Below are 72,089 nucleotides of genomic sequence, written 5' to 3' on the forward strand. Positions count from 1 at the left end.
TTACTATGATTTCAAAGTTCAATATGCAATTTCATCCCAATTAGAAGAAAAGGATTCCCGAGGAATCTATGGATATTAGATCATCCATGTTTTTAATAATTTGTTAAATATTTACAATCTCGATTGAGAAGAGTAAGTATGAAAGAAGTATCAAATAAGATATTCATTATGAACATTCGTCAATGAATTGAAGAGAAAAAAAATTACTTGGATAATTGAAATAAAGTATAAATAGCTCTAAGCCGAACAAGAAGATCATAATCTATGAATGAAAGTTCATTGATCAACTAAAAGAATTGAACAAGTCCTGATACGAAAAAAGACTATTCAAGATGGTCACATCAGAAGTTCAAAGTAGGGAACGAAAAGGATTGCCTAATATGACTTATTAAGGCAATACGAATGATCAACAATTTGGAGGGAGTAGTTTGACGGTGAGTAGATGCCAAAATAATTCACTGATTATCCTAACCCTCGTCATCATCTGTTCGATGATGATCCCATCTCTTCATTTTCGCAATTCCATGTTTCTACTAGTGTCTCCCTCAATCATCATTTTAAAGTCACTTACTAACTTGACTTTCACAAGTATATTTATCATCCTGGTGTTATACCTTGAAGACCTTACTCATAATTATTCCAAAAGCATCTGCTAAGCCGATAGGGGCCTGCTACACGCATCCGTTACTAACTACAAGTGGTCAGTTCCCCCTGGGAACAGATCAAAGAGATCTCATAGGGATCTCAATGCAGTCCATAAGTTCAGTGGCATGTGTGTGTAATTGAACATACGTTATCGAATATATTAGAGGTCTACGAGTATATATACGTAGCCTCTGACATCATATCTACCGAAGAATTCCTCTCTATACTCACTGGTCTATTCTTTTTAAAAGGTTCTAAGATCGAACTATCGCTCGTTGTAATCTTACGCCATTCAATTGTAGTCATGCCATCAATTCTCGATGCTCTCGATCTCTGAGCTAAACCATTGTAACCTTACATGTTAAGCGCACTAATAATATCATGTAGTGTACTTATTATTATTTTTTGACATTCGTATATTATATTCAAATCTTCCTTAATGGAAATAAAAATCCTCAAGGGTATATCCGACACTATCTCTGCTGAATTCGTTATTAATACGATATTCAAATCCTCATTGGTAAAATGACACCTTCAACTAGTTTAGGTCAATAACCTCAACTGTATACTAATAATTTTACTTCATGTTTTTCACCTGTGATAACCCCCTCATGGGCAACTTATGGGGAACTACGAGTATCTTTACCCCAAATGATGTAACGTCCGGGAAATATTATGTAATTATTTCTATCAATAAATAATTATTATGTGATTTTTAGGTGAATTTTTGGTGAATTATCTGATGATTGATATTAATATTTGGATGAACATATCTGATAAAATTAGGATATTTTATATTTTAATTGTCCATAATAAGATATAGATAATTTTGGTATTTTTCTGAGAATTTTTGGAGTGTTATGTGATTTTATAAGAATTTAAAGAATTAATAATGATTATTTCTACGAAATTATAAAATTAATTTTTAGAATCAGAAATCGTCCCACTTCAACCATTTTTGCATTTTTACAACCCGAAACTCTTCAGAAACTCCATCCTAACCTAATCTGATAATTCTGAACACTTTCCGTGTTTTGACTTTTTCGATCCGAGGTACGGTTTGACCTGTACGAGTCCTGGCGTAAAATTTCTGATACGTTAATCATTTTATAGATCGATAAAACTCGTATTCTCGAAAGGCGAGGTATTATCACCTTATTTTGTATATAGTGTTTTATAAGAAGCCCTGTTTTGATAATTATCCAAATCTGGTATTAAAATTGTATCGTTATATAGTTACTTAGCGGCTAAGTAACCTATTTTCGGATCCGATATATAAATGTAAATATTGAATTATTAAATAAATAAAATATGTGATGGTTCTGTCAGCTATATTTTGTTGTATTATTAATTGTTTGTGATTTGTTGGATGCGAATATTAATTTTACAATTAATTATCAAGATGTATGAATTTAATTTGTTTTTAAAGTGATTTTATTGATTCTTTACTCTTATAAATGCTAAATTTATTTCTAAAATTATTTTTATAATTTTATAATTTTATTTATTATTTTTGGGAGTTTATAAAATTTAGAAATCAATATTTTACTCATTATTTATCTTTAAATGATTTTCTGATTTTATCAAATTGTAAAATCAATATTTAATTCAGAAATGCTTCAAAAATTATGAAACTTATATTTTATCAAGTCTGGAATATTTTGAGAATTTTAAAATTATTCCGGTAATTTTCTGGTTTTTATTCGCTCGAGCGTTTATTCATTAGTTCGTTAAAATGCAGGCTTGGCGTGAATTTCAAAAATGCTTTTAATAATTATAAAAATTTTATATTTTATTGGTGGTAAATATTCTGGGAATTTTGAGGTTTATGTTGAGACTATTTTAATTTGTTTTATTCGAAAGTATATCGTTAGTAAATAGAACGCGAAGTTAGATGCGGTATCGAATAAAGAAACCGGGTAAATAAACCTGATTCCATTTTTTCCCCAAATAAATCCCTAGTCTCTCTTTTAATATCATCTCTCCCAATCTCTCTTTCGGCAATCTCTCCACCGCCTCCCTCACCAATCTGTCGACCTCTCTCTACTCTCCCCCCCCCTTCTGTTCTCCCTTCCTTTTTCTCTCCCTCCTTCTTTCTGTCTTGTTACCCCCGTTTCTCCTCTATTTCCTTTATCCGTTGTATTTTTCCAGCGCCGCCTGTTTTCCGGTAACTATTACCGCTGGCTTCGATTGTTCTTCTATATTTATGTGTGTGTATATTCGTGTTTGCATATATTTGAGTGTGGAAGATAGGATTGGTGACCTTCTTTTGTTGTTGTCGCCTGTGTTTCCCTAGTTCTCCGTTGTGGTTCATTTGTTTTCCGGCCAAAGGCCGTGCGTGTGCCTCTCTGGGGCACGTCTTTGTGTGTGTGTGTATATATATACCTGTTGTGTGTGTGTTCGTGTATCTGTGTGTGTGTATGTGAACCCTGTGTTTGTGTGTGTGTGAATTGGGTGCGTGCGTTGGTGTGTTTTCCGTCCACATGGTATTTTCGGCCCCCTGTTACTCCGGTTGAGTTATTCCTGTTGATTCCTGTTGGACTGTATTGCTTGTTGTTACCATCTATTAATTGTGTCCCCTTTCGAATTTCATGATTCGATTGACTTTAATATTTCATTAATTTTCAGGAATTATTTGATTAACATTTTGTGAAATAAAAAGATTTTCGAGAGGATAATATTATAATTAATCGATGGAATTTACGTAGGATGCCCGATATAACCGGAACCCGTAACTTTTATCGCCGTCGGCGATGAGTCTTAGCGAGTCGACGGTGGACTGTGATGATTTTTATCTGAGTCCTAAATTATAAATAAATAAAATTAGTTATAAAATTAATTTTGAAACAAAAAGAAAAATAAATATGAATAACCATAATTAATGATTGAAACCATAATTAACCAAATCTGGGGTCAGGAATCTGGGTCGTCACGCAATCCTTCAATCATGTATAACCTGTATTAACTCAATAATCCAATAATTCCATATCACAGACCCCAAATCTCACACACTCACAAGTTATAGCCTTAGAAACGACATACAACAAGTATCATCTGTTATTAAAACTCAAATGTACTTTACAGGATCTCAAACAATTATTCGTAACCTCTACATGAAGTTACAATAATTACGACTGATATCTTATACCTATCTGATACTGTGGCCCACCTGAGACAAAGCTACCAGGGATTCTCCCCATGACTGCAAGCAACTAAGTCCCACACCGGCATACTGGTTATCTATTGTGTTGTGACATTTAAAAGAAAGCAAGAGTGAGCAATAATGCTCAACCATAATAATGTACAGTATAAAAAGATTGTATGAGAAATTGAAGTATAATTCCATATACGATAAATATGTTTATTTAAAATAGTTTTCCTCGGTGATTCACACCTTCTTCCAAAAACAATTCTTTTATTTTCCTGCAAATACCTTAATGGTAAACCCAGCACCTAGGCTTGGGTTACAGTATTACATCACAATTCCAATTAGAAAAATTTAGGACATTCGATGGAACCACCGTATACGATGATCAGTTGTACTACGGAAATAGTAACCTTTTCTACTAGTAGAAGGACGACACCTTCGTATACCAATTATCACCCTTGCCGCATTCGGGCTACATGTCCCATTTTGGGTATACACATACTTCACAAGTTCCTGAGTACACATAGTACCTTCACCTGCGGTACCTTTGGTAGTCTCCTTAGTACACATAGTACTAGAGTCTACCCCTCCCTTGTCCTTTTTAATAAATCCTATCATATCTCAAGAACTCGAATCACATCCAAGTTCTCCAAGCGTTTTGCTTGGTGATAGGTACAACTCATCTCAAATATATATATATATATATGTACTTCCGAGAATTTTTGGAGGAAGTACTAAGATAATGTGAGTTGACCATTGTCAACAGATAAATAAATGAGGGGGAGTTTCTTTTGAAACTATATTTAAAATACGTCGAGATAATATTCTTTGAAGATCTGAAAATATTAATATGAATTTCTGAAACTCAGAAATATTTTAAATTAGGTTTTATGATTTTTAAATGATATTAAATCATTTAATAAATATTGAATAATTAAATAATAATTATTAAATAATTAAACCTCGAATAGTTCTTCTTTAAAAGAATATTTAAAATAATATTCCTCAACTAATTTAAGTTTAAATAATTATATTAATCTTTAATATATATAAAATAATTGGTTTTAAAATAAAATAAACGTTGGAGAATACTTCTCCCTTTTTAATAGAATACCTGAAATAATATTCATTACTCGGATAATTAAATAGAGTTGAGGGAATACGATCTTTAGAAATTATTTTTTAAATAAAGTTCGAGGTACTTTAATATTTCGCAAGAGGACATCGAGTCCCGTAGAATAAAATAGCTACGGACTTTTAGTCATCCCAAAATATCTCCGGGATAATTACGGGGTTTATACTTTATAAAAACTGACCGACTCTTGGTCTTACAATGTATAAACTTATACATCACGCTCTATTGTAGCGTTAATATTCTTAAATAAAACCCCTCCGGAATACTTCTGAGTTTTCATAAAATTATATTGACCGATCCTCGGTCTAAAATATACTCCTCATATATACAACGCTACTCTCTAGTGTTATCGACTGAAATTCGGTAATATTCATATACCAAAATCATTATCATATCGTATGATATTATATAACATAATTCGTAAAACATCGTAAATATAACATCATGTATATATCGACATTATTTGAAAACAAACACAACACAATAGTTTCAAAAAGGTAGGTTTTGAAAACTTGCCTAAAATCCAAGATACGTTTCCTGACTTTCTCTTGTTCCGGATTTTCTAATCAACAAATATCATAATCTTAATCAGTATTCCTAATCCCATCACCAACTTATATTTCTAATAAGTACGATACTTCATAATTTTCAATATTCGATCGACTCGAAATAAGTATCAATTCTTCGTCGAAAGTGGTCTTCTAGAGTTAACTTTACCGAATGTTACTATTACGCGACTCGTACTCTATCATTTTTAATAAATCGTCAAAATTAATATTTTAATACAAAAACACCTCGAGGAGCTTCTTGAGTTCTTCAAATATTTATCATAAGAGTTTAATTTTGATAAAATGAATTTAATTAGGTGAAAAGTATTTTAAAAGTTCGGTCAACTACGGAGTTTTACTATTTGTTGACGGAGGAATTTGGGAACAACAAAACTTGAGGTTAGTAGCCGGAAACAAGATCTGTGATGGCGGTTCTTTATCGGAAACGTGAGTAGTAGTCGGTGGATCCGATAAACAGTATTCGTCGGAAAAGATGAACAGTATTTGGTGGTGGTGATTATTGGGGGCTGAGATTGCTTAGGGTTAGTGGTGGCTCCTTTGCGCTCTCGCTTCTGACCCCTTACAATGTGCCTACGTACCCTTATTTATAGGGGATCAAGCCCACGTAGTTCTTGGGGAACAAGAAACCTAATGGGCTTAGATTTCTTATCCCGAGGCCCTATAGGAAACCTACTGGAAACCGTCTTCTACAAGCTTTAGGAATGTCCGCCGATGAGGCCTAACCACAAAGGCCCAAGGCTCGTCCGTGGCTTCAAGACTTCACGTATAAGGCATCTCCCTGGCCAAGGATAACCCTCTGCTACCAGCTGTTTCTCTAGTCCGTGGACGCAGGTATAGCCGTGGTTCACCCCAAATGTTGGACGCATCCTTGTCCTCCGATAAGGAGCCCCTACCAGATTGCAGGACAAGTGATCCCAAGCTTTTGGGTGCAAAGTGCAGGATACTCCAAAGTCTCCCAACAAGGACACCCGTTGACTACAGAGACAGAGCTCCCAAAGCACACACCAGATTTCACCCCACATCCCCAATGAGGACACCCATTGACTACAGGAGGAGGCCTTCAGTCCAGGCATACCCCTGGAGGTCTCTGACCACGGACACCGCCTTTCCTGTAGATATGCTACAGGAAGGAGTTCCTCAATAGAGTACCTGCATCAAGTAGGTTAGTAATAATAATCTCCATCTTCCTTGAGCCTTCTAGAGAATCCACCTAATCAGCACATAAAAGCTATACTTATGTCCAAGTAGAAATTCAAGGCGCGCCCTAACATCTCTGTATGTTGGCGCCGCCCTGTATCACCAGCTTTTGGTTTCTCATACCATTTTACATCATAAGGCGCGCCCTAAACTATTCATCTTTGGGGCTGACTTTAATTCTGCCCAAGCCACAGTATGGACATGTCGAAGTAATCATGTCCAAATGATCCACCCAAGGAGCCTTCCTTACCTAGGGCGCGCCCTAAGGCTCACTATAGGACAGACTCTAATTAAGCCACTCATCTATCTTTTTTCAACGATTGGACGCGCCTCGTCATGTTCAAGGGCGCGCCTTTAAGGCAAAACGGTCACGGGCCACTCAACTGTTTAACCAATGTAGCGCGTTCTTAGGGCGTGCCATCTGTTTATGGAAAGTTAATCTTATCTTTTCCTAGTTTTTAGGCGTTTCTCCTTCAATTTTACCTATTTTATCAGTCTTAATCTGAATATTGTTTATACCAACATTTGGGCATAACAACTACCCCCCAAATTCCATATGTCATTTGAGAATGGGATTGGAATTTCTCTTTATCTTTAACAAAATCTGTATAAACAATTCCCTAGTACTACTTACTGGGGCGCGCCCTCAACAGGGCTTGATCTGTTCAGAGTTCCCATTTTCGCGCATCCCAAATATCACACTTATGAGGCGCGCCTTAAAAAGGGTGTGCATTCCTAAAGTTTCGGATTTTGCATTCAGGATTTCTAGTTACTGAGTTAATTTATACGAGGCGCGTCTTTAAGAGGGCGCGTCCTTCAATTTGAATTATTTTTAAAATGGTTCCCCTGTTTATTCGGAAATCGTGCCTGACGTGATTGGTGTGATTTATTTTAACAGCTGTCAATTTCACCTATAAATACAAGTCACCGTCAGTCATTTTCATTTTTACTTTCACTTTCCCCTTCCTTTTCATTTTCTCTTTCTTCACCAAAGACTTCAACTCCGGCGACGAACTCTTGCTCAGAATCGGCCTTCTCCGTCACCGTATTCTCGATTTCTTCCAGTCAACGTCTTCTCCATTTGAAAAGGTATGTAAATCTTCTTTCTTCTCGGGATTTCATCACACAAATAATACTGCATGCTACATTGTCTCTTCAACTTCCTTAATTGTTCTTGATGATAAACACAAAACGATGTATGTATCTGTGTATGTATATCTTATACTTTCAAATTTTGTTGCTCTAGATATGAAATCATGGGGTCTAGCTTTTAATTTTATCTTTCTAGGAATCCCAACCGTTTTATCCTCAAAATTAAAAATATACGTCCCATGATAAGGCGCGCCTCTTTATCGATACGAGGCGCGTTCCTTTTACTTTAAGCCACGCCAATGTCATCCAATCTTCCAGTCTTTTATAGATTTTAGGACAGAATAGGGCGCGCCTTCATAGTGTATGACTCGCCTCACCCTTCCTTTAAGTCTATCCCTACCTTTTCTGTTTCCTTCATATTTTTGTATCTCGTTCTTTCGTATTGGGCGCGCCCTCAACATTTTTGGTTTTCTTGGCAGCTGGAAGATGAGGGCACGTCTTCTCCTTTTCACCCCTTCAAGGATTTCCTTACCAACTTGGGAATCTATTCTCCTCCAAACGCTTACTTGGACCCCTAGCTTCCAAACGCTCACCATACTCCCGAATTCCTGAACCGGGTGGCGCGCCTTCTTCAAGACTCCAAAAAGGGTTCCTTAATGGCAGATTTTTCAGATAGCTCGTCCACGGACAATATTCCCTTATCTCGTAGACACGGAAAACAAAAATTAGTCCAAAAAGAGAGGTCTCCAGCCCCAACTAGTACAGAGCTAGACGATGATGATTGGTTTGAGAGCTTAAATGCCGACAGGTATAGGGGTGTTGAAAGGGGGGTTAATGTAGACGCTGGTCCTTCCAAGGTTTTTTACAAGGCTGTTTCCCCAAGTCTATCTCCTCAGCGACCAAAGGGCGCGCCTACCTCTCCTACTCATGAGGGCGCGCCTGAAGCAAATGTATCACCACTCCGTGATGAAGAAAACTTCTTTGATGAAGACTCCTTTCGATTTTCCACCTCTCCTGAGCCTTCTCCAATTCCCTTCCAACATTGGGAAGTTTCTGACAGCGAATTGGATTTTAATTGGGACGAATTCGAATCGTGTAATGAAGCTGTGAAGAAACGTTTCAGGAAGGAACATGGGAAGCTTTTCTGCGTGGGCCTGTCTTCGGCTTGTTCAGACGAACAACTAGGATGGCTCATGGAGTTTTATGACATGGAAGGCATATGGGCGCGCCCTTTGAGCATGATGCGGCCCCATATCTTCAATTATGGGAGAAACTTTAAAATTCCCAGAATGGTGACCAGCCCCAAGCTGGTGTCTTTGGGTATAGGCGCGCCATTACATCCCTTCCTTAGGAAAGTGATAGAATTCTACGACGTAGCTCCACTCCAACTTTCTCCCAATAGCTACAAGTTCGTCCTGGCCTTGTTCATCCTCTATACGGACTTGGATTTTCCCCAACCGTCCATGGCCGAAGTTGCTTATTTTTTCAATCTAAGAAAGTCTGACCACGGGTACTATTATTTGGTGGTGGATAAGCAGCATAACAAGAAGGGTTTCTCCTCTGGCAAGCTTAGCCACGAAAAAGGTTGGAAAGAGAACTTTTTTTACCTGTATGACGTTCCCAGGATAAGAATAAGATTCAACAAGTCACCAAGTAAGGACGCGCCTTTTTATCTTTTCCCTTATGTTATTTTTACATTTTTTCTTTCTTTTCTCATTCTTATACTTTTCCAGACAGACCATCTTCAAAACTCCTTAAAGGCGAGCCCAAAAAACGAGCTGAAGCCCTCCTTAGAGTGGCTTCTGACAGGTGGAACTTAAAATCCTTAGTTACTCGATCCAACTTGATGCGAGTAGGGATTCTTTCTGACCAAGTAGGAGTGAAGTGCAAATACGTAAAATTTAGGAAAGGTGCTCCTGTTTCCCGTGTTATCGACTTAGGTAGCGAAGAAGCTGAAGAAGAAGAAGGAGAAGAAACAGAGGACGGTTCTTTATAAGGCCCGGATCCTTCAGGTTAACTAACCGCAGGATATAGAGGCGCGCCCTTATCCTATTGGCGCGTCCTTTTCTTCTGTCATCTTCAATAATCACACTAGATGTAAATTTTTGTTTATTTAAGCTCCACCTTCCAGGGCGCGCCCTTTGCATCTTAGGCATAACATTTTATACATGTTTGTCAATATTATTATTATTTTTTTTTTATTTTTTTTTACCGACATTCCTTGCCCTGCTCAATATACTTAACTGCCATGCTTTACTAATATGTCCCATGTTTTATGCAGAAATGGCCCCTCCAAGAATCCCTAAATCCTTTGGGCGCGCCCTGGTGATAAGCCTAGGCCGAAGTCGAAGAAAGATGTTCCTGCAGCACAGACATTCGTCCCCACTTCAGCTCCCATTCCTCAAACAACACCTGTTCAAAAACGGCCCGTAATTTACATTACAGAAAAACAGGGCGCGCCCAAGAGACATAGAACAGAGTGCGCGCCTTCTGGTTCTTCTACTGCTTTCAGCGCTCTTGGCCCCATGGGTGCCCTTCATGTTTCAGATGAAGAAGTGGAACAGTGGCAGGCTATGGATTTGGGAGATGCTGCCCGTGCTTCTATAAAAGCTTCTTGCCAACTGTTCATCCACTCCACCCAAGTGGTGGACAAATTACTTGAGGAGAAGGCGCGCCTAGAGAGGCTGCAGGGTGATAACAATATTCTGAAGAATACCCTCACAGACAAAGACTTCTTGCATGCCAAAGACATCAAAGCTAAGGATTCTGAGATCTCTTTCCTCAAGGATGGGGTGGCCAATCTCACTTCTCAATTAGAGATTGCCAACAAAAAGGCTACCTCTCTCCATACTGAGCTTGTTGGTGCCAACTTGAGGATAGAGTACCTCGAAGAGCAACAGAAAACAGGCTGGCCTGATGAGAAGAGGGAAATGACTGATGAAGCATTTTCCAATGGTTTTCATTTTTACAGGGTGGGCTTTGTGGCCAATGATCCTGACTATTCCTTTGAGAAATTTAGGGAGGAGACTGTTGCTGAGATGGTGGAATTCAAAAAAGAGCATGCTGCTGAAATCAAGGCAAGGAGGATAGAGCTTGGATTAGAAGAAGAAGAAGAAGAAGAGAGGGAGGGCGCGCCTCAAGAGGAATTCTCCAAGGACGCGCCTGAAGTTGATCCAACTGTCCCCCTCCAATCTATTACTCCAACAGACCAGTCCCAAGGCACGCCTTAATCATTTATAGTCTTTAAATTTCAGATACTTATGAGGAGCCAGCCCTCTCTTGATGCTGTGCAAAGTTGTATGACTTGTTTTGTTGCTACTTTTCCTTTTTGCATCGTGACTTTCTGCATGGCTTAATATCTTTTTTATAAAAACTTTGTTAAGGCACTTGTATTTTTCACTTGGCCTTTTTACGTTCCCATGGATTTTGTCACTATAGGGTGCGCCTTATTTCTTGAATTTGCAAATAACACCTATTTGTAATCCCTTTGCGATATTTTACTCAAGTATTAGTCCACGGGCGCGCCTTAACCTAGGGAGCTTAGCTTATTTTGATGGCCCTGAACACTTATTCCTTTCACCCTCGTACACTGTATTTAATCTTGATTATGAATCAACAATTACTAGACAGGGCGCGCCTCAATATAGGGCGCACCTCGGATGTTTTTCAAATGAGTAATTTCATGTTAGGCAGATAAAACAATTTGAAGTAACTTTTCCTTTTGATTGATAATGCGCTCTAGTGTTCAAATTACACCGGTCCCATGGTTACTATGCTCTATGGGGAAGTTAATTGAACAAATTTTTCTTCCTTCTGCTAGTTCCAGGGTTCGCAGTCACATGTACTACCCCCCTAGGCTAGAAGGAATTTATTTGCTACTAGCCTATTACATGAGAATCAAATAAGAAAATAAGGGGGAACAGCCACACCCTACTGATAATACTTTTGTAGATGTTCTGCATTCCATGCTCGAGGAATAAGTTTACCATCCAGGTCTTCTAGGCGATAGGTTCCCTTCCAGAGTATAGCTTTGACCTTGTACGGTCCTTCCCAATTAGCGCCAAGCACCCCGTGTTGAGCTATCTTAGTATTAGGCATAACCTTTCGCAACACAAGATCCCCAACCTTGAATGGTACAGATTTAACCCTTTTATTGAAATACCTTGCGACCCTCTGCTGGTATGCAGCAAGCTTTAATTGAGAGTTCGTTCTGGCTTCATCTAGCAAATCCAAGTGAAGCCTCTGGTTAACTTCTGTATCTTCCTCAACAAAGACATCTCTCCGGAGGGATCCAGCTCCTACCTCCACGGGAACCATGGCCTCATATCCATAAGTTAGTAGAAATGGGGTTTCCCCTGTAGTCGTTCTAGGAGTCGTATTGTAAGACCAGAGGATCATGGGCATTTCTTCTGGCCAGTCTCCCTTCTTTTCTTCCAACTTAGCCTTCAAGGTATGCTTTATGATTTTGTTTATGGCTTCTGTCTGACCATTACTCTGCGGATGATAAACCACGGCGAAGTCTTTTTTAATCTTTAGGTCTTCACAGAGCTTCCTTAACTCCTTACTATCAAATTGTTTCCCATTGTCTGAAATGAGCTTGTAAGGAATACCAAACCTGCATACTATGGAGTTGAACACAAAATCCCTTATCTTTTTTGCCGTGATCGTGGCTAATGGCATGGCCTCTGCCCATTTGGTGAAGTAGTCCACAGCCACCACAGCGTATTTCACACCCCCATTTGCTTTGGGTAACTCTCCAATGAGATCAATTCCCCACATGGCAAAAGGCCAGGGACTTGTTAATGAGGTAATGGTGGTTGTCGGGATGTTGGAATAGTTGGCAAACCGTTGGCAGCGATCACAGGCCCGGACAAAATTGAAAGCATCTTCCCTCATAGTCGGCCAGTAGTACCCTTGTCTGAGCACTTTAAATGCTAAGGAACCATCCCCCGAGTGATTGCCACAAATCCCTTCATGCACCTCTCTGAGAATATAATTTCCTTCTTCCCTGTCCACACAACGTAGCAGTGGCTGGTTAAATCCTCTCTTGTATAGTACCCCGTCATACTCGACATACTTTGCAGCTTGGTACCGAAGACGTCGAGCCTGTAGTTTATCCTCCGGTACAGCCCCTGATTGAATATAGTTATGGATGGGGGTCATCCAGTTTTCTTTTGGGATTTCTTGCATTTCACACACCTCCACCTCTGGGATACTTGGAACTTCCTGGATTCCCAAGGGGATTTGTCCAAGTTGGACGCTGTCCATCTGCGACCCCATCTTGGCCAAAGCGTCCACATTACTATTCTCTTCTCGTGGAACGCTTTCTAGTCTGGCACTTGAAAATTTTCCCAGTAGGCGTCTTGCACATCTCATATACAGCTCTGTCCGCGGTCCTCGGGCTTGGAATCCTCCGTTGACTTGATTGACAACTAATTCGGAATCACTTCGAACTATCAAATTCACGGCCCCTACTTCCAGAGCTAACTTCAGACCGTTAATCAAGGCTTCATACTCAGCATCATTGTTGGTAGCATAAAATTTGAGATGAATAGCACTCATCAAGCGGTGCCCCTCCGGAGTGATCAGGATTATCCTGGCACCGGACCCGTTGTTGTTTACGGCCCCGTCCACATGTAATGTCCACCACGGGTGGGGGAGTTCCTGCTTCTTTTCGTCCTGATGAATTTCTTGCGAGGTTGGTTCTGCCGGTACTATGGCCTTATCATCAATTTCTTCATCAAACTCAAGTACGAAATCGGCCAGCGCTTGTCCTTTGATTGCCGTGCGTGGACAATATTCCAAATCGAATTGCCCTAGCTCTATGGCCCATTTTAACATTCTTCCCGACGATTCGGGTTTATGTAAAATTTGCCGGAGCGGATAAGCGGTGCGAACTTCTATTCGGTGAGCCTGAAAATACGGTCTTAGCTTTCGTGCCGCAAGAATAAGAGCGTACACTAATTTTTCCATGTTGGTATATCTGGTTTCTGCATCCAACAACCTTTTGCTTATATAGTATACAGGCCACTGGTAGCTTGCTTCTTCCTTTACCAAGATGGCACTGACGGAATATTCTGACACCGCCAAATATAGAATTAATGTTTCTCCGTCTTCTGGCTTGGTCAACATCGGCGGATTTCCCAGTTGTTCTTTGATTTTCAGAAAAGCTTCTTCACAATTAGGGGTCCACAGAAAATCCTTCCCTCTCCCTTTGATTGCTTTGAAGAATTCTTTGCACCTATCCGACGACTTTGACACAAATCGATTCAGGGCAGCAATCCTTCCTGTTAGACTCTGTACCTGTTTGACACTGGTGGGGGACTTCATGTCTAGCAGAGCTTTTATTTTTGCCGGGTTGGCCTCAATCCCCCGGTTATTGACCATGAATCCCAAGAATTTTCCCGATTCTACGCCGAACACGCATTTCTGCGGGTTTAGTTTCATCCTATATTTTCTCAGGATATGGAACATTTCAGTTAAGTCGGCGACGTGGTCTTCCGCCCTTTTCGATTTCACGAGCATGTCATCCACATACACTTCCATAGTCTTCCCAATCTGCTTCTTGAACATTTTGTTTACCAACCTTTGGTAAGTGGCACCGGCGTTGATCAGACCAAATGGCATTCCAATATAGCAGTAGAGCCCTCTATCAGTGATGAAAGAGGTGTGCTCCTGGTCAGGCTCATACATAAGGATCTGGTTATACCCGGAATATGCGTCCATGAAGCTGAGCAGGGCATGCCCCGCCGTGGCGTCGACCAACTGATCAATTCTTGGTAGGGGAAAACTATCTTTTGGGCATGCTTTATTTAGGTCGGTGAAGTCCACGCACGTTCTCCATTTGCCGTTGGGCTTTTTTACCAATACCGGATTTGCTAGCCATTCTGGGTAAAAAGATTCTCGAATTAGTCCGACGTCTAGGAGCCTTTCTACTTCTTCTGCTAGGGCTATAGCTCTTTCTCCACTTACGGCCCTTCGTTTTTGTCGAACCCCTTTATGCTTGGGGTCGATATTCAATCGATGGCACATTATTTCTGGATCAATCCCCACCATATCAGAATGGCTCCATGCAAATACATCAAGGTTTTCTAACAAAAATATTGACAGACCTTCCTTTAACCTTGGTATCAATTGGGACCCTATTCTCAGAACCTTACTCGGGTCTTTTTCATCAACGGGGATCTCGATCGTATCTTCTGCTGGCTCCATCTTTTCCGTCGGCATTGGTATCCGGGGATCCAAGTCAAGGGGATTATAGATCTCCTGATCTTGTAGAGAGGGTGCATTCCCTTCAGGAGGTGTGCCTTGCGTAGTAGAGTTATCAATTTTTTCAGTATATTTTTCGGGCGGGGGTGCTTCTGCAAGAGGAATGACGTCACCCTGTTCGAGGCTTTGCAAGACACCGAATCTTCCTTCTAAACGTTCCCCATGGAAATCTGCTTGGACTATGGTATACATCGCCTCCTCTTCTTCTTCCAACATCTTAATTCTGATTGTGTCTTCCAGGTACAACATTGTCGAGGGCAACTCAGAGGGATATTCTTCTTCTTGCTCAACATAATAGTGGACTCGGATTTCCTCGGTTGGTTGCTCAATGCTTTTCTCTCGATCCAAGTCCGGAGTATCATCGGCGTGGGAGTCTTTTCTGAACCCTTTCATTGCTTGCCTGTAGCACTCCCGTGAATCATACTGGGAACCCCTGATACTTCCCACTCCATTTGGCATTGGAAATTTGATTGTTAGGTGATGAATTGAAGTGATGACTCTCATCTCCCGTAGAAAAGGTCGTCCCAATAACACGTTGTGGGATGATTCTTGATTCAGAACCTTAAATTCGAGCATCTTTGTTACCGACAGTGGGCTTTCCCCTAGTGTGCATGGGAGCCGAATTGACCTCATGACTCTAACTCCTGAACCTGAAAAACCATAGACCCACGAGTCTTCCCCCGACATATCCTGATCAGGCAGTCCCATCTTCTTGAAGGTGCTATAATAGAGGATGTTTGCGGAGCTTCCATTGTCCACGAAGACTCTATGGACATTCTTTGTACCGATTTGGATGGAAATAACCAACGCATCATTGTGTGGGTGATGTACCCATCGGGCATCTGTTTCTCTGAAAGTGATATCCATGGACTCCCCTTTAAACACTTTGGGTGGCCGAGTTTCCACCCTATGAATATCTGTGAGAGGCCTAAACCGGGCTTCCCTAGCGTATTTTGCCAAGGCTCGGTTGCTGCATTCCATTCTGGGATCTCCCCCGTAGATTGTTCGGATACTGCCATCTCTGATAAATTTATTTTCCTCCGGGGTATCATTGTTTGTCCCGCGTGGGGCTCGTCTTTCCTCTTCCCTTGTCCTATCATCCTTGTGCTTCCTTACTTCCTTGACTACCCATTCTCCGAGGTATCCTTCCTTGATAAGCGCTTCGATTTCATCTTTTAAATGTCGGCACTCGTGCGTGTTATGTCCAGATGATTCATGGTATTCACAATATTTTTTCTTGTCTTTGCTTTGCCATGATGATAAAGCTTCAGGTTTCCTAAATAGCCCTTTATTTCTGTTTACCTCATAGATATGGTCGATAGATGCGACCAAAGGTGTGTACCGGCTTGTCTTGTAGTCATAGTTTGAGGGAGGGCTCCATCCCCTCCTTGTGCTTATTGTATTTATCCGGTCTGGGCTTCGACTATTCCTTCGGTATCTCGGGCTTGGTGACCTATCCCTCTTCCTTCCTTTGTTTCTTTGACTCGACTGTGAAGTTGGTTGTACATCTGCCAAAGATTGTTCTATAGCTTTAAAGGATTCTGCCAAAGCGAAGACATCTGCGAGAGTGGCCGGATCTTTCCCTTGCAAGTGCTTCCAAAAATCTGAACCAACCCTTAATCCTGCAATCAGGAAACTTTTTAGGGCTTCGTCTGAGGCCCCCCTCACGCTAGTAGACTCGGCGTTGAACCTTTTGAAGTACGATGTTAAACTTTCATTTTCTCTTTGCCTAACATTGGCAAGAGTTGTGACAGAGGGAGCGTATCTCACCGTGGCTTGGAACTTAGTTAAGAACAAATTCTTCATCTGATCCCACGAGGTGATCACTCCTGGCCTGAGCTTTTGAAACCACTGTTGGGCGCTTTCTCTAGAGGTTGCCGCCAAGAGACGACATCGAGCCAAGTCCGGGACTTGGTACACATCCATCTCTATATTAAAACGACCCAGGAATTCCACCGGATCTGAGTTTCCGTGGAAGCGGAGATCGCTGGTAGTGTTACGATACCCGGCCGGCAATTGCGCATCCCTTACTGCTAGCCGAGAATGGGGATGGGATTTCAGCTGTAGCCGCCACCCTGCCTTCGAGATGGTTAAGTAGCCTTTTCAGATCTCCTACATTGAAAGTTCCCATGCCGGGAATGGTTTGCATTTGAGTCTGTGAACCTTGGGGTTGCAATGAAGGTATTTCCACTTGATTCCCCCCGGGAGGGGCTTGCTGCTGGTTCGTATTCTGGGTGTCTTCAGGTATTACAATTATTTCAGGATTTTGTTCCCTGATTTCTCCCTTGATTCTCTTCTCCACCTTGGCCGTAACCTCGAACCGTACCGCGGTCATAGTTTTCTATATTCCTGGGGTCATCATGTTCGACATAATCATAGCCATCTGCTTGGTTATTCCAGCGAGAATCGAGGTGTCTGCGGTAATTGTCACGACGATATCCGTCTAAATATCTGCCTCGGCCTCCACCTCTTCCCCTCCATTAAGGCCTTCTCCATCGATCGTTTCCATACCCACGTCCATGATCGCGGTGCCGCTCCCGATTTTCCTGGGGATTCGGGGGCACACGCGTTGGATCGCGGTGCCGCTCCCGATTATCCTGGGAATTCAGGGGCACACGCGTTGGATCGCGGTGCCGCTCCCGATTTTCCTGGGAATTCAGGGGCACACGCGTTGTATCATGGGGCGTCACATCTCCGTGATCAGCTTCTCTCTGCCATTCAAGTAGCACCATTCTCAAATCGTCATCGCCCAAGCGAATCCCCAAGCGATCTTTCAGAGCTGCGAAGCCTTGTGGCTGATTCTCCGGTATTGATTCCGCCTGCCGGCGTTCCTCGAGACTACGTCCAGAACGGTGTGGATGGGTGGCTCCCCGATTATCTGTTCACAGAATTTCCCGTCCATCAGCATCTTCTTCCACTAGCTCAACGATCGGGGACGTGTCATTAGAATAGTCCAGGCGTCGCGGGGTTATCGGCACGCGCCCTCTTTCAGTATGGCCATGGTCGGCCGAGACATCCCTGTCTGTCATGGGTGCTTTTCCAGGCGCCCGAGACAGTATATGGTGGTGGTGATTATTGGGGGCTGAGATTGCTTAGGGTTAGTGGTGGCTCCTTTGCGCTCTCGCTTCTGACCCCTTACAATGTGCCTACGTACCCCTATTTATAGGGGATCAAGCCCACGTAGTTCTTGGGGAACAAGAAACCTAATGGGCTTAGATTTCTTATCCCGAGGCCCAATAGGAAACCTACTGGAAACCGTCTTCTACTAGCTTTAGGAATGTCCGCCGATGAGGCCCAACCACAAAGGCCCAAGGCTCGTCCGCGGCTTCGAGACTTCACGGATAAGGCATCTCCCTGGCCAAGGATAACCCTCCGCTACCAGCTGTTTCTCTAGTCCGTGGACGCAGGTATAGCCGTGGTTCACCCCAAATGTTGGACGCATCCTTGTCCCCCGATAAGGAGCCCCTACCAGATTGCAGGACAAGTGATCCCAAGCTTTTGGGTGCAAAGTGCAGGATACTCCGAAGTCTCCCAACGAGGACACCCGTTGACTACAGAGACAGAGCTCCTGTAATAACCCCAATTTTTGGAAATTTCTGAAACCCTTATGAATAGTGTTTTTGCTGAATGAGAAAACTGTTCATGCCACGCTATGTAAGGGTTCTGTTATTGATCTTATGGGATATTATTAGTACTCTATGTAGTATATAAGTGTATGTAAAGATCGTCAGAATCCAATTCCGAACACTTTGGTTTTTCCCGAAAATCCACAAGATACGGAGAGAATTGAGTATAAGGTAACAGGATAAAAAAGATTTAAATTAAAGGATTATAATAGAGGATCATAAAAAGGAATATAATGTATTGAGAAAGGTTAAGGGAACCTAAGTAATAAGATCCCGGGTATGATCCTTCAAACGATAAACGAGAACGAAAGTTAAGCAAACCGTATAACAGATCAGCGGTCATTAGGCAAACGATTAGGAAGTTAATCAAAGGGATTAGGGGGAATGATGTCATCCAACCAATAGAAAGAGGACAAGGAAGGGAGGATGACATCATGAGGATGACATAAGCATGACATGGGAAGGAAGGAGGTGTGGTGGCTTTGTAACCACACAAATCCAAGGGCAAGAAGGTAATTAACTAAAGAAAGCACAAAAACCAATCAACCAAGCCAAGTAAAATCATTTTCATCAAAAATCAAAAGCAACCAAGGCTTTGTTCTTCATTGCTCACGGCTTTTCACTATTCAAAAGGCAAGAGAAATTCAAAATCCAAGATCCAAGCTTCCTAAATTGGTAAGATAATTCCCTAATCATCTTCATGCTTAGTTAGGACTATATCATGAGTTTAAGCCATTAATTCCTTCTCAATCTTCTTCATTTAATCAAAGAAGAAGACAATGAATAGTGTTTTCAAGTTTTTAACTTGAACTTTTTCTTGTTTTTCTTGAAGATCCAAGCATTCTTAAGACTTCTCAAAGCTTCTTAAGGCTTCCTAGCTCCACCCACCACTTCAAGGAAGGTATACCATCTCCAAACCCTAGATTCCTATATATTATAAGATGATTTTGATTAGTGGGTTGATATTGTAGTTTGTTGTTATGATTTAGAGTTTGGGATTTGGAATGGTAGTGAAATGGAATGGTAATTGTTGTGGTTTTGATTTAAAGGAACTTAAGTATGATTAAAGTTAAGTTTAGGCATAAGTATGAATGATTAAATTGAATTGGTTGGGGTTGTTATGATGTGATAAGGATGGATGTTGGTTGTATGTTGGATTTGAGGTTGGTTTGTGGTTGGTTTTGTATGGTTTAAAATTGGGAAATCGCGTAAACATAGCCGTCGTAACGTCCGATTTTCTTTGGACTGTTTTTGTGCATAGCATTATGACCCGAGAACCCCCTGCTAGATTATGACCACTGCCATGTTTAGATAGCTCATGTTACGAGCTTCGTTTTGATATGTAGTTCGTTCGATTCCGATGCACGGTTTAGGAGAAACGACCGTTTCAAGTAACGGCGTTTCGCGAACGAAACTTTTTCCCTCGCCTTACTTTGAAACATAGGTTAGAGACCAAAAAGGGTTAATTAATGTATGAAACATTTATGGTAAGTGTGTTAGGCAGTTGGTAAGACACTCGCGAAGGAATCGCTTTAAAACTCGTAAAGGTTAAATTATTAAAAATGGTGGAGCCGAGGGTACCCGAGTGACTTAAGCAAATCAGTGAGCGCAAAACAAGCGTTAGAGTCTAAGTTAGTTAAAGTATAGATTTACAAGTGATTTTGGTTTAATTCCAACTTACTTGTTGTTTATAGGTTATCAGACTCGTCCCGAGCCTTTCTCACCCCCAAGTCGCTCAGGCAAGTATTCTATCCGTTATACTGTTGTTGTGATGTATACATTTGTATATGCATGATCTTGCGATAAATGCATATTGGTTAATTAGCAAATGTTGCGATATATTGAAGCATGCTGATATGGTATATATATATGCATGCCTGTCTCATATTCTTGAGTTATATATCTGTTGGTTCAGTTGATAATACCTATGCTAGAGGATAGCGGTAACTTGCATATACCCTTAGTATAGGGACCCAAAGGTGAAAATATTTTCTAAAACCGGGAGTCGAGGATCCCGAGTAGATTTTTGTATATATGGATATAGATATATATATATATATATTTATATATATATATATGGTTATAGTTTTTCCAAACTATTAATCGAATAAGGTTTATTCGATAACTTTAAACTTTATTTTATTATTGAATATTATTTCGAATATTATTCGAAGGCGTATGACTCCTTTTGTTTATTTATCTGAATATTACTTGAATATTCATCGGAGGGCTTATGACTCTTTTATATTATTTATTGAATATTATTTGAATATTCATTCGAAGGCTTATGGCTCAGTTTATATTATTTAATGAATATTATTTGAATATTCATTTGAGGATCTATGACTCCGATTATTTGTCGAGGTATATTCTTTATTTTATTAAAGAATAAGGTGTCAATAATCAAACTTATTTTCGATTATTCAAATAAAGATAGTACTTTCATATAAGTATATCTTTGGTTATTTAATACTCGTTTCAAGTATAAGTTTTAATACTTCTACTTCAATTATTTTTATAAAGATTATTCTTTATGGGAATATTATTTAAATAATAATATTCAGTCATTTTCTAAATATTCTGGGGACTGATTTACTTCATTAAATCAGTTTTACTCCAAACACTCTTTAAAGTGTTTTCGAGTCTTTAAAATGATTTTCAAAGTTAGAGCGGATCCCAAAACTATTTTTATATTTAAGATCTTCCTTTTAAAAAGGGGATTTAAATACTCGCTCAAAACATGGGGGATCCGGCTCGGTGGTGTGTTTTATATTCGCAACAAGGTTGCTGTCTTGGTAAAAGAGTTTTTGATTACTTACCCAATATTCGGGAAGTAAAATTCTTGGAACAAGTTAATCCATTAACAGGCATCGCCTGGGAAATATCGGTGAGTTTTCCTTTCCAACTAGATACGACTTCTTGGTGGAGCTGTATCAACAAGTTTCTACTTGGGGAAAGGGGGAAACGAGCTTTACGTTTCAGAGTCATGGATTTCATCTGAACTAGGAGTGGCGTAAGTGGTCGAGTAGCGCCGGCCCAGCCTTATTATATTGGCCCAAATGGCCTGGAAGTTCCGCTAAGGCGGTCCATTCCTTAGGAGTTCAGTGTTCGGTTGACAAGTAAATCCGACAGGTTCTCCTCTACATGTAGAAAATGGTGGGGTTGTACTACTACGACTGATCATCGTAAGTGGTCTTCCTGGCGCGGTAAACTCCCGTAATGAGTTCATCATCCATTTGGATAATTCTGCAACACTACCCGTAGCATTTCGATCGAAAGGCTACTAATGGGTGGTTGCCGAAGCATTGACAGGGTCAAACATTTTTATTGGTGTATCCATTGAATGAAGTATCTCGTAACTTCATCTCTTTTCAAAATATTTCAAAGATCAAATATTTTCAAGTTTTATTTGTGGTCTCATCTATGGGATGACCTCGTGAATTTTATTATACTTTGAACAGTGGTAGTTCAAGTAGCTTTATAAATGATATAAGTATAGTGAAGTATTTGGTAACTTCATCCCTTGTTTTAAAACTTATATCCAGTAAGTAATTACCTTACTCACGATAAAGATTCTAGTAAGTATCCATTTAGATACTTATATTATTGTTATCACTATGTATTATCTTGCGAGCTGTAAGGCTCACTCTTGCTTTATTTCTTCATCACACAACAACAGTTAGGAAGGATGGCCAGACTCCAGCAGACCCAGCGCAAGCGCGTGGGAAGCGTCCCTCGTCTTCCCGATGATGTCGTAGCTGCTATAGCTGCAGAGGTAGATCTATTGTAGATCAGACCATCTACTTTTGAGAATCAATTATGTATAATTATAACTTGTGGCAGATAATGGCAATTAACTGTAAATTTATCAAGTAATCGTTTTGGGTTGTAATAACTTTTAAATTGTGGATTCAAAGACTTGTACTTATTTGAATTTCATCTCTGAGACTATAACGGGTTGTGGTGTGTGTTAGTGTGGGGTCACAGCATAAGGTTGTTTATTATTAATTAAGTGAAGTGTTATTGTGGAAAGAAAGACCGTGACGACCCGGATCCCCGACCCCGGATCTGGGGGTGTTACAGAAGTGGTATCAGAGCTAAGCGTTATAAACCCCAGAGATGATGTGACGTTAAGATAATAAGTTTACTAAGATAATAAGAACTCTTGCCAAGTTCATAGTCGGGCTACCTAACGTAGTACTGACAGTTAAAACCCTTATGGGAACCCTTATAAATGTAGCGATAGAAGCGTAGTTCGTTATCGTATAGAGTAGCGGGACTCCGAACCCTGAGGTTGAGGAGCAACAGCGCGATGATGTTTTATTACTAATTGGAGATCGGATTGTGGATCCGATAGAGTGTCCTAATGCAGGACCGGATGATGTTGATATTGAGGATGTAGCGGTTGAGGATGTTGTCCTAGATGGGATTGTTGCTGAGGAGGATCTCGTGGAGGATCCTGACAAGAATGAATAAAGGACCACTGATGAATTGATGACCATGGTTAGGGCAACTCCCAGAGGTAGGATTGGCCGGTCACTACCGGAGGTTCGTTCAAGTTTGTAAAGATAGTAGCCCCTTTAACGCGGCTTACTCGTAAGACTGAGAAGTTCGAATGGACAGAGAAATGCGAGAACAACTTTTAAGAACCGAAGCAAAGGTTGGTGACGTTCCCTATGTTGGCGTTGCCGGATGGAAAATGAGATTTTGTGAAGTGTAGTGACGCTTCGCATAAGGAATTAGGGTGCTTCTCATACAGCTCAGCAAGGTAATCGCGTACGCGTCAAGACAATTAAGGTAATATGAAATTCGATATCCCCGCCCATGAGCTTAGGCTCGTGGTAATAGTTTTACCCTAAAGATTGGAGGCACTACTTGTATGGAGAGAAGTGCGAGAATTACCTAAGCCATAAGTGCTCTAGTACATTTTCACGTAGAAAGAGCTCAACATATGCCAGAGGAGGCAGTTAGAGCTAATCAAGAATAATGATTGGGAGATTCTTTATCATTCGGGGAAAGCCAATGTGGTGGCTGATGCCCTTAGTAAAAAGGAGAGACTCAAGATGATAATGTCTTTGGGAGAGTTTATAAGAGATTTTGGAAATAGTAGTGAAGGTAACCGGAGCCGGTACCGAAAAGCTGTTTGAGATTGCAATAGAGACCGAATTATTGGAAAATGAGGATTTTAAATTAAAAGATGACCCCAATTATGGGGAGTAGGATGAAACATTTCATACTAAGGAAACAGAAAGTCGAGTAAGGAAAGGAGACCCGAGACGGTACTCCTATACGGCAATTCATGGACCTGTCTAGACAGAACTTAGACTATTATCCCCAACCACCACCTTGAGGAAACAATGCGATAGGAAATTCTTTCAGGACCTGTAAGTCTCTAAGCTCTCAGAGTTCCAAGGAACAGGTTGACCCAGTCGAGGCAAGAGCCTGGCTAAAGGAAATAGAGGAATCATTTGAGATTCTGAATGATTGACGGATCACAAAGGACTATTTTTGTCACTTACCCTCCTAAGAGAGAGACCACCCGCTGGTGAAAGGCCAAGGAAGGCACGGAGCAAGAGATTATAATAAACTGATTTAAGTTCAGTCAATTGTTTTCAGGAAAGTACTTCCCAAGGTTATGGAGATAGTGTAAAAGCTTTAGAGCCAGAACAAAGGCAGACGAGTATGATGAATTATGAATCTAAGCTGTAAAAGTTGTTAAGATTCGTTCTGAAGACGCGAATCCAGAATGACGGGATATTTGAAATCAATGCTTATGTTGTGTTGGTTCATGAAATAATGATAAGAGAAAGGAAAATAAAAAGGAATTGAAGTGGAAAGGAATATAAAGGCAACAGAGTTTGAGGAATGATAAGGGAGTTGGGTATGAGGAAACCCTAAAGACTCATATTAATAGAAATAGAAAAGTATATGATCGTCAGGATGAGGGTGATTCACCATGAGTTAAAGTTGACGGTTGAAGGCATAAGAGATACATATATTTTATCCCTTGTAAGTTGGGAAGATTCGAGGAAACCTTGAGATAATTCGAAGGATAAATAATGAGACGCGGATAGACTGAGGACACAAGAAAGTAAGAAATTAAGAAAATTGGATGAAGGAAGTGACCTTCAAGAAGGTGAAATGTAAGACCGGTGGCAGGATACCCAGAAAGGGAGACGCCAGGTATGAGAGATATCCCAACAGTGAGGTGACTGTTGAGATAAACAACAAAAGTAAATAAGGAATTATTAAGAAGGAGTTCACGTTGAACACGACCAATATCTTCCAGAACATCCTTGTTATCGTTACCAAATTAGGCAAGACAAGCAGATAACCGTTGTTATCTTTTGGAGGCCATATTGATTGACCCCATTTTGAATACAGATGTTATTGTGAAATTAGACATGTACTATCGAGGTGGGAATGATTGAATAAGACACCCTTATCAGGGAGATATGACTTGATTTATCCATGGAAGAAGGCAGGTACCTTTTAAAGGTGGAATTAAGGATAGAACATCGGTAACTTAAAATGAATCCTAGGGGAATGCATAAAGGTTGGCATTTCACCCTTAATAGGGACAGTATGAGTTTTGACAATATGATTTGAAAAGGGTTAAGGTAACAACAACCTTTAAGAATCAGTGGAGAAATTTTCAGAGGTATATAGACAATGGTTCTAGTAATAGTGAATGGTATTTTGATATGCCCTGTATCTAGGGAATACAGGAGGAACGATTGAAGGATAACCTTAGAGGTTGTACAAGGAGAAAGGTAATATTCAAAATTCTCAAAAATAGAAATGTGGATTCAAAGACTTGTACTTATTTGAATTTCATCTCTGAGACTATAACGGGTTGTGGTGTGTGTTAGTGTGGGGTCACAGCATAAGGTTGTTTATTATTAATTAAGTGAAGTGTTATTGTGGAAAGAAAGACCGTGACGACCCGGATCCCCGACCCCGGATCTGGGGGTGTTACAGAAGTGATAATTATAGGCGCCTGTGCCAAAAGAATACAGTGATGATGGTTAAAGCTGTGAAGGTTGTATTATGGTTTGGAAGATTGACATTCCTTCTGATGACTGTGCAATACCCAACCGTAATAGTAGTTGGTAAAGGTTTAATTCGTGTAATCGCCATGAACGGGCTATCTATCTTAGAAGGTCCTATCTTGAGATAAGCCAGGACCATGTTTCAAAAAGGACTAAACAAACGTTTGAGTTAAGTCCTCTATTGAAGGCATATGATTACGAATGGTATTAACCTGCTATCGTTGCTTTGAGCGAAACTCTTCTACAATTTTATCTGCTTCATGTCATGTATGTATGTCAGGATCAGGAGTGTTCTTCATGGATCAGGAATGGTGAGTATGTTACCTCCTTAGAATGATTTGATATGACATGTATGGACTCCGTATGGTTAGATATTAAGATTTTATGGAAAAGTGAATGACGACAGTAGGTCAGTGGTGGACCATAGTAAGGCAGCAATGATTCTGCGAGTAATGAGCTGATTACAACCGTGAGAGTTGTATTGGAATGGGTGATTGAGATTGAGTACCACTAATCGGGTTGTGGTAGTGTATAAGTTATCATTGATAGACTAATTAAGTAGAGTATCTACCTATTGTATATTTATTCTTTCTTATCAATAGAGAGTCGTATTATTATACGAGGAAGGTTGCGGTGCAAGCATATAATTCTAGTAACGATGATGTATAGAATGAGATCCCAGATTCGATTTTCGATGTCGAGGGAGTTTCAAAGGTGATTGTGTATAAGCTCGAGGAAGAGTGTGGGTCCATAGAATGATGGATGGGATAGCGAAAATATTTAGGCATGGGAAATACGAGGCTATAATGCTTAATGTTGATTTATATACGTATATGATTTGTTCTCCTATGACAAACCTCTATAGTTCAGAGGTAGGTTCCAAGCCAGATATTTTGTGGCAGTATATTTTTTTCATATATACAATTCTCTTCAATTCGTTCTTTTCTCTTCTTTTCATTTCATGTAAGCTGAGAAGAACAACCCTTCCAGAAAGGGGAGGTATTGCCGAATGACTATCTATCTGTGTGATAGAAGCCTAGTAGGATACCATCTATTGTTTAATTGCTTGTCAAGTACTAAAGGCTGGCCACCTTCTGTACTAACTATGCGATATAACAAGTGTTCATGATCATAGTGATCTCTCAACACATTCCTTTACTTCTATTTGATTGATTAAATTTTGGAAAATAGAAACAACTGAAAAGGAGTAATAAAATTGTGATAGTATTCGGGATGGAAACACATTCGTGATACTAAGGTTGACGTGGTTATTAAAAGGTTATAGAATGCTAACGAGCAAAAGTATAACCAGTATAATATTAGGAACGGAAGGTAGTAGCGATTACGAACTGGAAAAGAATGGGTATTGAGAAGCAAAAGTTCTAATGCTAAAAGCTATAATGAGAGTCTGTGCAATAGACTTGAAAGAATTTGGAATGATCATTTAACGCGGATTAAGTTATCTTACGATAATAGATCCTATGTCAGTATTGAGGTATCGCCTTATGAGATCCTTGAGGGAAGACAATGTCGATCTCCCTTATGTTAGGATGGAGTTGTAGAGCGCAAGATGCTCGGACCCGCAGTAGTCCAAAGGACCAAGGATATGATAGATCTAATCAGAGGACGGCTGGTAGTAGCCCAAGATGGACATGATAAGTATGTTGATTTGACACGAAAGGATAAAGGGTATGAAATAGGGGACCTAGTAATGTTATAGGTATCCCTTGGAAAGGATTGATGAGATTCGGAAAGAAAGGAAAGCTAAGTCTACAATTTGTTGGACCCTTGGATATATTGAGACGTTTGGGAAGTTAGCATATGAGCTAGCCCTAACCCCGAACATGTAGCAGGCCGTAACGTGTTCCACATATTAATGTTAAGGAAGTGTAATTCAGATGCCAGACAAATAGGGGCATATGAGCGCATAGACATGCAACCAGACGTAACCTATATGGAGCAACCAGGAAGGGTTATAGAGTGAAAAGGAACGAGTTCTTAGGAGAAGGGTTATCAAACTAGTAAGAGTTTGATGGTAGAACCACAATGTGGGAAAATTGACTTGAGAGTTAGAAAGTGCAATACTAAGAAAGTATCCCTATTTATTTCTATCTGATTCCGGGACGGAATCCTTTTAAGGAGGGGAGACTGTAATAACCCCAATTTTTGGAAATTTCTGAAACCCTTATGAATAGTGTTTTTGCTGAATGAGAAAACTGTTCATGCCACGCTATGTAGGGGTTCTGTTATTGATCTTATGGGATATTATTAGTACTCTATGTAGTATATAAGTGTATGTAAAGATCGTCAGAATCCAATTCCGAACACTTTGGTTTTTCCCGAAATCCACAAGATACGGAGAGAATTGAGTATAAGGTAACAGGATAAAAAAGATTTAAATTAAAGGATTATAATAGAGGATCATAAAAGGAATATAATGTATTGAGAAAGGTTAAGGGAACCTAAGTAATAAGATCCCGGGTATGATCCTTCAAACGATAAACGAGAACGAAAGTTAAGCAAACCGTATAACAGATCAGCGGTCATTAGGCAAACGATTAGGAAGTTAATCAAAGGGATTAGGGGGAATGATGTCATCCAACCAATAGAAAGAGGACAAGGAAGGGAGGATGACATCATGAGGATGACATAAGCATGACATGGGAAGGAAGGAGGTGTGGTGGCTTTGTAACCACACAAATCCAAGGGCAAGAAGGTAATTAACTAAAGAAAGCACAAAAACCAATCAACCAAGCCAAGTAAAATCATTTTCATCAAAAATCAAAAGCAACCAAGGCTTTGTTCTTCATTGCTCACGGCTTTTCACTATTCAAAAGGCAAGAGAAATTCAAAATCCAAGATCCAAGCTTCCTAAATTGGTAAGATAATTCCCTAATCATCTTCATGCTTAGTTAGGACTATATCATGAGTTTAAGCCATTAATTCCTTCTCAATCTTCTTCATTTAATCAAAGAAGAAGACAATGAATAGTGTTTTCAAGTTTTTAACTTGAACTTTTTCTTGTTTTTCTTGAAGATCCAAGCATTCTTAAGACTTCTCAAAGCTTCTTAAGGCTTCCTAGCTCCAGCCACCACTTCAAGGAAGGTATACCATCTCCAAACCCTAGATTCCTATATATTATAAGATGATTTTGATTAGTGGGTTGATATTGTAGTTTGTTGTTATGATTTAGAGTTTGGGATTTGGAATGGTAGTGAAATGGAATGGTAATTGTTGTGGTTTTGATTTAAAGGAACTTAAGTATGATTAAAGTTAAGTTTAGGCATAAGTATGAATGATTAAATTGAATTGGTTGGGGTTGTTATGATGTGATAAGGATGGATGTTGGTTGTATGTTGGATTTGAGGTTGGTTTGTGGTTGGTTTTGTATGGTTTAAAATTGGGAAATCGCGTAAACATAGCCGTCGTAACGTCCGATTTTCTTTGGACTGTTTTTGTGCATAGCATTATGACCCGAGAACCCCCTGCTAGATTATGACCACTGCCATGTTTAGATAGCTCATGTTACGAGCTTCGTTTTGATATGTAGTTCGTTCGATTCCGATGCACGGTTTAGGAGAAACGACCGTTTCAAGTAACGGCGTTTCGCGAACGAAACTTTTTCCCTCGCCTTACTTTGAAACATAGGTTAGAGACCAAAAAGGGTTAATTAATGTATGAAACATTTATGGTAAGTGTGTTAGGCAGTTGGTAAGACACTCGCGAAGGAATCGCTTTAAAACTCGTAAAGGTTAAATTATTAAAAATGGTGGAGCCGAGGGTACCCGAGTGACTTAAGCAAATCAGTGAGCGCAAAACAAGCGTTAGAGTCTAAGTTAGTTAAAGTATAGATTTACAAGTGATTTTGGTTTAATTCCAACTAACTTGTTGTTTATAGGTTATCAGACTCGTCCCGAGCCTTTCTCACCCCCAAGTCGCTCAGGCAAGTATTCTATCCGTTATACTGTTGTTGTGATGTATACATTTGTATATGCATGATCTTGCGATAAATGCATATTGGTTAATTAGCAAATGTTGCGATATATTGAAGCATGCTGATATGGTATATATATATGCATGCCTGTCTCATATTCTTGAGTTATATATCTGTTGGTTCAGTTGATAATACCTATGCTAGAGGATAGCGGTAACTTGCATATACCCTTAGTATAGGGACCCAAAGGTGAAAATATTTTCTAAAACCGGGAGTCGAGGATCCCGAGTAGATTTTTGTATATATGGATATGGATATATATATATATATATTTATATATATATATGGTTATAGTTTTTCCAAACTATTAATCGAATAAGGTTTATTCGATAACTTTAAACTTTATTTTATTATTGAATATTATTTCGAATATTATTCGAAGGCGTATGACTCCTTTTGTTTATTTATCTGAATATTACTTGAATATTCATCGGAGGGCTTATGACTCTTTTATATTATTTATTGAATATTATTTGAATATTCATTCGAAGGCTTATGGCTCAGTTTATATTATTTAATGAATATTATTTGAATATTCATTTGAGGATCTATGACTCCGATTATTTGTCGAGGTATATTCTTTATTTTATTAAAGAATAAGGTGTCAATAATCAAACTTATTTTCGATTATTCAAATAAAGATAGTACTTTCATATAAGTATATCTTTGGTTATTTAATACTCGTTTCAAGTATAAGTTTTAATACTTCTACTTCAATTATTTTTATAAAGATTATTCTTTATGGGAATATTATTTAAATAATAATATTCAGTCATTTTCTAAATATTCTGGGGACTGATTTACTTCATTAAATCAGTTTTACTCCAAACACTCTTTAAAGTGTTTTCGAGTCTTTAAAATGATTTTCAAAAGTTAGAGCGGATCCCAAAACTATTTTTATATTTAAGATCTTCCTTTTAAAAAGGGGATTTAAATACTCGCTCAAAACATGGGGGATCCGGCTCGGTGGTGTGTTTTATATTCGTAACAAGGTTGCTGTCTTGGTAAAAGAGTTTTTGATTACTTACCCAATATTCGGGAAGTAAAATTCTTGGAACAAGTTAATCCATTAACAGGCATTGCCTGGGAATTATCGGTGAGTTTTCCTTTCCAACTAGATACGACTTCTTGGTGGAGCCGTATCAACAAGTTTCTACTTGGGGAAAGGGGGAAACGAGCTTTACGTTTCAGAGTCATGGATTTCATCTGAACTAGGAGTGGCGTAAGTGGTCGAGTAGCGCCGACCCAGCCTTATTATATTGTCCCAAATGGCCTGGAAGTTCCGCTAAGGCGGTCCATTCCTTAGGAGTTCAGTGTTCGGTTGACAAGTAAATCCGACAGGTTCTCCTCTACATGTAGAAAATGGTGGGGTTGTACTACTACGACTGATCATCGTAAGTGGTCTTCCTGGCGCGGTAAACTCCCGTAATGAGTTCATCATCCATTTGGATAATTCTGCAACACTACCCGTAGCATTTCGATCGAAAGGCTACTAATGGGTGGTTGCCGAAGCATTGACAGGGTCAAACATTTTTATTGGTGTATCCATTAAATGAAGTATCTCGTAACTTCATCTCTTTTCAAAATATTTCAAAGATCAAATATTTTCAAGTTTTATTTGTGGTCTCATCTATGGGATGACCTCGTGAATTTTATTATACTTTGAACAGTGGTAGTTCAAGTAGCTTTATAAATGATATAAGTATAGTGAAGTATTTGGTAACTTCATCCCTTGTTTTAAAACTTATATCCAGTAAGTAATTACCTTACTCACGATAAAGATTCTAGTAAGTATCCATTTAGATACTTATATTATTGTTATCACTATGTATTATCTTGCGAGCTGTAAGGCTCACTCTTGCTTTATTTCTTCATCACACAACAACAGTTAGGAAGGATGGCCAGACTCCAGCAGACCCAGCGCAAGCGCGTGGGAAGCGTCCCTCGTCTTCCCGATGATGTCGTAGCTGCTATAGCTGCAGAGGTAGATCTATTGTAGATCAGACCATCTACTTTTGAGAATCAATTATGTATAATTATAACTTGTGGCAGATAATGGCAATTAACTGTAAATTTATCAAGTAATCGTTTTGGGTTGTAATAACTTTTAAATTGTGGATTCAAAGACTTGTACTTATTTGAATTTCATCTCTGAGACTATAACGGGTTGTGGTGTGTGTTAGTGTGGGGTCACAGCATAAGGTTGTTTATTATTAATTAAGTGAAGTGTTATTGTGGAAAGAAAGACCGTGACGACCCGGATCCCCGACCCCGGATCTGGGGGTGTTACAGCTCCCAAAGCACACACCAGATTTCACCCAACATCCCCAATGAGGACACCCATTGACTACAGGAGGAGGCCTTCAGTCCAGGCATACCCCTGGAGGTCTCTGACCACGGACACCGCCTTTCCTATAGATATGCTACAGGAAGGAGTTCCTCAATAGAGTACCTGCATCAAGTAGGTTAGTAATAATAATCTCCATCTTCCTTGAGCCTTCTAGAGAATCCACCTAATCAGCACATAAAAGCTATACTTATGTCCAAGTAGAAATTCAAGGCGCGCCCTAACATCTCTGTATGTTGGCGCCGCCCTGTATCACCAGCTTTTGGTTTCTCATACCATTTTACATCATAAGGCGCGCCCTAAACTATTCATCTTTGGGGCTGACTTTAATTCTGCCCAAGCCACAGTATGGACATGTCGAAGTAATCATGTCCAAATGATCCACCCAAGGAGCCTTCCTTACCTAGGGCGCGCCCTAAGGCTCACTATAGGACAGACTCCAATTAAGCCACTCATCTATCTTTTTTCAAAGATTGGACGCGCCTCGTCATGTTCAAGGGCGCGCCTTTAAGGCAAAACGGTCACGGGCCACTCAACTGTTTAACCAATGCAGCGCGTTCTTAGGGCGTGCCATCTGTTTATGGAAAGTTAATCTTATCCTTTCCTAGTTTTTAGGCGTTTCTCCTTCAATTTTACCTATTTTATCAGTCTTAATCTGAATATTGTTTATACCAACATTTGGGCATAACACTATTCAAACCGCTTTCACTAAAAGTTGATATCTCTCAAACCGTTAACTCAATTGATGCACCATTTTTGCGTGCTCGATCTAGAAAAAATTTAGAAAACATTATTTGAAAAAAATTCTGGTAACAGGGGTGAAAATCCCGAAGTGGCAGTTTCCAACAGGGGTTTGTTTTTTATGTTCGTACTCTGCACGACCTCGGCTCCGACATTTTTATAAAATTGAAAAATCAATATTTTTACTTGAAATTTTTATGGCAGTTAATAAACTCTATTTTTTACTCTCTGTAAATATTTCATGATTTTAAATATTTTTAAATATTTTTAAATCGATCATTTCTATTTATAAAGTTCGTAATTTGTAGCAGTTTTTGTTGCGTAAATCACTTTTACTAAAACGGTCATAACTTTTGATCCGTAAATTGAAATCAAGCGATTCAAGCGCCTAAACGATCCTCATAACATTTTATATTATAATTAAGTCTCACTTTTCAAGAAACTACAATTTATACTTTCGGGAACTTCTGCAGAAACTTATGTTGAGTTTTGTTTATTTTAACGAGGTTACGATTACGATCCGAGTTTCGTTTACATCTTAAATCATTATACCACCATCAACAACCATCAAATCATTATCTCAACACTAACTCCTCTAAAGAACATCATATTCTTGAGGCAACAATCATCAACCTTAAAACTAATTAACTAAATATCAAGATAATATCAAATCAATCATCAAAACTATACTTATATCCAAGATCCATACTTTTCTTGAAACTTAAAACTTAAACAAAGTTTGGATGAAGATTTATACCTTTCTTGGTAGCTTGGGAGGTTCTCTTATTTATGGTTGAACCTTGGGAGGGATTGATTGTGCTTAAGGATCCTAAATCATGCCATGAAAATCATGAAAATAAAAAGAGATTTTCGGAGTTACTATTCACCACCAATTTTGAGCAAGGATTTGACTATGCTATACTAATCCAATGGCCATGAAATTTTGAACGTATCTTATAAATGATATGAGGAAGCGTTGGTTAAAATTTGGTAATTGTTGAATGAGTAGATCAGGAGATATCAATTTTTCTTTCCATAGTATTTTTGAAAATCAGCATTGAGTTTTTGGAGAGAGAGAGAGAGAATTGCCTTGCTTGCTTCTTGGAAATGTGGTGGAAATAGGTTTCTTGTGAATATATAAAGTATGTAGGACAAGATGCATCCTATTTTCAAAGGCTAGGCTTAGCTAGGTGTCTCATTTGTCAAAGCTTGCATGATAAGCTCCTTGAATTAATGTTTATTGAAATTTGTTATTTATTTATTTTGTAACTAGCTTCCTAATTTATTACTTGTTGGATAAATTTATAAATACTTAGTTTTCCTAGGTTATCACTTGATTCCTTGCCATCCTACATTATCTCGCATTCGTTCACGTACGTTTAAATCAATTCCCGTAAATGCTACGTCGAATAATTCCGCTTATCGTAAACCATTACCATTTCCATTTCTCATACTGGTTACGAGTTATGAAATTATAATTCTCAAGATTTTCTTGGTCTTAGTATAATTATCTTATTCCTCGATGGCTCGTAAATAATATCATTTGGACTATTAGGTTTCTTCGAAAACTAACGACTTTTGCATACACTCATTTAGTACGTATAACCACAATATGAACTCGGAAACTTAAATTAAAAACTCGTATATGGTGTGGTCTCAAAAGTTTTTATTAATCCGCAAGGTTACTATTCATAAAGGTATTTAATCAATGTGAAAATTTTGGGTTTTTACAGTCTTCCCCCTTAAAAGGATTCCGTCCCGGAATCAGTTTAGAAACAGGCGGGATACGGTTCACTCATGACAACCTTGAGTTCCCACATTGACTTCACAGTATTTGATCTCTTCGTAATACTTGTTATTGATATTCGTAAAATTATAAATTTCCACAGTGGTGCCTTTAAACTTACGACGTTGACTCTTCGTTAGCTTCAATCAACTCGTTGCCTCCAGCCTGGAGCTTGACCTACTACGCAATTCTAAATTAGCTCATACTAAAACTTTTCTATCTTTCCTTATACGAACTTCTCACGTCAATTAATATCCTTTTTCTTTAAACCATATGAAAAGCAGGGTAATTTACCCATTCACCATCGAGCTGTCGACTCTTCGCAACCATAGGATCTAGGAACTCAATATATCCATAGTGTCAATATATTCTCCTTCTACTTATTTTAACAACATCTTATCTTACTAATCCATATCGGATCTGCTAATCTTAACTCACACTCAATTTGAACTCAAAATGAGTATACCTAGGATCTTTCTTATCTTATATGACTTGTCAATCCTATTTACTTCACCTATTCTTATTTCAGGGACCAATAACTTGTGGCTCTGATGCCAACTGTAACATCCCCAAATCCGGGGTCAGGATTGGGTGTCACTAGTCAACTTTAAATAATATAAACCTGTATATTAAAACAAATATACAGATAAACCCTTATTATTCCGGATCATTTATAGGTTATGGTATGAAACAAGAATCTAACCTTCTAAAATTACAATATCTAAATACAATTTCATTACCTCTTTACTAATTTCCTCGTATTGATCACCCTGACACCTCCAAATCCCCTTCAGCTGGAATCTCTTCACCTTTGCTGTCTATTGAAAGCTATTCACTTTTGCCCTCATTTGATACTGCAAGAAATAGGATTTCACAAAGTAAGAGTGAGCCAAAAATGCCCATCAAGTATCATAAATGGTTTCCAGGTATCAGATCAAAGACACTTCTGGAAACGATTTTTTGAATGACTTCAAAACATCTTTATCTATTTAAAATAATTGAGCGAATAAAACATCGGCCCTCATTGGCCTTTAATCATAAATCATATTTTTCTTGTAAAAAAACAGTGAACGTTTCACTTATTCATCTTTTTGAATCAAATCTTTGTTTGATTTTGTAATCATAAAGTATTCAAGAAGGAATGTCGTTAATGGAGATCAACAATAAATTAGACTGGACACTAGAAACCAACATATGGCCTATAACCTGCTGATCAGTCAGGATATAGTATGGATCTATACCCAACTGCATAGACCCACCAACATATAGGGTACCCAGGCACTATGGCCTAATAATCAAGGGACTAGCCATCTCTTGCCCTTAGGGTCCAGCTCATTCCTGGGCCTCATCGTGACCATCCAGTCCATAGAGTATTTTGATGTGAAATCACTTTGATTTCAAAACCTCCCAATTCAGGGTTCGCAAATAATCCGAAATAATGGGTATTTGCTCAAGAGATCAATCGATAATCAAGGAACAAGATCAAAAAGATACTTGCATAAATAAGAGTAATTGCAGCGAAATATAAAAACATTTAACTATTCTAAACTTAGAATAGGAATGAAGAAATATTTGCAATATTTTAGAAGAGAGTTTAGAAATACTTGCCTCAATAGATAACCCTCTGACCTTTAACTATCTGCCATATCACTCAGTTCTGGTATATCTGTATTCTCATTGACAGGCTATCTGACCTTTCTTATTAATCGCCATTCTCTGTTTATCTCTATTATGTACTCACTTGTCTCAATACCCCCACACCATCAAGATTTACTTCTACTATCACTGTCTGGCTTTGAATATCTCGAATTATGTGTATCTATAATAAAATATACTATTTCAATTAACTGACAACGTATAATTGTCCATCATACAGTTATTCATATTGTCTACCCACCCAATAATAACGGATAAGGATCATATTCTGATCAGGTACGTTTAAAAGACGTTGACTCATAATTCACATAACTCGTACACACAAGGCATATAATCATGTTATTCATATAACACGTAGTTATATATAAATCATATAACACATAAGTCCAATCGTTAAAAGGTTGGACTCGAGACTTCTAGAACTGAAACCGGGTCAAGACAATATTTATCGATCAATAATCGACTTAAAATGATTAATAAAACAAAGACCTTTCGATATAAAAGTAATTAGGTCTCAAAAGTATTTTTAATAGAAGCGGAATATTTTTCTGAGTCTAGACGTGTTCGTTTCGTATTAAACAGACGAACGGTCTATTTATTATGAATAAAACAATGATAATTCAATTAATAATAATATTATTGAATTTTAAATAACCTTATATAATTTTTAAAACCTCAAAATAATTTTTAAATCATTGTTTGGCTTAATTATAAATAATTACATTTTACTTAACTAATTATAGATTAAATGAATTAATTAATTAATTAAACCCATAAATAATAATTAAAATAAATTATAAATAATTAAATCTGATATGGATAAATAATTCCTGATTGTGTAATTAAATATTACATTAATTATACATGATTTGGGCTACTAGGCCCAATAAGAAGATGTATGACATTCAGACCAAAAAGGTTAACACATTGATCAGGCCTGATGGACCGGATCAGGCCTGATGAAACAAAGAAGGCCCAAAAAACACTGAATATTAATTAATTTCATAATTAATTAATATGGGAAAAATCAGCTATTGAGAAGAGTCCCCATAAGGACATAAATCCTTGCAGATTAGCCTTTAAGGGACCTAGAAGGATAAGGAATCAGTTTCCTACTATTTAGGACTCCAAAGTCCATTCTAATTCGGAGACTTGGCTACCAAGTCTCCTATACCAAGTCCAATTCAAGGACCACCAATATCTATATAAGGGGTCTCACCCCACAAATCAGAACTACATTTTTTTACTTGATCCTTGGCAATCAGCAAGGTATGTAGGCATCTTGTTAAGGTAGATTGAGTGACGAAACACAAGAGCAGTCAAATCGAGCCTCGAAGCTCACGTTCCTTAATAATAAATACAACAATTATATACCTTAGTTTTTAATCCATAACATTTGGCGCCGTCTGTGGGAAAGCACAACAACAACCATGGCGAAGAAACGGAGAACAATTAGAGATCTTGAGGAAGGAACACCATCGGGGACAACCCAAGTGATTTCGTCAACCATGGAGGTACCTCCTCATTCAACTTATGCAGCCACCCAGGGAGAAGCCCAGATAAGGGTAACTCAACCTCAACCACAAGCGACGATTCCCTCGGCCATTCAAGGTACGAATCCCCAAGTTTAACAACTACATGCACCTGTGAATTCTCGACCCATTGGGTACGAATATTCAACTGTTGTGACTACTAACCCCCCTTATGGGATGCCCATTTACTCCGAGGTTGGAGGAAGTGGACATGCTGGACGGAGTGAAGAACGAGGGCGATCGCTCCCCTACATACGGGGTTTGGCTCCTATCCCTAAGGATCAGGAATTTTCTGGCCCTTATACTGAGAGAGACTCCGAATTTTTGGATGATGAAATAGCCCCAAGAAGGAGACGTGCTGGCAAAGAGCCGATGGCTGATGGTAGCCAACGTCCTAGGAGCAAACAAGGGACGAATCCCCAAGAAGTGCAGGAAAGGATCAGGGCTCACGAGGTTGAGATTCAAAGGCTGAAGTGCGACTTGGAGGCGTACCAGACCACTAGACCCCCACTACCTCCTAGGGGGAGAAATCCTCCACCTATCATAGACCTGGATGGTCCGATACGGAGATGGGATGTTGTCCCAAGGGCTGATCTAAGCAATCTTCTTCCCCTTGGAGATCCTGATGATCCTACTCCGTCCTTCACTGAAGAAATAATGAATTCCCATATCTCAAGGAAGTTCAAGATGCCAACTATCAAAGCTTATGATGGCACGGGAGATCCCGCTAATCATGTTAGGACATTCTCTAATGCACTACTATTGCAGCCCGTGAATGATGCTATTAAGTGTCAGGCCTTTCCTCAAACCCTGTCGGGTATGGCTCAAAGGTGGTATAGTCGTTTGCCCCCAAACTCTATTGGGTCGTTCAGAGAATTAAGTCAGGCTTTTATTAAACAGTTCATCAGTGGGAGAGTGCATGAGAAAAGTTCAGCATCCCTCATGAGCATTGTGCAGGGAGCGAAGGAATCCTTGAGAGACTACCTGGATCGTTTCACAAAGGAAGCTTTAAAAGTCCCGGACCTTGATGACAAGGTAGCCACGATAGCACTGCAACAGGGAACTAGGGATGAGTTTTTCAAGATGTCCTTGGCCAAACGCCTCCTGAAAGCATGATGCAGCTCTAAGATAGGGTAGGGAAGTATATCAAGGTCGAAGAGAGTATGAGAAAAACAGTCATGAGCAACGGGCCCGCTGGAGGCAGGAAGCGGAAGACCGATCTGGAATACATCGCTAAGGACAAGTATCCTAGAACTGAGCAAAATCCTGACTCAACTCCCAAGAGAGGAGGACCTGGACAAAAATTTACGGAGTATGGTAAGCTGAATGCTCCAAGGAGCCAAATTTTAATGGAAATCGAGAAAGATCGAGATATTTGTTGGCCTAAGCCCTTGAAGGCCGACCCTGCCAAGTTAGATAAGAGCAATTATTGTAGATTTCACAAGGATGTTGGTCATGACACCGATGAGTGTAGGAAACCGAAAGATGAAATTGAGTTCCTTATTAGAAGAGGGAGGTTGAACAAGTACACTGGAGATGGAGGAGATAGGAATAACAATGGAAGAAAGAACTTTGAAGATCATAGGAGGGACCAAGACGATCAGGGGCGGAATCCCCAGCCTAGGGGACCGGTGATAAATAAAATCATCGGAGGACCATGACCCCGAGGGCCTGTGATAAACACAATTTTTAGAGAACCAACTGCTGCTGGGTTATCCAAGAACTCCAGGAAAGCGTATTCCCGAGAAGTTATGCATATTGTTGGGGAAGCCCCGAAGAGGGCCAGGACAGGAGTAACAATGTCTTTTGATAATTCTGATCTGGAGGGTGTGAAATTTCCCCACGATGACCCGTTGGTTATAACCCCGATAATAGGGAACAACCCAGTAAGAAGGGTCCTTGTGGATAATGGTGCTTCAGTGGATATCTTGCTCCATGATACCTTTTTGAGGATGGGATATAACGACTCCCAATTGACCCCAACCGACATGCCGATGTATGGATTTGCGGGAGTGTTGTGACCCGTAGAAGGGATAATCAAGTTGCCAACAACCATAGGACAGGAACCAAGGCAAGCAACTCAGATATTGGACTTCGTGGAGGTGAAGGCTAGTTCGACTTACAACGCTATCATGGAAAGAACAAGGATACACGCCTTCAAGATAGTCCCTTCTTCCTACCATTCAGTTATGAAGTTTCCCACCCGGGATGGGATCGGAGAAGAGAGAGGAGATCAAAAAATGGCTAGAAGCTGTTATGTGGCCTCTTTGAGGGCAGATGGAGTTGGGGGGCAGGTTCTTCCTATTGAAGATCTGGATATCCGAGAGAATGATGAGAAAAGAGGAAAGCCAACAGAAGACTTGGAATCAATTCCTTTAGCCCCCGAAGATCCTGAGAAGGTGACTTTTATTGGAGCCACGCTCGAGGAGCCTCTTAGAGGGAAGTTGGTGAAATTTTTGCAAGAAAATAGTGATGTGCCAGGCATAGACCCGGAACTGATTACTCACAAGCTGAATGTGGACCCAAATCGGAAGAAAGTGAAACAAAAGAAAAGAAGTTTTGCTCCAGAAAGGCAAGAAGCTATAAAATAGGAAGTGGAGAAGGTCTTAGAGGCTGGTTTCATTGAGGAGATTCAATTTACGGAGTGGTTAGCAAACCCTATAATGGTGAAGAAGGCCAATGGAAAATGGAGGATGTGTGTGGACTTCGCTGATCTAAATGATGCATGTCCTAAGGACTGTTTCCCGTTACCGAGGATCGATACTTTGATAGATGCCACTACTGGGCATGAGATGCTGAGCTTCATGGATGGATTTAGTGGATACAATCAGATCAAGATGCATAAGAACGACATTCCAAAGGTATCATTCATCACTGACTTTGGTGTTTATTGTTATCTTGTTATGGCATTTGGTCTCAAGAATACAGGAGCCACCTATCAAAGGTTGGTAAATAAAATTTTTAAGGAACTTATTGGCAAGACTATGGAAGTCTATGTTGATGACGTGTTAGTCAAGAGTCTAGTAATGACTGATCATATAACCCATTTGAGGGAAGCTTTCGAGGTCCTGAGGTACCACAAGATGATGTTAAATCCTATGAAGTGTGCTTTCAGAGTTGGATCTGGAAAATTTTTAGGATTCATGGTCTCCAAGAGAGGGATCGAGGCCAACCCCGATAAAATAAAGGCAATCCTGGACATGGAGCCACTAAAAACTGTCAAAGACGTTCAGAAGCTCACTGGAAGGGTTGCTGCATTGGGACGATTTATCTCAAAGTCTGAGGACAAGTGTTTGTCGTTCTTCAAGTCCTTAAAGAAGGTTAAGGATTTTGTATGGAGTGAGAAAAGCCAGAAGGCATTCGAGGAATTAAAGAAATATATGGCCCAGGCCCCGTTGTTGGCCAAACCAGCTTTGAATGAAGTCTTATACTTGTACTTGGCCGTTTCAGAGAGTGCCTTGAGCGCTGTATTGGTTAATGAGGAACTGAAAATCCAGAAACCCGTATATTATGTCAGCAAAATTCTGCATGGAGCTGAGTTGAATTATTCAACTAATTAGAAGTTTGCTTTAGCTTTGGTGATGGCTTCAAGAAAGTTAGGTCCTTACTTTCAGGCTCATCAAATTGAGGTGCTAACAAATCAGCCCCTGAGAAATATCATTCATAGTCTCAAGGCTAGTGGGAGGTTGATTAAGTGGGCAATAGAGCTGGGAGAATTCGACATCAAGTATAAGCCACGAACGGCAATAAAAGCCCATACATTGGCTGACTTCATGGTGGAATGTACCATACCCAACCAAGAATTCGAGGGGTAGGAAGATACCATACCTCAAGACAAGGAAGTTGATAAGGGGGACAAAGAAAAGGATGATAAGGAGAAAGAATATTGGGTTCTCTATTTTGATGGAGCATCAAAAACAAATTTAAGTGGGGCAGGTTTGGTTTTACAAAGCCCTGATGGGTTCTTGATTGAGTATGCCATGAAGTTAGACTTCCCAACCACAAACAATGAGGCAGAATATGAAGCTCTGATAGCTGGTCTTGGATTAGCAGGGACACTTAGAGTCAAGAACTTAAAAGTCCGTGGAGACTCGAAGCTGGTCATATCCCAGGTAAAGGGAGAGTTTAAGGTAAGGGATGATACGATGGCTAAGTATGTCCGCCTAGTAAGGGATGTGATGACCCAATTCGATGAATGTCATGTTGAGCACATTCCAAAGGAGGAAAATGCTAAGGCAGATGCATTATCAAAGTTTGCTTCATCTGAGATAGAAGAAAGTTCTGGAAGTGTATACTTTCGCGTTTTAAAAACGCGGAGCATTAATGTTAAGCTTGTGGCTCCTATAGGCCTGGGGACGTCATGGATAGATCCCATTAAGGCTCATATTCAAACCGGTTGGTTGCCAAACAATGCTACTGAAGCACGGAAGTTGGTTGTTCGAGCACTAAGGTACTCTTTGATAGATGGGATTCTGTATAAAAGATCTTTTGTGGTTCCTTACTTAAGGTGTCTCAGGCCCGATGAGGCACGCTTGGCTCTTGAAGAAGTACATGAAGGTGTTTGTGGACAACACTTGGGGGGCAGAGCATTAGCCCATAAGATAGCCCGTTTAGGCTTCTATTGGCCAGAAATGATGGCTGATGCCAAAGAATATGTGAAGAAGTGTGACCGCTGTCAGAAGTATGCACCGGTTGTAACGCCCCCAAATCTGAGGTCAGAAGATTTGGTCGTCACTATGAAACCTCAATCCAAAATAACCTGTTAAATCAAATAATAAATGCCAGCGGAAGATATTTATCATAAATGACCCCAAACTAATCCAAGATCTTTTAAGGTTACAGTTCTAGAAACAAGAAATCCAAATTCCACAAATAATTTTTCACTTTCTTTTAAATCTTTTTTTTCAATAATTTCCAACTCAAAACTAAACCCACTAGTATAACTTCGAAATGAAGTATACTAGGCCCAAATAAAATATACAACTATAATATAATATAATATAATATAAACAACTTTATACAATAAAACTTACACTAGTCCGCAAACCCTGGACCAACCACCTTCCAAAAGCTTCTTCTTTGCTTCCTCGAATTACGCAGCTAAACAGCAAGCTAATCCTCACTGGAGGTTAAATTTAAAAACAGGCAAGTATGAGCGAAAGAAATGCTCAGCAAGTTAATTATAGCATATATATAGGGTCGTTTTGATATAAAACCGACATCTGCATCAGCGCAGAACATTTAAAAATCATAATTGCTGAATCATAAAATTATAGTAGTGGAACCCCATAATTGATTCCTTAATTGTATTCAAAACCATTTTGATATTTTTGAGCGAAATGCTTCAGCACTACTTTGAATCTTGACGAGAATAAAACTCGTAAAACAGTGTTTACGGAAATATCGTAAACAATTCTAACATGAAACAATGATTATGGATTGAATCGTAAACTTTACTCAAAACTGAACTCTTGAAATTAATACTTATTTTGTTGTTATATCAAATTAGATATAAATACGAACTTTGATGCTCACAACATTCCATACTGAAGTCAACATCAATCATCTATACTAATACCACCTTTGATATTTAACAACAACGTAAGTATCAGCCAAAAATAAGAAACTGAATCAAAACCACAATTCACTTTAATCCAAAATAGAATCAGTATTTTTAATCCAAAACAGAATCAGTACTTTTAATCCAAAACAGAATCAGTATTTTTAATCCAAAACAGAATCAGTACTTTAATCCAAAACAGAATCAGTTGATAAATCATTTATTCTATGAATATTAAAACAATATCATAATTTAGATTGGAATCCTCGAACGACGGTGTGTTGCCGCCGGTGATCAGCCGCGGAGCAACACCGGTATGCCGAAGCATATCCAACTAAACAAAGGGGTACCCAAGGCACATATCGGCCTAGCAAGGTGTTATATCCTGTATAACACATAGCTCACACTGGACCGCCGCCACGGCCTCTTACGCAACCATCCAATCTTAAAAACATTTTATTGAGATGGGGTCATAATACTCGACACCCTTATAAACTTTTATTCCCCCATTTCTTGGGTAGGAATATTCGCAACCAAATTACTTTTCTCAAAATCTAAAACATTTGTAAATCCGATAATTGGATAAGTAAAATCACTTAGCTACTCTGAATATAGAATAGCGGAATAATACTTGCATAAACAGAATTATTTAATTCAACGATATGTAAAACATTTATCGATTCTAAACTGAGAATAGGGAAAGCAATACTTGCATAATAAGCTTCAAAATAAATATCACTTGAACAATAAGTGAAGTCAGGGGTACTTGCATAATATGAATCGAATTAAACGTCACTTGAATGATAAGTGAGGTTAGGGTACTTGCCTTTGGGTTTTAGTAGTTAGTCACACTCGCAAAGACGCATCTATTCGGACATTCTGTCTCAAGACATCACCGCCTTCTTTTCAACACTTGACTGGCTGCTCCTGCGATTGCTAGAAGCCAGATGCCCAATACCATTCCATCTCATTCTTTATCCAACGTCTTGTCCTGATCAACTCGAATGATCCGCATCTATAATTAAAAGATACAACTTTAATTGTCTAAATGATAATTACTTGACGAACGGCGCGTCAAAACCCTATCGTCTACCCATACGATAGCCCACATATAAATATAACAGACAAACACAGGACTCTTAATCCACATATGCACATAATTCACATAGCACGTAAGCACATAATCCACGTATCACTTAATTCATATCACATATGACTCAGTTCGTCAAAAGGGTCGACTCGATATGTTTAAAACTGAAATCAGGTCAAAAATATGATTTTTCGATCAATAATCGACTCAGAATAACTTGTAAAACAAACGACCTTTCGAAACAAAAAGGATTTGGGTCTCGAAAGTATTTTTAATGAAAGCGGAATATTTTTCTGAGTCTGTACGCGTTCGTTTTGTGTTAAACGGACGAACGGTTTATTTAATATGAATTTTTGAACATTTTTCGGAATTAAAACGATCTCCGAATCGTTTTATAACTAAATAATAGGGCTCGAACACTCGAAAATAATTTTATAAGAATTATCGAGCCTGGAAAATAATTTACAATAATATTTTAAAGCTCGAAACTATTTTTTTTTTTTTTAGAATTTTTAAATCAATAATAAATAATTAAATCTAATTATATAATCAATTAATTAATAACTAATTAAATTAATTAATCAATTAATATTTAAATTAATTGACTAATTAAATAATTAATTATCAACTAAAATTAATTAACTAAATAATTTGGATTTATTTTTGAATTAAAATAAATTTTCAGAATTAAAATAATGATTTTTAGAATAAAAGAAAATAATTTTTAAAACTAAAAACTGAATTTTGATTTATTTTATAAAATAAATCAGCAGAAACACATTTTTGAATATGGGGTTGGGTTTGAGAAGATCAAACCCGGGTTATATGGTGGGTTGAAACCGGGTTATAAGAACCCATCCGGGTCCTCAAGAAACCGGACAGAATCTGGGTTTCAATCCCAGAATCCGGTGGCTTTTATGGTTGCCGGCGAGCTCCGGTTGGGCTTAAACGGCTCGTTCAGCCTGATGTTAACAGATTAATAGGTTCCTGGCAGCCGAGGCAGTACGTTCCAACCGAAATCATCCACAAACAACTCGGAGATCCCGAGTTCCGGCCAAAACACCATACAAACCGGCGAGCTTCAAGCTCTTTCCGGCAACATGGGTTTTTACCCAATTCAACACCAAATCCAACGAACCAGGTACGAAAATGAAGCTTAAATCATCCCCAATTCATTACAATCGACAATAACTTTAAATCATCATCAAACAATTCAGAAAAACAAAATCAAAATCAAGGAAAAACAAGAACTCGGTTTAATCGTTCTTGGACTAAAACATTTCAACCAAACACTCAAATCGATTCTAAAGATCATTTTAAAGCTATTCGTAAACTCAGAATCATTCAACAATCCTCCAAAATCAAAAATCGAAATTCAAGAATAAGCACCAAAAATCGATTTTCATGAATACTTACTCTCAGATTGTGATGTTGATATCAACAGAAAGGGCTTGAAACAAGGATCGTTTTGGTGTGTAGAGCGTTTGATTTGGTTTCCTGGTTAGTCCAAAATCATCAATCAAAGTTTGAGAAAGAATTTCACCCCCAAGAACAAGTTCTTGATTTTCTGAAATTTTTATAAAAAAATGAATAAAATAATTAAATCTGTTGGTATTTATATTAACTGAAAAATAAATCCCCAAAAATCAAATAAGGGTGTTTTTATCTCCTAATTAAAATAATTAAGCCCCAAAATAATAATTATGGGGAATAATTTTAAAAGCGATAAAATATAAAATTTGTATCAAAAATTCCCAAAATTTGCGAATAATGCAAAGATGCAGAAATACCGGGTATTTGAAATACGATTGATTTTATAAAAATACAACACGAATTTTGTGGGATTTGACATCCCGAAAACACATAACCAGCATCACATTGGATCATATCGGATCCGAAAATACATTACTTAGCCGCTAAGTAACTATTAACGATACAATTTAATACCAGAATTGGATAATTATTAAAACCGAGCTTTTTATAAAACACTATATACGAAAATAACGTAAAAATATCCCGTCTCTCGAGAATACGGGTTTTATTGATTACCGAAATAACTATCGTATCGAAAATCTTGCGTCGGGCCGCGCACGGGTCAAACCGTAATCCGGATCGAAAAAGTCAAAACACGGAAAATGTCCGGAATTACAAGATTAGGTTAGGAAGGAGTTTTCGGAAGAGTTTCGGGTTGTAAAAACGCAAAAACGGTTGAAGTCGGACGATTCCCGGCTTTATAAAATAATTTTGGTAATTATTCAGAAAATAATTAATAATTCATAAATTAATATAAAATCATCTAACAGTCCAAAAATTACCAGAAAAATATCACAATTATCTATATTTTATTCTGGACATATAAAAATTCAAATATTCAAATAATGTCACATCTAAACACCCAAACATCAATTCCACTTATCAGATAATTCACCGAAATTCACCTAAAAGTCACATAAATAATTCCAGATAATTATAATAATAAGATTTGAAAATATGGGATATTACAATCTACCCCCCTTATAAGGATTCCGTCCTCGGAATCAGCAGAAGAGAGCATTAGGGATCTTCTAGCCAACTTTTCATTTCCAAATAACCTCAATTTTCCATAATCTCAAATAAATCTTGTATTCCTTGTATAATAAAACTTTTATAGGAGCTTCACCGTGCACTACTGTTCCATTCACCTCTTTTGACCAATTCCTCAATAGAATCACTTTTTACTGATCGCGAGAAAGAAGAATAGAAAGAAAGATAGAGAGAAGAAAATAAAGATAGATAAAGAGAGAAATAAAGAAACAGATTGACTTCGGTATATGCCACTCATATTTTAATCGCATTGCAGTCCACTGTCGTCCTTCGTAATTTCATCACATCGCCTTACTTTGACTTGAACAGGATACTCAACTTAACTTGATTGGCATACCTTCGAATATTTGGAATGATAAAATCATAGAATTTCAAAAAGAAGAGACTTTGACACCATGACGGAACCAAAATCTGAATTTGAGAAAAAGTATTGTTGAAATAAAAGAATAACTGAGAGATCAATATGATCAAACGAACTTGGTATTGCGTGTCCAAATTAAGACACTACTAAAGGTTGTTAACCTTCATGTATTCACAACACACACAAGTGATGGCGTCCCATCCAACTCCTATCACACAGATAGGTATACCTTGTGTCCCCTATAGTTAGGGTTGTTCATCTCAGTCAGAATAAAAGAAAATCAAAAGAATCCAAAATCAAATGAATAAAACTGAAAAGATTTCAAAGCTGATATTTCTGAAGGAAATGAAGTCCGGAGAACAAAATTCTGGCACCAAATGAGCAAGTGGTGTCATATCACTAAGAAACTATCCACCCTATAAGAAAAGTGGAAGTTAAATTATCATAATTTGACAGAGCTATCAAAACCTGAGAATAGGCTTCATGACAGCCTCCAGCACATTTAAAACACATATATGATTGAAAATGAGTGTTAGGGAATATATCCTCTAACAATTACTTCTTTTGAGAGATGTCAAAAGGGAATTATAGAAAGAGAAGGTATTGCCAAAGTCTTAATATTTATCTTCAATTTGAACTCTCCAGTTGAATCGTCACCCACTTCTAGACACTTCTTCACGTTCCAAGGATATCGATAATCTCCATCGTCGTCGAAACATAGTAGCCTCAGAAAATTTTACCAAAGAAGTTTGCAGCTTTCCGGAGTTTCATCCAGCTCAACACAACCATCTCCAACGAATCTGCCTATCTTAACTTACTCGTTGGTACTATATTCGATAGTCCAACAGGAACTCGATATGAGCTCAAGCGTCCTCACATAGCTATACACACTCCTACACACTCTCGTTTCTAGTTTACTATAACCTCAGCTCTGATACCAACCTGTAACGCCCCCAAATCTGAGGTCAGAAGATTTGGTCGTCACTATGAAACCTCAATCCAAAATAACCTGTTAAATCAAATAATAAATGCCAGCGGAAGATATTTATCATAAATGACCCCAAACTAATCCAAGATCTTTTAAGGTTACAGTTCTAGAAACAAGAAATCCAAATTCCACAAATAATTTTTCACTTTCTTTTAAATCTTTTTTTTCAATAATTTCCAACTCAAAACTAAACCCACTAGTATAACTTCGAAATGAAGTATACTAGGCCCAAATAAAATATACAACTATAATATAATATAATATAATATAAACAACTTTATACAATAAAACTTACACTAGTCCGCAAACCCTGGACCAACCACCTTCCAAAAGCTTCTTCTTTGCTTCCTCGAATTACGCAGCTAAACAGCAAGCTAATCCTCACTGGAGGTTAAATTTAAAAACAGGCAAGTATGAGCGAAAGAAATGCTCAGCAAGTTAATTATAGCATATATATAGGGTCGTTTTGATATAAAACCGACATCTGCATCAGCGCAGAACATTTAAAAATCATAATTGCTGAATCATAAAATTATAGTAGTGGAACCCCATAATTGATTCCTTAATTGTATTCAAAACCATTTTGATATTTTTGAGCGAAATGCTTCAGCACTACTTTGAATCTTGACGAGAATAAAACTCGTAAAACAGTGTTTACGGAAATATCGTAAACAATTCTAACATGAAACAATGATTATGGATTGAATCGTAAACTTTACTCAAAACTGAACTCTTGAAATTAATACTTATTTTGTTGTTATATCAAATTAGATATAAATACGAACTTTGATGCTCACAACATTCCATACTGAAGTCAACATCAATCATCTATACTAATACCACCTTTGATATTTAACAACAACGTAAGTATCAGCCAAAAATAAGAAACTGAATCAAAACCACAATTCACTTTAATCCAAAATAGAATCAGTATTTTTAATCCAAAACAGAATCAGTACTTTTAATCCAAAACAGAATCAGTATTTTTAATCCAAAACAGAATCAGTACTTTAATCCAAAACAGAATCAGTTGATAAATCATTTATTCTATGAATATTAAAACAATATCATAATTTAGATTGGAATCCTCGAACGACGGTGTGTTGCCGCCGGTGATCAGCCGCGGAGCAACACCGGTATGCCGAAGCATATCCAACTAAACAAAGGGGTACCCAAGGCACATATCGGCCTAGCAAGGTGTTATATCCTGTATAACACATAGCTCACACTGGACCGCCGCCACGGCCTCTTACGCAACCATCCAATCTTAAAAACATTTTATTGAGATGGGGTCATAATACTCGACACCCTTATAAACTTTTATTCCCCCATTTCTTGGGTAGGAATATTCGCAACCAAATTACTTTTCTCAAAATCTAAAACATTTGTAAATCCGATAATTGGATAAGTAAAATCACTTAGCTACTCTGAATATAGAATAGCGGAATAATACTTGCATAAACAGAATTATTTAATTCAACGATATGTAAAACATTTATCGATTCTAAACTGAGAATAGGGAAAGCAATACTTGCATAATAAGCTTCAAAATAAATATCACTTGAACAATAAGTGAAGTCAGGGGTACTTGCATAATATGAATCGAATTAAACGTCACTTGAATGATAAGTGAGGTTAGGGTACTTGCCTTTGGGTTTTAGTAGTTAGTCACACTCGCAAAGACGCATCTATTCGGACATTCTGTCTCAAGACATCACCGCCTTCTTTTCAACACTTGACTGGCTGCTCCTGCGATTGCTAGAAGCCAGATGCCCAATACCATTCCATCTCATTCTTTATCCAACGTCTTGTCCTGATCAACTCGAATGATCCGCATCTATAATTAAAAGATACAACTTTAATTGTCTAAATGATAATTACTTGACGAACGGCGCGTCAAAACCCTATCGTCTACCCATACGATAGCCCACATATAAATATAACAGACAAACACAGGACTCTTAATCCACATATGCACATAATTCACATAGCACGTAAGCACATAATCCACGTATCACTTAATTCATATCACATATGACTCAGTTCGTCAAAAGGGTCGACTCGATATGTTTAAAACTGAAATCAGGTCAAAAATATGATTTTTCGATCAATAATCGACTCAGAATAACTTGTAAAACAAACGACCTTTCGAAACAAAAAGGATTTGGGTCTCGAAAGTATTTTTAATGAAAGCGGAATATTTTTCTGAGTCTGTACGCGTTCGTTTTGTATTAAACGGACGAACGGTTTATTTAATATGAATTTTTGAACATTTTTCGGAATTAAAACGATCTCCGAATCGTTTTATAACTAAATAATAGGGCTCGAACACTCGAAAATAATTTTATAAGAATTATCGAGCCTGGAAAATAATTTACAATAATATTTTAAAGCTCGAAACTATTTTTTTTTTTTTTAGAATTTTTAAATCAATAATAAATAATTAAATCTAATTATATAATCAATTAATTAATAACTAATTAAATTAATTAATCAATTAATATTTAAATTAATTGACTAATTAAATAATTAATTATCAACTAAAATTAATTAACTAAATAATTTGGATTTATTTTTGAATTAAAATAAATTTTCAGAATTAAAATAATGATTTTTAGAATAAAAGAAAATAATTTTTAAAACTAAAAACTGAATTTTGATTTATTTTATAAAATAAATCAGCAGAAACACATTTTTGAATATGGGGTTGGGTTTGAGAAGATCAAACCCGGGTTATATGGTGGGTTGAAACCGGGTTATAAGAACCCATCCGGGTCCTCAAGAAACCGGACAGAATCTGGGTTTCAATCCCAGAATCCGGTGGCTTTTATGGTTGCCGGCGAGCTCCGGTTGGGCTTAAACGGCTCGTTCAGCCTGATGTTAACAGATTAATAGGTTCCTGGCAGCCGAGGCAGTACGTTCCAACCGAAATCATCCACAAACAACTCGGAGATCCCGAGTTCCGGCCAAAACACCATACAAACCGGCGAGCTTCAAGCTCTTTCCGGCAACATGGGTTTTTACCCAATTCAACACCAAATCCAACGAACCAGGTACGAAAATGAAGCTTAAATCATCCCCAATTCATTACAATCGACAATAACTTTAAATCATCATCAAACAATTCAGAAAAACAAAATCAAAATCAAGGAAAAACAAGAACTCGGTTTAATCGTTCTTGGACTAAAACATTTCAACCAAACACTCAAATCGATTCTAAAGATCATTTTAAAGCTATTCGTAAACTCAGAATCATTCAACAATCCTCCAAAATCAAAAATCGAAATTTAAGAATAAGCACCAAAAATCGATTTTCATGAATACTTACTCTCAGATTATGATGTTGATATCAACAGAAAGGGCTTGAAACAAGGATCGTTTTGGTGTGTAGAGCGTTTGATTTGGTTTCCTGGTTAGTCCAAAATCATCAATCAAAGTTTGAGAAAGAATTTCACCCCCAAGAACAAGTTCTTGATTTTCTGAAATTTTTATAAAAAAATGAATAAAATAATTAAATCTGTTGGTATTTATATTAACTGAAAAATAAATCCCCAAAAATCAAATAAGGGTGTTTTTATCTCCTAATTAAAATAATTAAGCCCCAAAATAATAATTATGGGGAATAATTTTAAAAGCGATAAAATATAAAATTTGTATCAAAAATTCCCAAAATTTGCGAATAATGCAAAGATGCAGAAATACCGGGTATTTGAAATACGATTGATTTTATAAAAATACAACACGAATTTTGTGGGATTTGACATCCCGAAAACACATAACCAGCATCACATTGGATCATATCGGATCCGAAAATACATTACTTAGCCGCTAAGTAACTATTAACGATACAATTTAATACCAGAATTGGATAATTATTAAAACCGAGCTTTTTATAAAACACTATATACGAAAATAACGTAAAAATATCCCGTCTCTCGAGAATACGGGTTTTATTGATTACCGAAATAACTATCGTATCGAAAATCTTGCGTCGGGCCGCGCACGGGTCAAACCGTAATCCGGATCGAAAAAGTCAAAACACGGAAAATGTCCGGAATTACCAGATTAGGTTAGGAAGGAGTTTTCGGAAGAGTTTCGGGTTGTAAGAACGCAAAAACGGTTGAAGTCGGACGATTCACGGCTTTATAAAATAATTTTGGTAATTATTCAGAAAATAATTAATAATTCATAAATTAATATAAAATCATCTAACAGTCCAAAAATTACCAGAAAAATATCACAATTATCTATATTTTATTCTGGACATATAAAAATTCAAATATTCAAATAATGTCACATCTAAACACCCAAACATCAATTCCACTTATCAGATAATTCACCGAAATTCACCTAAAAGTCACATAAATAATTCCAGATAATTATAATAATAAGATTTGAAAATATGGGATATTACACCGGTCGTTAGACAACCCCCCGAGATGCTGACCTCTATCAACTCACCCATCCCCTTTTCTATGTGGGGAATGGATATACTGGGGCCTTTCCCCATGGCCATGACACAAAGGAAGTTCCTGATTGTAGCCATTGATTATTTTACTAAGTGGATTGAAGCCAAGCCTTTGGTCAAAATCACAACTAAGCAAGTTGCACAATTCCTGTGGGAAAATATCATGTGCCGGTATGGAATTCCCCGCATCCTAGTCACTGACAATGGAACACAATTCAATTATGAGGAATTCAAGAAGTATTGTGAGGAGAATGAAATTGAGTTATGATTCACCTCTGTGGCTCACCCGCAAGCCAATGGGCAAGCGGAAGTGGCGAATTGAATAATCCAGAAAGGACTAAAGAAGAGGATCGAGAAGTCGATGAATAATTGGGTGGATGAAATACTCCCAATACTATGGGCCTATAGGACTACCTGTAGAGTCACGACTGGAGCAACTCTCTTCATGTTAGCATATGGGGTAGAAGCAGTTGATCCGATAGAGATATCATATTCCTCCCCTAGGATTCAAGATTTCAATGCTGAGGAAAATGAAGAAGGGCAAAGGTTAGCCCTGGATCTAATTGATGAAGTACGAAATGAGGCACATGCGAAGATAGTGGAATATCAGAAAAAGCTTCGTTCTACTACAACCTAAGGGTTAAAGAAAGGTTCTTTAAACATGGTGACTTAATCTTTAGGAAAGTGGAAGCTTTTGGTGTAGGGCGGAAAGAGAAACTTGTCCCAAATTGGGAAGGGCCATACAAAGTCAAGAGCGTTCAGGGTAGAGGAACCTACAAGCTGGAGACTATGGATGGTTTTGAAGTCCCGAGAACTTGGCATGCCCAAAACCTGAAGGTTTACTATGTGTAAAACAGTTAAAGCACGATTCTCACTTATCAGAGTGACAAGTAGGTTTAAGAGGCACCTTGAAGCATTGCTTTCTTAGGATTTCTTATATAGAAGATATGTTTAGATTTTATCAGGGTTGAACCCATCTCATGTAAGGTATCAAGAATATATAAAAAGCGTTCGGCTTATTCTAGCTTATTAAGTCGATGCATTGAGAAGGATAAAACCAAGTAATAAACTTGAGTTCAAAAACTCGGAAAAAACACGATGATACTTGGACAACACAAGTGAAAATAGTAAATTATAAAGTTCGATATTGTCTAAAAGAAGAGATACAAAGAACTTAGGCCTCAGAAGGCTCAGATTCTTCAGAACCACTATCTGAAGTCTCCTCGGACGTCTCTTCAGTCAGACCCTCGGAAGTTTCTTCAGAAGTCTCCGCAGAGGTTTCCTCGGAGCTACCTTCAGATGGCTTAGATGCCTTGGGGGACGCTGGTTTTAGAGGCTCTTCTACCCTGGCCTTCTTTATAACAGGCTCGGTCTCCTCCTCAGAAGAAGATTCCTCCTCTTCAAAGCTGGATTCAAGCTCTTTCCTTTTTTGGCCTTGGCCCGGGCTTTGTGATGGGCCATCCTTAATCAGATCAACAACTTTATCTACAACACCCCTAAGTGCTGGAACTCGCACAGGAGAAGGGAAGGAAGATTGTTCAAGGACTTCTGGAAACTCATCCTGGATAGCCTCCACAGCGGAGTCCCAGCCTTCCTTGTAGCCGACTGGATGTAGGAGGGCATCATGCTCCACCATTTAATCCTTGAATTCCTGAGTATCCATCCAGCTATCAAAGGCTTTGTCCTTTTAAGCCTTGAGGATAACATTCTCAGCCCGGGCCGTTTCTAGGTCAGAAGTTGATGAGGCGAGTTGGGCTTGAAGAGCCTCTATCCTCTGGTTGGCTTCCTCCAGCTTCTTGTTTGCATCCTCTAGGACAACTTTCCAAGCCTTGGCTTGGTGAATTGCCCCTTGAAAATGGACATTCACCTTCAAGATACAAAGCGAAAGTGAGAAACGAGAAAAATTATGGCAAAAAGCTATGAATGCCAAAAGTAAAAAACGTACCGTCGCTAAAGCCTGAGCTCCGAAAATCTCGTTAGCCTCCAAGTCCTGTTGAAGGACAAGGTCATGATAGTCTACCGGGGAAATGGAATGCATACACCATTCCTTGGCAAGCGCTGTGTTGCCAACAATCGAATCCTTTCCCCGGATTCCCCAAGTGGGCTGGAAGAGAGCCCCTGGTTTTTGTTTAGTGCGTAAAGGTTGGTTGGGGCCTTCCTCGCCTGCTTCCTTCGCCTGGAGTAGGAACTCCGGGAAGCGATCCCCGAGGCGCGGGTCTTTGAAGACCTTTCCAGCACGCTTCATCCTGGTCATTTCCAGGTCTTTAGGTTTTGTAGCCTCCTCAATCTTCTCAGCCACTGCAACAAATAAGATAAGTGAGTTGATAAATTAGCAAAGTAAAAGGTGGAAGAAATGAAGACAACTAGAGAAGGAAGGAAACATACTCTTTTTAGGAACGGGAGAAAGGCCACGTTCTACAAGAACGGTCTCCCTGATAAGATCCCAAGAGTGGGAAGTCCCATTATCTTCAGTAAGGAGGTTGAAAGCTCTGGTCCCCTCCTCAGACAAAACTATATCATTAGGGCTCCCATCTATGGCTAGCCCAAAAGACGAACGAAATAGGGTGCCCCAATCGCCACCCTCCCAAAGGACGTACAGAAAATTTTTCTTCCACCCCAAATTGTTGTCAGGGATGGACTTTTCGTTCACTATGTGGGGAACAGTTGGGCGCAGGTTCAAAGAAAGCCACCCCGGATTCTTGTCGGGACTGTTCTTGAACCGAAAAATCTTTCTAAAAATAGCAACTGAGGTAGGGACGTTGTGCTTGTCGCATTGCGACAGGCAGCACAGAATCAACCTCCAAGAGTTTGGAGGGAGTTGGCAAGGGCTGATGCCCACATCAGCTAGCAAAATAGGGATAAATGGGTGAAAGGGGAGTCTGATACCTGCCCTTAGAGTGTCCCTGTAGACGCATATTGCGTCCTTCCTCCATTGACAGGCCCTGTCGGACGGACCCGCAAGAACCAGCTTGAAGGGCTCCTTGATTTTGAAACAAGCAGTCAACTTGTCCAGCTTCTTTGGATCCCGGAAGACACTGATATGGTCATGCGCATCCAGATGCACGTCAGATGGGTACTCATCCCCTCGGCTGTTGATCATATCAATCAAGGATGTGTACCTCGATCAAATGAGGAAATCACTGGACTTTTTGGCCACGTTCATCTTGGCCAAACGTGTAATTCTCTTATCAGCCATCTGAAAAAAGGGCACAAAAGAAGACAATTTTAAACACGAGCTATGCAAAAACAAGTAAAAATGGGTAAAAGAAAAGAAGAGAAAGGTATTTTACCTGAAGTGAAGGATTTGGGGCTCAAAAAACTCCGACCTATAATTATTTCTCCGAGATCTTTAAGAGAAAAAGAGAGAAAGAGAATTCAGAAATGAGAAAGTGAGGAGTGATTAACTCTACTCACTCCTTTATATAAGGAATGAAACGAAGATGAAGGGACAAAAAGCCCAGAAAGTTGGAAGCCCAAAAGAAAAAAGCCCAGAATCTAGAACATTCCAGAATATTTCCGGGCATTCTAAATAATTCTAAAGGAAATTATAAATCGAGGCCCAAATCAAAGCCCAAATCCAATTAGGATTTTGAAAAATGAAGGCCCAAACCCAATTAGGATTTGGAAAAAGAGTTACCCAATTAGGAAGAAGCCTAATAAAGACCAGGGTTGAGTTCGAATTTGAGGTCGTGAATTCTATTCGAATTCTTTCGAATGGCTGCCCAAAAATTATGGGTAAAAAAGACCAGGATTGAGGTCAAATTTGAGGTCGTTAATTCTATTCGAATTCTTTCGAACAGACACCCGAAAATTACGGTTAAAAAAGACCAGGATTGAGGTTGAAGTCCAGGTAAATAAGACCAGGATTGAGGTTGAATTCCTGAATCAAGCACAATATTTTTCGAGAACAAGGCAAGAAATTTCGACCAAAATCCAGGTCGAGGGTTCGACTAGGATCCTAGTCGAAATCCAGGTCGTAAATCCTAGTCGAAACTTTACGACCAGGAAACAAAGAAGGACATAGATTTCGATCAAAATCCAGGTCGAAAATTCGATTAGGATCCTGGTCGAAATCCAGGTCGTGGATCCTAGTCGAAATCCTTCGACCAGGATTGAAAAGCTACCCCAAAATTCGACTAGGATCCAGGTCGAAATCCAGGTCGTGGATCCTAGTCGACATCCTTCGACCAGGATTGAAAAGCTGCCCCAAAATTCGACTAGGATCCAGGTCGACATTTCGACTAGTATCCTGGTCGAAAAAGGGCTGAAAATTTAAAAAATATTTGTGAAAAATTGCAGAAAATTTGGAAAAATCTCGAAAATAAAGGGAAAATTCCTGAAAAATACCATAAAATTCCTAAAAATAGGGAAAGGTAAGAAAATAAAAAGGAAGTTTTTAAACGACCCTGAAGCCGCGTACAAGGAAAATCGTTGTAAATGTGTAGGTCGCTCCACACCTTACGCAAAACGATACCCTGTAAGGGAATGAATGAACTTAACTTTTGCGAAATCTTATACGGTTTCCCAAAAGTTGGGGGGCAAATGATAGGGATAAATAAATCCTGATTGTAGTAATTAAATATTACATTAATTATACATGATTTGGGCTACTAGGCCCAATAAGAAGATGTATGACATTCAGACTAAAAAGGTTAACACATTGATCAGGCCTGATGGACCAGATCAGGCCTGATAAAACAAAGAAGTCCCAAAAAACCCTAAATATTAATTAATTTCGTAATTAATTAATAAAGGAAAAATCAGTTATTGAGAAGAGTCCCTATAAGGACATAAATCCTTACAGATTAGCCTCTAAGGGACCTAGAAGGATAAGAAATCAGTTTCCTACTATTTAGGACTCCAAAGTCCATTCTAATTCGGAGACTTGGCTACCAAGTCTCCTATACCAAGTCCAGTTCAAGGACCACCAACATCTATATAAGGGCTCTCACCCCACAAATCAGAACTACGTTTTTTGACTTGATCCTTGGCAATCAGCAAGGTACGTAGGCATCTTGTTAAGGCAGATTGAGTCACGAAACACAAGAGCAGTCAAATTGAGCCTCGAAGCTCACGTTCCTTAGTAGTAAACACAACAGTTATATACCTTAGTTTTTAATCCATAACAAAATCAAATTTTAAATCTTTAGAAATAATAAAGAAAATAATTTTCTGGAGTTTAAAATTTTTTAGTTAATTAATTATAATAATTAACTAAATTGATTTTGAATTCAAAAACAAATTTCTTTTTAGAATTTATAAATGATTTTTGAATAAATTATTTAAAAAATTAGAATTTCAGAAATAAGAATTTAGAACAGCTGCACCAGAGAATAGATCGAAGGGCGACCAGAACGGGGAGGGTGACCGGAACTAGGAAGAACACTCGCCGGAACCAGAGAGCTTCTCTAGTTTCTGGTCACCGGAAATTTGCGGCCCCAGCCCCGATTCGGAGTCAAAATCACATGGAAAATCGAGGTTTTTACTCCTGAATTCATCTAACAATGATCAGGAATCAGAATTCCACAACAACAACATCAATCGACGATGAACTCATCGATTCCAGCCCAACTCCGAGAAGAACTCGACCATTTTCCGGCAAAGAAACGAAATCCTTCGTTTCTTAATCAAAATTGACAAATTATACATCAAAATGAAGCTAGGATTACATGGAATCATTTTATTATAATCAAAGCAAACCAAAACAACATGTTCCCAGAAATTGAAAAATACAAATCATAAAATTCAATTAATCGATTTAACACTCTGGGTAATTATTTGATATACTTAGATATATGAGTTGATTGCAAATTTCATTCGAACGCTTAATCCATCATCAAAAACAACCAAAACCCTAGAATCAAAATGTTAGGGCGGAAAACACGCTGCTAATAATACACGCAAGTATACGCAGTTCACAAGTAATATAGAATACTTTCTAGTTCGTTCCCACAGAGACTCAGACTAATTATATTTAATTAACACTTACTCACCAATATATGATTACTTCTCAATGTTAAGACAATAACACATAGAATTGATTAACTAATTATTAACTAGAATTAACTACAAGAATTAAACACTTAATAGACACTTGAATTAACAATATTAAACACACATGAGATCATAACTTCATTACTACTTGCTTCAATAGCTATTGTTATTACCCTTAGCATGTAACATGTGATGAAATTAATCGAACAACACTAAACTGATAAAAGCCAACTTTTGTTGTACCAATACCATTCTACCAAGCATCCACAATTAAGATAGAAGTTGAATAGTCATCAATTATGTTAAGGCCCTATATGTCTACAGAATTTGACAACATAACGATTTAAGCACAAGTTATTCCTTATGATTACACAGGGCAAGTAAAAACTGGTTAGAGTTACCCACTAATCATGCATACACATACATGAACCTATGCTAGCATGGCAAGTTCTAAACCTGAAGATCCACCGTCGCTTCACAAGAGATTAACACCCTATCTTATATGTTCGCGACGCTCATAAGACGAATAAGCACAACCAATATTAGATATCATACAATCATCACACACTAAGGTATTAAACAACTAACTAAAGAATTCCATAGCAAATCCGTTATGACCTCATGATCACGATTAGCCCATGATTGAACTCATCGTCACCATGGGTTCATATGAAAACATGATAATAACACACGAGAATAATTAATAAAACTACTTATATTAAACCAGAGTACGTCACCAGAGTAAATAGGTTCAAAGTAAAGAAAACTAGCATCCACTGTTACAACGAATAAAAGAATCACAAGAAACTATGCTTCATCTTCGTTGCGGTATCTAAAACGGTCTTCTTCCTTATCTCCTTGCTCTTCGATTGATACCACGATTCAACACACGTGAAACGTCTCTGAAAACTACTTATATAGAAGCACCATAAAACCCAGCCATCTAAGAAATCAGAAGTCCAGCAGAACAAGAACTCTAAAAATCATATTTTTAATTCGCGCCCCTGAGTGGCCGCCCAGCAATCCTGAGCGGCCGCCCCGCTTCCTGAGCGGCCGCCCAGCCAGGCTGGACGGGCGCCCAGCACCTTTCTGGAAAATTAATTATTTTGCTCCCGTTCTTTGCTGCATTCTGCTCCTAACTTCCCACTTGCAATGCCATGCACATACTAAGGCTTATTCTTGATGAAATCTCCCCACAAATGCAAGTAATACCCTGAAATGCACAAACACTAGAAAAACGCATCAAATACACAAATTACTTGATTTCAAGACATCAATTCAAGCTATTATAAGACGCTCTAAGTGGTATAAAATGCCACTTATCACAAAACCCCCTAAAAATCAATTAAGAACATTCAAACATATAAACCCTAATGTCTGAAATTCGAAAATCAAACTCAATTTTCTATATGTTATTGAACTCCAAATCCAACATATAATATACCAAAATGACCAGGAAGAAAAGATCTACATGATTCTAGCATCAAATCACACAAACAACATTAAGAAAAAAAATCATATTTTAATTATCAAATAATTCAAATTAAAATAAATAAATTAGAAAATCACCTTGATTTTTACACTAAAATGGTTGATTGATATAGAAAATACTTTTCGAGAGCTTTCGATTTGATATATGGCACGCCCGAATCGGAGTTCGATAATGCCTTCGTTAGAGGGTTTCATTATCAAGAACGTAACGAATAATTAGGGTTTTCTCTGTATTTTATCACTTTTAACCGACTGATTATGATTATACGAATAAAATAAAATATGAAAAGGGCTATTTATATTTATGGAATATTGGTTCATTTTGGATCGTATTGGATCGATAAATTAGTTACTTAACAGTTGAGTAACTGCACAAACGATACGATTTGATACCCGTATTGGATAATTATCCAAACCGGGCTTTTTATAAAACACTTTATATGAAAATAATGTAATATTATCCCGTCTTTCGAGAATACAGGTTTTGTTGATTTATCGAAATGAATATCGTATTGAAAATTTTGCGTCGGGTCGCACACGGGTCAAACCGTAATCTGGATCGAAAAAGTCAAAACATAGAAAATGTCCGGAATTATCATATTAGGTTAGGAAGGAGTTTTTGGAAGAGTTTCGGGTTGTAAAATGTAAAAACGGTTGAAGTTGGACGATTCCCGGCTTTATAAAATAGTTTTGTAATTATTCAGAAAATAATTAATAAATTTATAAATTAATATAAAATCATATAACACTTCAAAATTACCAGAAAATACCATAATTATCTATATTTTATTTTGTACATAATAAAATTAACATACTTATACAGTTACCACATAAAAACATTCACATATCAACACCAATCATCAGATAATTTACCAAAAATCTCATAATAATCACTTAATAATTATTTACTGATAAAATAATTACACGTTATTTCTCGGATGTTACATTACACATGTTGTAGCAGATTAATTCTTAATGAATGAAATATTAATTTGATTTAATTAGGAATTAACTGGAATATAATTTATAAATATTTCAGAATTCTCTGTATATTTATTTTTTAAAAATAAATCTAACTTGGAATCTTATTAATTCTGAAAAAAGTTGTCCAAATGTTAAATCATATTGTTGCTATGTAAAATTGATGTAAGACAGAGTCATTTGAAACAAAAGTATGTAGAGAACTGAGTTGTCAATAGGTCTAAAATGACTTCTCGATAAGTCTTTAAGGACTTCTCGATAGATTTCTCAATAAGTCTTCTTATAATTTCTCGATAAGTCATATAGAGGTCTCGATATACTTATTGATATAGAATTCTCAACAATACAAATCCAGACTTCTCGATAACTCAGACTGGAATATTTAATTTTAATAAATTATTTTAATAAAATACTTTTAATATAAAATATATTCTGATTCTGTGATATTATTTCTCACAATATAAACTAGAATAATTCAGTCCTAATAGACAAATTGGGTATGTGTACAACATATCGATATGTCATTATCTAGTTCCCAATAAGAGTCAAGAAAATGACATCTCGATATGAGTTCTCTACATGCTCCATGTGACTTCTCGATATACTTTTTCATAATTTCTAATTCTCTTGTGGTGAAGTCACATCTCTATACCATAAATACCCAGACATCTCGACATAACCCCTCTTTACGCTTTCGAGATCTCAATTAACCTAATTATTGTGTTTTTTCACCATTCTCAAACTTTTCAAGCTTTCTCTCTCTAAAAAACACTTACCACTCAAATTTAAAATACTATCTAATGATATCAAACACAAACACTGTCAGAGAAACAATCCCAGGGATAGAACCAACTATCTAGTATTTGTTGACCCAACATAGGCACCTGATAATTTCAAGTGCTTTGTGAAGTTTGTGGTAGATTCCTATATCGCAGGTGCCCTAGCACCCAACCCTGTGTTGTACTTGGATGTTCTCAACAAATTCTGGAACAATGTAGTTCTTCCTGCCAATATAGATGATAATCAAGCAGTTTCTATGATGGTCACTAGCACAGTCAAGGGTGTAGTTGTGGAGTTCAATATAAATAACATCAACAAAGCACTGAGCATCTCCATAAAGAACATGGTTAAAGCTCCTAGCTCTCAGGAACTGGCTGAATTCGTGGACTTTATAAATTACAGTGAGAAGATTGACTTGGACAGAAGAACCTGAATGTGACGCCCTCCAAAACCGGGTCAGAAGTTTAGGATTAAAACACACACACATAATATATAAACCTGGTTATGAAAATAATATATGCCATGACCCTACTTACCATAACCACGGATCGCAACAGGTTAAATTATGCACACAAGCCTCAACCTTATTTACATTACAAACGTACCAAATCCCAACTAGTTTAACTTACATCTGGATAATAAATATTTTTACAAACTTTCAAACTCGAGATTAAAACAAAAGTCTTCATCTAGCTTATTCCGTCTCAACCCAGAATCCTAGCTCTCGCACTTTTCTGGGGATCCTCGCTATCAACAATTTCCTTTTTAGCTGGAAAGAACATAAATAGATTCACAAGAGTGGGCTAACTAGCTTAGCTAGTCATAGTGACAATTCTGAGATTAAACAATGATCAAATGAAATGATTTAAGGAATTAAGTTTCTTGTTAAGCAATGATTAAAATTGGATATTCACTTTTTATTTTAAAAACCAAGATTAGGCTGTTGATTAGTCGCGCACTAACCCCAAGCGAGGCACACAGCTCTGCATACTGGATCCAAGGCACACATTGGCCTAATACGACCATGAATCTGGTCTGACCACGAATCTGGTCCACATTTACAAAACCATCCAATTCTATAATAATGATAAAATAAACAAGTGTAAATCAATAAACAGAATTATAAACAACATTCGTCTCAAAGCATAAGGTGATTCATAACACCATAAAGGTATAACAAGGTGTGTATAAGGATTGGTTTCCAGCCTACAAAAGAATCTGATAATAGAATAACAAAAGTTTAATGGTTACAAGGATTAATCTTCTGATGTACAAAGGTGTAATATCCGGGACATAGCGTGTAATTATTTTATCAATAAATAATTATTACGTGATTATTATGTGAATTTTGATGAATTATCTGATGATTGATATTGATATTTAGATGATTATGTATGATAAAATGTGAGTATGTTAATTTTACTATGTCCAGAATAAAGTATAGATAATTATGAAATTTTTCTGGTAATTTTTGGATTATTATATGATTTTATAAGAATTTGTATAGTTATTAATTATTTTCTGTATAATTATAAAACTGTTTTATAAAACCGGGAATCGTCCAGCTTCAACCGTTTTTATGTTTTTATAACCCAAAACTCTTCGAAAAACTCCGTCCAAACCTAATCTGATTATTCCGGACATTTTTGTGTTTTGACTTTTTCAATCCGGAGTACGGTTTGACCCGTACGCGTCCCGAAGCAAAATTTTCGATACGGTAATCATTTTGATAGATCAATAAAACCCGTATTCTCGAAAGACGAGATATTATTACATTATTTTCGTATAAAAGTGTTTTATAAGAAGACCGATTTTGATAATTATCCAAAACAGGTATCAAATTGGATCATTTTTGTAGTTACTTAGCGGTTAAGTAACTTATTTTTCGATCCAATACGATCCAATGTGTATTAATATTCCATAAATATAAATAGCCTTTTTCTTATTTCATTTTATTCATATAATCATAATCGAACAGTAAAAACAGAGAATTACAGAGAAAAACCCGAAAACCTGTCGCGTTCTTGAAAATCAAACCCAAAAACGAAAGCATTACCGAACTCAGAATCAAGCGTGCCATATATCAAATCGAAGCTCTTGAAAAGCTCTTTCAGAATCAATCATCACTTTCAGTGCTGAAATCAAGGTTATTTTGCTATTTAATTATTTTATTTTGAATTAATTTATGATTAAATTATAAAATTTGGATGTTGATGTTGTTTGTGTGATTTGATGGCTTAATTTTGTAGATAATTTTGTCCAGGTCATTTTGGTATATTATATGATGAATTTGGAGTTCAATAACATGTAGAAAAGTAGGTTTAATCTTCAAAATAATAAAAATTAGGGTTTATAGCTATGAATATTTTCCATTAAAATTTGGTCGTTTCTTTGTTAAGGGTTATTAGTTAAAATTGATGTTACCAACTTGTAGATCGTCTAAAGACAATATGATTGGTATATAGATAGTGAACAAACAATACTGGGAAGGGTTTGGTCGGAAAATCAACCGTGGCGGCGACGGAAAATTCAGATGAATTTTCCGGTCGATTCAGTAAGTGTTTGATTGTTTTGAGGTTGCAGATGTGTTCCTGATGGCAAGAAGATCATACGTTGTTATTTTGGCATGTTTCTGGGTTGATCTTCACTCGCCGGAAAAGCTTGGTGGCCTCCGTTAATGGGCGCCGGCCGGCTACAGTTTGACCCCCTAAAGTTTCCCTCTCTTGCAAAAATAGTTTTTATTTATTTATTTCCCTCTCTTAATATATACAAAATTAAGATTTATGCTTTAATTATTTTCAGAAATTATATTTCTATTTAATTTAGTTTCAGGAAATCAGTTTTAATTATTTAAAGTTCCAAAATTCATTATTTATTTTTCAAAAAATTATTTTTAATTCAAGAAAAACTCAATCTTAATTACTTAATTAATTAAATTTTGTTGATAATTAATTATTTAATTCGACAATTAACTTAAATATTAATTGATTAATTAATTTAATTAATTATTAATAAATTTTACTTGATTATTTAATTAGATTTAATTATTTTTTTTATTTAAAAATACCAAAAAATAGTTTCAAGCTTTAAAATATTAGTTTAAATTATTTTCAAGGCTCGATAATTATTATTAAATCATTTTAAAGTCAGGTTCTGGTGTTCGGACCTTGTTATTTAATTATAAAATGATTCAGACACCTGTTTTAATTCCGAAAAATGTTTAAAAATTCGTATTAAATACTTGGAAAATCAGTTTAACCTGAATCTTCTTTGAAACATTATTTTGATCGAATATCTTAGGTGTTGTGTGCTATATGATCGGATTGATGTGTAATATGCCTATAAGTGCATTGTTTGACGGTTTTATTCGTAACTTTAAATCCGTAAGTCGGATTTGGGTGAAATGAAGGGTAGATATAAGCTTGTAACGAATATAATGAGATGGGAAGTACTATTGATAAATATATATGATGTCTAAAAGAGGAAGCGAGATATAGAAAGGGAAAGCAAGTGGTCAGTGAATGAGAATCAATAGACGATTACAAGTAAAGTGAAAGCAGATTAATAAGGCAAGTGTCCCTGAACTTTCTTGTAATGTATTACAAGTAATATAGAATAATTTCTAGTTCATTGCCACAGAGACTCAGACTAATTATATTTAATTAACACTTACTTACCAATGTATGATTACTTCTCAATGTCAAGACAATAACACTTAAGGTTGATTAACTAATTATTAACTACGATTAATTACGAGAATGGAACACTTAAATAAACACTTGAATTAACAATATTAAACACACATGAGATCATAACTTCATTACTACTTCCTTCAATAGTTATTGTTATTACCCTTAGCATCTAACGGTGATGATATTAATTGAACAACACAAAAATGATAAAAGCCAACTTTCGTTGCACAAATACCATTCTACCAAGCATCCACAATTAAGATAGAAGTTGAATATGCATCAATTATGTTGAGACCCTGTATATCTACAGAATTTGACAACATAACGATTTAAGCGCAAGTTATTCATTATGATTACACAGGGCAAGTAAAACGGTTAGAGTTACCCACTAATCATGCATACAATACATGAACCTATGCTAGCATGGCAAGTTCTAAATCTCAAGATTCACTGTCTCTTCACAAGAGATTAACAGGCTATCTTATATGTTCGCGACGTACATAAGATGAATAAGCACAACCTATACTAGATATCATACAACCATTACATACCAAGGTATTAAACAATTAACTAAAGAAATCCATAGTAAATCCGCTACGACCCCATGATCACGATTAGCCCATGATAGAACTCATCGTCACCATGGGTTCATATGAAAACATAATAATAACACGATAATATAAACTGATAAAATACTTATTAAAACCAGAGTACGTCACAAGAGTATTAAGGTTCAAAGTAAAGAAACCTAGCATCCACTGTTACAATGAATAAAAGAATCACAAGATAATGTATGCTTCCTCTTCTTCGTTGCGGTGTGGTAAAACGGTCTTCTTAATCTTCTCTCCACGCTCCTTGCTTGATTGATACTTGATCCTTGTTGCTTGTTATTATGAAATGTCTCTCAAGTAGGTTTATATAAGAGTCCATAAGAAACAGCGCCGTCAGAAGCCCAGTAGAATACGAATTAAAAATCCAGAATTAATTTTCTCGACCCCAGGCGGCCGCCCCAGGTCCCAAGCGGTTGCCTGCACCTCCAGGCGGTCGCCCCACATCCCAGGCGGGCGCCTGGACAGCTTCTGGAAAAATCAACTTTTTGCTCCTGATTTTGCTGATTTCTTCGCACAAGTCCCCTCAACCGATTCCAAGTACTTCCCTAGGCTTATTTTGATGAAATCTCCCTAAATACGCAAGTTATACCCTGAAATGCAAAGACACTAGAAAAACGCATCAAATATACAAAATAATTGATTTCAAGACATCAATTCAAGCCATTATAAGACGTTCTAAGTGGTATAAAATGCCACTTATCACACCCCCAAACTTAAACCGATGCTTGTCCTCAAGCGTCACAGAGTCAAAAACAAAATAAAAATATGCATGAATGCAAACTACATGAAATGCAGTGATGCCCATCGCAATGACTAAACCAACCAACACATAACATCTCAACAAATGCAATTAGGCGATTAAAGATCAATCAAATCACGCAAGCTAACATACAACTAGAAACATGGTGTGTGCGAATGCTTAACAGATATGCTTCGAAACTAGATCAGTTATCATAACTCAATTATCCTCAAGGCAATCACAAGATTATACGAAAAATATATTCTAGACATAAAATGACTTATAACACTTCAAAATCACTGGAGCTTATTACGGAATCATGCTTTTTTTAACACAATAAACAAATGCTTATTTGATCATGCAATGTGTGAGGTCCACAAAAGACTGATGCAATGGCATCCCTTTAGCGAGCGTTAGGTTAGCGGATCCCAGACTATAAAAGCCTTAGGTCACTAGGCACAAAGTCCCCTAAGAACTTAATAACTCGAATACCAAAGAGCTCACCCGTGATCAATTATGCATTAAACCATATTTTTTCTTTTTTTTATTCTATTTTCTTCTTTTTTCATTTTTTTTTTCAATTTCTGAGCAAGTGCGTTTCGCTCCATCTTGCTCAATCCTAGATTACTCGCATACAATACGAGCTGGCTACTAGCCATTTGACACCTAGCCACGACTAACAATGAATTCCAATTTTTACTCCAATTTTATCTTTTCATGCCTTTTATCATTAAGAGCCTATCATACATTCTAAGCATAATCAATAAATTAACCTCACAAACCATCAAACCTTGACAACAATCTAGTCCTTAAGCATACTCTAAGACTTAGTGAAATATAAGTATTTCTAGCATGCATGTCAACCTAACAAGATTCAACATCCCTCTACCGCTATCACTACACTCGCATCAATATCACATATCAATTGGTAAAACAACACAAAATGGATCATAGTATATGAATGAGCTAAATGACATGATAAATAAAGTTATAAAATAAAAAAACTATATGGCAAAAATATGCAACTATATGAACTAAACTATCATGAATATACAACTACATGACACACACACAAATATGTTCCTTAACTACCACCCCCAAACTTAAAATCTTCATTGTCCTCAGTGAAGGTAATAGAAAGGAACACAGGGTATACCTACTCAGAGAAATCATCATCATCATCACCCTTAGAGGGTGGAGTGTCAGGAGGCGGATAAGCAGAGTCCTCACCAAAAACGGGCCACTTGATGTCAGCTTTAAGGCCTCTGAAAGCAGTCCCAAGTGCTAGGGTGAGCTCCTGAGGAAACCTACTCTGCGACTCGTACATCGCATCCATCCTCCTGGATAGCCTCCTGTACTGGGCATCAGCCATCCCTGAACCATCACCTCCCTGGGCTCTAGAAGAACCTGCCTCGCCATGAGCCTGACTGGACCTAGCCATCGTAGCACCAGCTGCTGGACGTCCTCCTGGAAGACGATATCTCAAACCATGCTCCTCGGGCTCTCCACCCGTCCACTCCTGCATCACATTTAGCGTCGATGAATCAATATGAGCGGCAGGCATCTACAGCTACTCATAAGAAGGCCAGTAGACTCCAACTGCCTTGCACAGCTTCGTGACAACAAAGGCATAAAGGATGTTATTATGCGTCCTCCCCCTCAAAAACTTCAAAATCCCTTGGTAGATGAACTCACCAAGGTCCACATAATACTCCTCATTCAGAATTCCCCATAACAACCTAGCTCTCTCAACTGTAACCTCATGTGCATGCGAAGAAGGCAAAATATTAGCACAAAAAAAGGCATTCCATGCATGGGCATACCTGTTCATCACAACAGCCGGAAAAGAATGATACTCGTTAGATACCATCTTAAACTTCCACACCGTGCCCGGCTGACAGAGAGTAGCAATAATCAAATCCGAGTCAAAATCCTCGGGGGTCTTCTCATTTTAATTCTCCTCCTGGGGCTTCCTTTGTTGCTGCCCAATAACAAGACGAATCGCCTCGGGCTGATAATCAACCGTAAGCCCCCTAACAACAGAATACCCATTCTTTTCGACCTTGGCGTTCGCATAGAACACGCGAACAACACTCATCGGGACCGCCTCAGGTGACTCGCAAAAAGTAATTCAACCCTTCTTTACAATCATCGGTAATAACTCACCATCCCTCCCCGATGGCAAAAATCCCCTCTCCTTGAGAATTGGCTTAGTCAGAAGCCTAGCATACTCCTCCTCAGCAGCCCTATCCACCAATCGGGGCCTCGCAGCAGTACCCCTAGAAGAATTAGCAGTAGGAATGGTGCTGCTGCTATTAACAGTTCGAGATATCTTTGGGGCTATTGAAACTAAGAATAAGTGTTTGAGAGTTGTGTTTTGTGTGTAGGAGAGAGTTTGCAAGTTGAAAGTATTTGGGAGTGTATATGGAGAGGTTGTGTGTATATATAGGGTAGGATTTAGGTTTATAAATTAATTAGGAGTGGGGTTTGTGGCTTGTTTATAGGAGAAAATTTGTGGGTTAATGGGGTTATGGCTGTGGAATTATTTTTGTGTTTTATTTTCTGTTTTTTTTTAGGCTGAATTTTTTTTTTCAAACAGTCAGGCTTCAGGCGATTGCCTGGAACCAGCAGGCGGGCGCCTCAGTTCCCAAGCGGACGCCTGGAACTAGCAGGAGGGTGCCCGGTAGGTTCCTGGAATTTTTTTTTCTGTCTTTTTTTTTCTGTTTTTTTTTGGGGTTTTGGATAGAGTATTAACTTCTAATGGTTCCTATAGTCTCAAATCTTGGGTTGCCTCCCAAGAAGCACTTCTTTTACGTCATTAGCTTGACATAGAGTAGTGCGATCAAGTTGACAATAAAACAACGCTAACCACTTCCCGGTTTGCCGTGTCCCCATAATAGTGCTTCATCTTTGACCATTAACTTGAATGCTTGGCCCAGATCGTTCTAAAAAATTTCCACCGCTCCGTGTGGAAACACAGTTTTGACGATAAATGGTCCAGACCACCTTGATTTCAACTTTCCAGGAAAAAGTCGGAGACGAGAGTTGAATAAAAGAACTTGTTGCCCTGGCATAAATAACATAGGAGAAAACTTCCTGTCATGCCACCTTTTCACTTTTTCCTTGTACATTTTGTTGTTTTCGTACGCTTACAGTCGAAATTCATCAAGTTCATTTAACTGAAACGTTCGCTTCTTCCCAGCTGCATCTAGATCAAGGTTCAACTTCTTCAATGCCCAATAAGCCTTATGCTCAAGCTCCACAGGTAAATGACATCCCTTACCATAGACAAGTTGAAATGGGGACATCCCAAGTGGAGTCTTGTATGCTGTTCTATAAGCCCAAACAGCTTCATCGAGCTTCAAAGACCAATCTTTCCTTGACGGACAAACAATTTTCTCTAGAATGCGCTTGATCTCTCCATTAGACACTTCAGCTTGACCATTAGTTTGCGGATGATAGGCAGTAGCAATACAATGATTAACATTGTAGCATTGCATCATAGAAGTAAACTTACAATTGCAAAAATGCGATCCCTCATCACTTATGATAACTCGTGGCATTCCAAACCTTGTGAATATCTGCTTATGAAGAAAACTCAACACTACCTTTGCATCATTTGTCGGTAGAGCCTTGACGTCTACCCATTTTGAGACAATCGACTGCCAGCAAGATGTACTGATCATTGCAGGATGAGATAAATGGTCCCATGAAATCGGTACCCCAAACATCGAAGACCTCAACTTCAAGCATCACATTTAAAGGCATCTCATCCTTTCTAGTAAGATTCCCAACTCTTTGGCAATGATCACACCTTAAAATGAATTAATGTGCATCCTTAAACAATGTAGGCTAGAAAAAACCTGCTTGAAAAATACGAGCTGCTGTCTTTTTATCACCATAATATCCACCATAAACTGTGGAATGACAGTCTTGTAAAATCCCCTTCATCTCATAGAATGGGATACATCTCCTGATGATCTGGTCAACTCCTTGTCTAAACAAATATGGTTTATCCCACATGTACCACTTCACTTCATGCAGAAACTTCTTCTTTTGAGCTGCAGTCTTGTTAGGAGGCATTATATTGCTGACAAGATAGTTCACAATGTCTGTGAACCATGGCTCTTCCTCCTGAACTGCGAACAACGGCTCATCCGGAAAAGATTCGTTGATCAATGTCTTATCATATGAAGTAGAATCGGGATTTTCCAGTCTAGAGAGATGGTCAGCTACTTGATTTTCAGTACCTTTTCGATCCTTGATCTCTAACTCAAATTCCTGTAGCACGAGCACCCAACGAATAAGTCTAGGCTTCGAATCCTTCTTTGAGACCAGATAGTGAATGGTAGCATGATCAGTGAATACTGTCACCTTTGTCCCGAGTAGATAAGATCGAAATTTTTTGAAACCAAAAACTATAGCTAAGAGCTCCTTCTCAGTAGTGGTGTAGTTCATTTGAGCTCCATTAAGCGTCTTACTAGCATAGTAGACCACATGAAAAATATTATTCTTGCGCTGCCCAAGAACTGCTCCCACTACATAATCACTCGCATCGCAAATCATCTCAAAAGGTTCTGTCCAATCAGGTGCTGTAATAACTGGTGCAGTTATTAAACTCTTCTTGGGAGTCTCAAATGCTGCCAAGCATTCATCATCAAATTTGAAAGGCACAACTTTCTCGAGCAAGTTACATAACGGCTTAGATATCTTAGAGAAGTCCTTGATGAAACGTCGGTAAAAACCCGCATGACCAAGAAAACTACAGATTCCTTTCACAGAAATAGGTGGCGGAAGATTTTCAATGAATCCCACCTTGGCTTTATCCACCTCAAGACCTTTACTAGAGACTTTACGCCTAAGAATGATGCTTTGTTACACCATGAAGTGACATTTTTCCCAATTAAGCACCAAATTAGTTTCCACACACCTTTTGAGCACCGAGCAAAGATTATTCAAACA

This window comes from Apium graveolens, chromosome 3, assembly GCF_009905375.1.
Source record: "Apium graveolens cultivar Ventura chromosome 3, ASM990537v1, whole genome shotgun sequence".
NCBI classification, from domain to species: Eukaryota; Viridiplantae; Streptophyta; class Magnoliopsida; order Apiales; family Apiaceae; genus Apium; species Apium graveolens.